A 72,089-nucleotide genomic window follows, 5' to 3' on the forward strand; every position below is an offset into this window, starting at 1 on the left:
AATATTCTATGGATACACAGATGAATTTCGTACAATTTTGGGGGGGGTACTAGGGATTGAACTCAGGACCTTGAGCCTTCGAGGCAGGCAGTGGCACCACTGAGCTAAATCCCAGCCCTAATGTTATACAATTTTAACGTCATAAAATAATACTCTTGTTTTCATTTTTTTTCTCCACTGTACAGAATGCAAGAACTTTTCATTTATAGCTCACAGATCATGCAGAAATAATGGAGGAGGTGCTGAATTCGGACCTGAGGATATTATTTGCATATCTTTACTCTAGACTAACTTGACAATTTAATTTCTAATGCAGTGCCCATTGAAAATGAAAGTGTAAAACTGTTCAAAAGTTCAGATTTTAAAGGCAGCAACAGCAGGACACTAAACTAAGTGTGGGGTCCTTCTGAGCCTAGAGGCCTAGACACGTGTCCATCAAGCTAGCCTGTAATGCATTTATATCTTGACTGAATTCGTAGCTTCCTAGATGTAAACTGATTAACATGGAAAGTGTTTTAGTTCTGTAAACTATTCGTTTTAACTCTGAATCTGTAGAACTTAGCAAAGTACCAGGCATGTAGTAAGAATTCAAGTTGCTGAATATAGAATGATAAATTATTGCACTTAAGCACTTTACATGTTCTGCTTCCCGAATCACATAGGAACAATAGTAGGCTACATTCCCTCACCTCCCATTGAAAGTCCCCTTGAAAACCTGCCTGAGGCTGAGAGATACCCATTAAGCACTATCTACATCTCAAACTGTCACTTATTTCTGCTCCCGTGAGTACTTCCTCCAGGTACAGTAATGTACTTAAGTCTCAAATGTACCCAGTTCTCTGCACTCTTGGACATTTTACCTACTGCCTCCTCTTCTTGAGAAGACTTTCATGCCCATCAAGATTGTCTTTAATTCCTTCTAAGTGTTTTCTTCCTGCTAGGGGCACTTACTCCCTGCAGGCTGGGCTGGATCCCTTTCCTGCAGGTTTTCCAACCTTTGGACCCTATCAGAGGACTAATGAGCAGGAATTGTGGTTTCTTCTCTACCTGTCTCCTCCAATACACCTGGGCCAGGAGCATTTATCTCAGTCCCTTAAGCACCCGGAGCTCTATCAGTGCCCTGTATGTGTTTAACAAATCAATGAGTGTGGGTTTCACAGCAGCCTGGCAATTACCCTCTGAGCTGCTCTTACTGCAGTTGGGCAGTTGGACACCGTGCAAGCGATCTGAAGCCCTCCTCCATTCGGGAAAATGAGAGCATGCACAGCCCTGGCACAGTGTAGTCAGCAGGGACTGACGCTGTGCAGATGAGGAAGGCAGCTGTGGCCACCCAGTGGTTACTGTTACAGTTCTCAGCCCAGACTCTGCAAGTCTGCAAACAATTGAACATCTGAACTCCTTCTCGTCAACCATCTTTCACTCAGCAAATATTTATTAGGTCCCAGGGCACTTTTCTGGTGTGAAGGACTCATTACTGGATAAAAACCACCCTCATTCTCAGTAAGTTCACTCTGTACTGGTAGAAATAGACCAGAAACAAATAGGCCACGAGAGATGTCAGATGCCAATACAGGGAGAAGAACGGCAAGGGCCCAGCATGGAGGCAGGGCCAGGGGAGCGACACAAATCCAGACAGAGCAAGATCAGCAGGCCCTTAAAGTGTTTGTAGGACTTTGGATTTGTTCTTCATTCATTCAATTCTATTACTTTACTTTTTTCATAAAAATAACAACAACCATGAGAATTTGGACAACACCCTGTATCTGGAATTTGTTCACTTTCATCCTCATCCTCACATTTTCACTGTTTTTAGTCATCGAAATTACCAATATGAGACAAGTAGTAGAAAACATGGAATTTTTCCTGACAGTCTTCTGGAGAAACTTTCAGCTGAGAGCTCATTGATAAATTCTTCAACAACTCCAAATACTGTCCACAACAGTGCCAGTTATCACAGAGACTTAACAAAGCACTCAGTCCATTGCCTTCAAACTGATTTGCCTGAAGTGTGTAATTTAGACATTAAGGTGATCTAATTAAGACCATCAGTAAAGGGAAAAAAAACCTTGCTAAAATAGACTAATACCCTTCTTGTGCATTCATGTATAAGCAATTCTGTATCCAAGTATTAATCCTGTCCAGGATCCACTTACATCTCAGTATGCTATTAGAACTAAAGGGAGAAATAGTTCTGTAATTGTAGAGTGCATCTCACGCTAGACGGACAGCACCTGGGGTCAAGATCCAAGGTTTGTGGCTTCCTTGCAGTCCACTTTAGGCAAGTATTCTTCATTTGAATCATCTGTAAACTGAGAATAGCAGTATCACCCAGCTCTTAAGATGATTGGAAAAATGAAATGTGGCCAGAACATAGGAGGCAATATACAGGCAGATACAAGTGATATGTTTTCGTATGTTGAACTCTAAAAGTACTATTCATAAAAATTTAAAAATCTGGTCATTTACTTTCAAATTGAAATCAGTTCCATTTAAAACACTTTCAGTTTCCAAAACCAAAACATATAATCATCAACCTCTCCAGGATACTGTCTCTCCATCTTCAAATGAATTAGTTTGCATTAATGAAACTGAAGTACACTTAAGTCAATGATTTTATTATACTTAGTGGCCCACCAAGACATTCCCTATTTGATTTAGTCCTGATGACTGGGAGTGGGGTGGCCCAGTACTGGGGCTCTGTCTGTGTATCCCCAGGTCCCACATACCTCTTGCAAAGGAGAACGATAAACGAAGGGCTAATGCTGCAGGCATAAGAGCCAGCACAGTTGGAAAATGCGGCAGTAACAGAGTCTGAGTTCTCTCGGTTTCCTCACTTGAACCCATAAAACCCCAAAGCAGGTCCTGCTACAAGCACAGAGTTTGAAATTGCCTCTGCCTAGATCAGCTGCAGGAGCACTCACCAAGCCCCTGCCCTGTGGCGTGCCCTTGCAGAGTGGATCAGAGAAAGGATGTCTGGGCTTGTTTTTTGTTCACTTGGGTTTGTCCTACCTTGTTCACTGAAATAAAACCACCATGAGGTTACAGGTTCTGTTTGGCACTTATAACAGGTAGAAATGGCAAGTGACTTCCCACAGGCCAAACCTAGTTCATCATTTGTTTTCTAAACAAAGTTGTATCAGAGCGCACCAGGTCTGTAACAGGTCTCTGTGGCTGTTTTCACGCTGTACCACAAGTGGAGCATTCGCAACAGGGACCACAAGGCCCAGAAGCCTAGAATATTCATGACATAGAAAGAGAGTTCAAAGGTGAGTCCTAGAACAATGCCTTGCAAGGAGTAGGTATTTAATAATCCTGTTGAATGGGTTGGTGAGTGAATGAAAGTTTGAAAGAAATGCTTTATTTAAACTTTATAACAATTTCAAATAAATTTTAAGTGCAACAGTTAAGAGTGAACTGACCCCCAGCTCATGCCCAGTCCACTATGCCATGTCTCCTCCCAAGATAACCCCTATGTGTTAGTGCTTTTTCTTCGGTGAGCCACTATTATATTCTTTTTTATCTCAAAGTCCATTGAGACATTTTACTTGTATATATTTTTTACATCCCTAGAAAAGGAATCCTAGAATTTTCCCCTCTGATGTATTTTCTTCTTGTTTCTTTGTGGTCCATGATGCCAGCTGAGGTTGTCAATACAGTGAAACCAAACAGATGGGATGGGAGCAGATTATTCTGCCATTTTTCCAGGACTGTCAGCTGCATACCACACCTGGGGCTGATGACTCCACACTTGTTTAACCTGCCTGTGAGGTTCACAACAATTTTTCCACCCCTGTGATCATCAATGATTTCAAATTCACCGATGTAACCATGCTTCCTCATCACAGTTAGAAACCAGAGGTCGACTTTGGAGACGACCTAATAAGGACCTGACATTCTCCTCTCTTTTTAGCAATGTTGAGGGTCATGGGAGCATCAGGCAGGACACTCAGGCACACCATCATGGTGGCATGGAAAGGTGGCAGAAAGAGGGCAGGAGGGGAGAGGGTTATGGGAAGTTATGGGAAACTGGCAGGCTACTGAGAGATTTCCGGTGTTACTGCATTCTTAGTTGACCGTAATGATAACCTTGTCGAAGAAGTATTGCCATTGTTAGTCCATTTTTTAGTTGAGGAAATAGACTCAGAAAGGTGAATTAATTCATCCAGAATCACTGAGCCACAGAAGAAAGAGTCTGGATCCGGCCCCCAGGGCTGTTTGCCTATAACGTGGAGTAAAGACCTGCTCATCTTCATTTATCATCCATGCTCCAGAAGAAGTGAATTTATCTTTATCTCCTCAACGCCTAACATAGTTTGTGACTCATGGTGAATAGCCCATAAATGAACGTAATTTATTTTTCCCTTCACGGAAGGTCCCTAAATTATGCCAAATCTTCTTCAAGACTGACTTAAGGTCAAGCAGAGAATGAAGCTTATCGACACAGCCAGAGCCTCACAGATTACAAAACACAGCCTCTTCTCCCTTAACACTAAGATAATGAATAAGACAAAACCCCCAACTAAGAATATTTTCTAACTTTAAAAAATACTCAAATCTTATACTGTTTCTCTACTAATGTCAAGTGATTTCCCTTGAGGTTGCACATGTGGATATGACATCCACTTCTCCCTTCCTAGAAACCATGGACAAATAGATCCACAATGTTCTTACATACCTTCCTCTGAGAAATGTGAAACATTCTTCAAAGAATAAGATGTTGGTAAGGGATAAAATGTTTGATGTAACTTTCCTTTTTTGAAACCTACTATTGAGTTTGCGGGAAACATGATTAATAGCATAAAAATTGCTTCTATCTTTGGCTAACTAGCATCCGGTAATGAATCAACTCATCGCAACTGAAGATAACATGGACTCTTCACATGCTCACATTTCTTAAAGATGACATAATTTCAGTGGAAATATTCCAAATGTTAGAATATTTACACATCAATAAAAACAGTTAGACACAACAGGCAAGTGGGTCAGCATTGTTCTGGCCAGAAAGACAAGCTGAGAACCGAGTGCTGAAACACATTGGGAAGGGGTCTGGGACACTTCCCACGGCAGGCATGGCTTCTTTGTAGAGCGACTCTTTCAAGGTCCTGTCTTCTTTCTGAAATGGAGCCACGAATGCTACGTACTCTCAGTTTGGGATGTTCGGGTTTAAGCTAACATGAGAAACAGCTGCTCTAAATATTGGTTATGCCTCTTTCTCTTTCTCTCTCTTGATTTTTCCTGAACTGAAAGCTTTTTAAACTCAAGGGTAAAAAATTATATGACTAGGATATATTACAATATTTAAGGACTCAAAGTATTGTCAAAGCAGAAACAAGTGGTCAAACATATGCCAGGTTCTATATATTCATTATCATATTTCAGCAATGAATTTTTAGAGGATATAGTCAACTTATAGTCTGGGAGCTGATTCCAAGTTTCCATATTGAATTAATTTACAAAATTTTTGCTGAGCCTACCTCCTCTTCAACATATTCTCTCTTCAATTATCACTAAGTTAAAGGAATCAACCCATTGTTTTACAATAATAAATCTTACTTTTTCACCAACACAGTAAATGTAAGTAAACAGAAATTTTGGAAACAGACTATTGAGAGGCTGTTATTTGCATAAAGTCTAGCCAAGAAGAAACTAGATTTCTTGCTATAGGATGAACTGTAGAACTTATGATTTATTAAGAAACTTCTCATACTGAAAGAGCAAAGCTTGAATCTCTAGAGTGCCAGCTATAACAATTCAAAAGGAACTGATTACTCTTAATACTGTAATGTTTGATGATTGAAGAAAATCTTGAAGCAAAGAGAAATGCACTACTATAATTATTCAAATAAAAAAGTATAAAAAAGTGCTTCTTCTAATGACATTTACCATAATATAACACCATGTCTTTTAGCCAAGATCCTTTATAAAAACAACAGTGAACATCCTTGCATACACTTATCTTTGATTTTATTAAAGCCCTTTTAATAGGAGAATTGACAAACAGGAATTGTCTCTAATTTATTCAGTTGTTTAGAGGATTGCTATTATTCCACATTAATCACTTCCTTGAAGCTTTCTTAGCCCATAGACTAATCACACAATGTGTTTATTCGTATTTATTTATCCAAAGGCAACAGAAACAAGACTGTCTTTCTGGGGCCTTATAAGCACCTCTCCTCTGGTCGTATCCAGCAAAATTCCACCAAGCACTGTAAGAGCAGGTTCATTCTTCAGCATCCCCGGTCAGTCCGTGGTGGGAGAGGGCTTCGGTGAAGCCCTTCTTCCCTAACCCAAACTGCAATGTGTCTATTTGTCCGTGAACTGAAATCAGGCACTTCTGTTTTCACTACCACGAACCCACCCTTGAGTAAGGTAGTTGTGATGATGGTGAGGTTGCTCACAGACCCTGTGCTAACACTGTTACCATTATTATCCGGCCCTGGGCACTCCACTGTTCTGAATATGCTCTCTCGGTCAATATTTCTAGCAGCTAGAAAGCTACAATCATTATTCTCATTTTACAGATAAGAAAATAGGGACCAAGTTTAAGTTTCAAGCTCACATAGCCAAAGAACGTATTGAATGCAGGTCTGCTGGATTCTATAAGCTAAGGTGTTTTCTTGAGTTTTCAACTGTATAGCATCCAATAATGCAAAACAATTATTTAATGTAAAACAATCATTTAGATGGAAACAGGAAAATTGCATATAAACTGTCCTCTTCATAACGTAGTTAAAATAGTTTTCCTATAATTTCAGTCCTCATCTTGAGCTTAGGAGAATTTCACAGCAAAAGCCTGGGTCTTCTGGAGGAAGCAGGAGGTAGGGCTGCCTGGGCTTTGGCACCAGTGTGCTGTGTAACCCTAGGGTGTCCATTTAACCTCTTTGGGTTTCAGCCCTGACCTGAACAATAATAAGATCAAATGATGTTATTTCGAAAGTCCCTTACTAACTTGAAATTCTAAGAGCTCTCTATTGGATGAGAAAGTCTTGTTGTTCTGGAAGATGGATCTCACCTTAACTGTAATGACCATGTTTTTTCAAATTAACAGTATCTTAAGAAATGAGTTTCATCTTTAAAAATCAAGTCACGACTGAGAAAAAAGACAACTGAACAGCCCAGCTACAGTGACGGGAAATGTTAGAGCGGAGTGTATGAGAAACTCAGTGCTTTCCCTGAGGTCTGTCCTTTCCTTGCCTTTTTATAGAGAAGGAAATTGGGCTCTAAGAAGTAAGATTTCTGGCTTTAGGTTATGTAGCTAATAAGTGCACATCAGGGGCTTGAACCAAGGATGGCCTGACCCATTAGCTCCTATCAGACCACTCCTATCAGACCGCGGGAGCTCTGCTTGTTTTGTTTTGTTTTGTTTTGGTACCTGGGATAGAACTTGTGTCCTTGCGCTTGCGCAGTAGGCAGTGAAACCACTGAGCTAAATCCCCGGCCCCTCTGCTTGTTAATATCCTGTGAGACCATCCCTGATCTTAAGACAGCCCACATCCAGGAGCTAACAGAGTTCCCATTTTTTTGGCACTTTGTTACAATGTTTCTCTAAAAAGTTAAATTCCCTCTCTGGAATCACAGGCTGTCAGAGGTGGAAGGAGCTTTGAGGGGCATATAGCCTAATATTCTGTGAAGTAATTTGGGATCCTCTTAATAGGATATATGTTTGAAATGTAGACTAAATAAGCCCCATGGCTTACATGAAAAAAGAGAAGCTCATAAAACTCATTTTTTAAAAAAATGAGTGCCATTAAAATAAGTTTAACGCAGTGATTGGGAGCTGAAGCCTCAGGAAGAGACAAAGCCATGGACACTTAGTCCTTGTGATCAGTCTAGGCATTGACTTCAAAATCAGCAAATCTTGGTCTCCACATCGACAAATCGGGAATACAGTATTTACCCTACAGTATTACCATGAGGATGAAATGTGACAACCCATGTGACATGCTTAACTGAGTGTCTGACACACACTTGAAAGTGCATTATTTTTATTTTCCCAGGAACTAAGCACGAGAACTGCAACTTCAGCTCTTACTTAGCTTTAGCCTTGAAGGTACCTTGCCTTTCTCCCACTTCCCCCCACTTCCATTGTGGAGAAATTATATTTCACTAAAGGCAAACAGTGTCCTTAGTTCAATAATGGACCTACCTCCTTCCAGCAATCTGTGGATGCAGATCTGAACAAGAGTTGTGTAAACAGCAAATCAACCCAAAACACAGCTGATGAAGGGCACCATCAGATCAGGCACAACCCATGCAAAAACTAAGCAAATATACTTGGCAGAAAGAGGAAATGTCAGAAAATGAGGAAGGAAGAATGAAAGACCATGAGGTCAGAAAAATGTTGGAGCATCAAATGTGAATTAAGTGGATAGTGATAGAGCAATGCCAGAATTTAGCAGCATAGATGATTTGTTTTGGATGAGCTTGTCTAAAACAATAATTCTTGTTTATGTGCAACTTTTACAGCATTTTCTTTGGAAAACACAAAGGCTCTTGGCCTAGTACCTCAAGTTCTCCCAAGGAACAATTATGATTAAATAGTTTTAGAACTACAGCGAAGTTGGCATGGATGACAACACTCAGCAGACAACAAAGACAGTGGGCAGCAAAGGAGATGGCACAGGGACAATGGAGCAAAACAGATGGCACCCACAGAGGGAGGGAAATCATTTCCGCAGTGCTAGCTCTTCTTTCTGCCCCAGATTCTCCCTTCCAATCCTTTCTCTGTTCCTGTTCTTTCAGTATCTCCAACTAGGAGCACACAGAGAGGGAATCACTTCCTGTCTTGCTGTCCACAGGATCTCAGTAAATGCTTGCTGATGGAATGATTAAAATGAGTAACCTTTGTACAGTAGAATTGTCCAAATCTACAGTGGTGCATTTAAATTCTATCATTGTTCATCATTGTTCTACAAGTTCACGTGGCTAAGCCTCATTTTTTTCACTGTCAACTACGAAGAAACATGTTCACAAATCTTTTGTACTTGTTCAGGTGGTGACTGTAGATCCAAGTTCCTTGATGCTAATGGTTTCAGTGCCCTATGCCTATAAATTAAACGGTTTAAAATTTGAGACAAATGCCTGATCTTATGTCCCTTTCCATAGTCCACTTAGTCCACTAAGATAACTATTTTTTAAATTATGATACTTGCATAAAATTACACATGAGCTGTTCTTTGGGCATAGGAATGAAGGATACCTTAAGTTCTGAAATTCTATAGGCACTGTAACATAACACATCAAAAAGTCAGTGAATCAAGAATTACAACATCAGAGTTCTGGTTACATCTCAGCTTTAGTTTGTCATTCAGTGGTGAAGAAATTATTTACCCTTTGCCTAAACTGAATGGGTTTAGAATAGGACAACTGTGAAAGCATCTCTAGAACCCTAAAACTGAAGTATTCTGGTGAGTGTTGAATATAGGAACAAAGTGATACCACACACAGATACAGTGCTGGGGAAAATATCTAACTGTGGTATCTAACATGAACCACTACAGAAAAATACATAACTTGTATTTCTGGAAAAAAATTTACCAAGGAAAAATGAACACAAATTTGGGTCTGAGGAAATAAGTGAAGAAGGAAAAGATTTTGATGACTTTCCAAGACCAGAGTTAAGCCAAGTTGTTCGTTGAGAGTTTAGCAATAGTTATTCAAGATAAAAACTGCACGCTTTGAACAAGTTGTTCTAATTTTAATATCAAGTGAAAGCTTAAAATGGAAATTAATGCACTAACTCCCACAAGATGAAGAAATCAAAGAAAATTTGTAATTTCGAGCAAAATAGTGCTAAGTAAATTATAGAAGTATTTAAATTATTTATGACTTTAAATTAACTGGTCAGCACAATACTATACTAGAACTATTTCTTTTAAAGCAATCTGAAGAAATAAAATATGCTTGATCTCCTTCAAAAGATTCATATAAACATATCTATAATATTCTGAGTAAAATACATCTTAAATAGTGTTTTTGAATTACCTTGAAAATTTAGTCAACCTTCGTATAGCACTGGGTCCATGAGGAAAGGCTTTAGTTTCTAAATAAAACCGTATTATAAATGAAGCATCTGATAGGGCCTGTTTTTAGATTGACCGCTGTAAAATCAGAGATCATTGTGTAAGCCCACAGAAGGGTTCTACTTAGGACATAAGCCCGCATCCTGTGCAAGTCGCTGTGCCGCCGAACCCACACTTACATGCTCTGGGCCCCCGGAAGCACACACCAGGCGCCCTGGCCTCGTGCTCCTGTCCACCACCCTGGCTCTGAGCCCTCTCGTGGGTGCCTGCCACTCAGCCCTTTCCATACTGCCTTCTACCCTCTCCCGTCCCGCTGCATCTCTGGAATTCATCACTGCTACTGCTGTCCCAGCGTCCAAATGTGGCTCCCTCACAGCACCGCTCTTCCTGAAATATGATTCCAGGGAGCATCCTGAGCTACCACCCTCCAAGACTCCACTTAGCCAAGTCTTCCTGTTCCAGTGTGTTATACAGAGGGACTACCGTCAATTGTCCCCAGCCTCTTGAAGAAAACAAGATAATCAATCGTCTTTATAACATTCTAACAGGGGTTCCAGTTTCAATACGGTTCAGCCCTCTGCGGTTCGTGTTGAACTGTAATCCCCGTTATCAGGTATTAGGCCTGGGGCCAGTTGGAACCTTTAAGAACTGGTTAGGGACCCACCTTCATGAATGGATTAATCCAGGGGTTTAATTAATGGGTTAATGGTGTCTCCACTGTAGCCCTGCCATAAAATATTTTTCATCTAGATCTCCAGCTCTCTCTGTCTCTAGCCACAGGATGCCCTGAGTTGGCTTCTCAAGATGGTCATCAGTAGATGTGGCCCCTCGAATTTAGACTGAAACCATGAGCCAAAATGAACTTCTGTTCTTTATTACTTACCCAGCTTGTAGTATGAAACTATTAGCAATGGGGAATGGACGAAGATAGGGTTTATTAAATGACCAAAGCTACTTATCATTGAAAAGGCCTTATCATTATCTGTTTATGTCAAATGTTAACTGAGCACATAAAACGAAGAGCATTTTCATTTAAAAGGATCATAGATTATTATCCATTCTATTATTAAATAATTATTAAGCAACTACTATATATCAAGCACAGTATTAAATGTTAGGTTCAAGCAATGAAGAAGATGTATTCATAATCATGTGTATCTTAAATCTAGTAAAGACAAACTGTTGACAAGCATTGTAGGCTCCATGGAAGTTCTGAGGTAAAGGTGTAAATACTATAGAAATGTATTTTTAAGAAGACCTAGCTTATCGAAGCATGCCAGAGAAATCTGGGGAAAGATGGGAGTTAGAGAAAGGACCACGTCAGCCTTCTTACCTACAGTCTCACTTTCCAAATAAAGTCATCTGGGACTGGAAATAGGCATCTACCAGCTTGCTGAAGAGTTTGCAGCATTTGGTTCAACTTGGCAAAAATGTCACCAATAAAAGTAATATAAATGCTATAGACCGACAACATAGGTATTACTTCTGATTCCTTCAGTGCAGCTCGGTTTTGGGTAAGAGAGAACAGCTAATGCAGACAACCCAGGGCCTTCACACTGGGCTACATTGAATCATCTTGTTAATTTTTACTTTGAGACAGGATCTCTCTAAGTCACTAAGTTACCTGAGCTAGGTTCAAATTTATGATTCTCCTGCCTCAGCCTCCCAGAATTATGGGATTAATGGGATGCACCACTACACCTAGATGAATTGAGTTCACCTTAAATGGTCTAGCTGACACTTTATGTCCGCCAGGGGACCTGAGTCTGGCCACAGAGAGTTTTTCAGCACTCCTAACATCTTGCCTCCATGCATTCTTATGGCTGTGCCTGGCCATATTTTCCTTTGTATACTGTTTTAAGCATGAGTTCAGCAAGGACTGCACATCAAAGTTTTGTGTGTCCGTTTTAATGCTGAACTGTAATCCAGAAATGATATCTACAGCAGGGGTAAATCCAGGGAGCCCTCGTACCCTCTTAGACATCCTGCATCGTGTCCTCCCTTTGAGTTTTGTAAGGACTTGTGCATAGTGATTCTCAAGGAAAAATGACTGGGAAACAAAGTCAGATTTAACTGTATTATCAGTCACATTGCAGCGAATGGGTGTGTTAGCTGGTTTTATCACTATAACAAACACCAGAGATGGGTATGAAACGGAGGCTGGTTCTGGCCAATGGCTCTGAGGCTTCCAGCCAGGACTGGCTGGCCACGTTGCTTTGAGCCACATCGTGGAGAGCCACATGGTAGAATAAAGACTGCACACCCCGTGCCAGGGAGCAGAAGAGAGGAAGGGTAAGGGGCAGTTGTCATGGTCCGCTTCGAGCCCACGCCCCAGCGGCCCAAGGACTTCTCAGCTGTCACACCTCCTGAAGGCTCTCCCCTTCCTGACAGTGCCTCCCTGGGGACCAAGCCTTCAGGACATCAGCCAACAGCAGGTGGCCTGATCTAACCAGATTAGCATGTTATACATGTACAACTTCCCATGATGAAGGCAATCCTTATGTATAGGAAATGTGTACTGGTGAACATGAAAATAAATACTATTAATGAACAACAAAAAAGGGTCACATAAACTGGAGAACAAGAAACACAGGCTACAGGGGCCCAGGATGTAGCTCAGTGGTTCTGGCGCCGGCCTCGTAAGCACAAGGTCCCAAGTTCGATCCCCGGTACCAAAGAAAAAGAAAAAAGCAATACAGGCTACAAATGTTAAGAGGTACACATTTCAGCCAAAAAATTATTAACATCTTAATAGGTACAGAAAATATTAAGACAAATTAGTAATAAATTTAGGGATTTTTTTTTGTTTTCTCTTTGTTGTTTTTAAATTGACAAACAACAATTGTATATATTTATTCTGTGTGACATGTTGTTTTGAAGTATGTCTACATCGTGGGATGGCTAAAAGACCTAGTTACTGTCTGCATTACTTCACATACTTATGAGTTTTTGTGGTGGGAACATTTCAAATCCAATGTCTGAGCAATCTGCAAGAATATAGTACATGTTTGTTACCTTTAGTCACCATTTAAAAATTGTTCTTTATTAGTGAATATTTGTTATATAGATTAATGGTTTTCATCTTGACAAATTAATAGATGCATGTAACATATTTTGATTGTTTTCACTGTACATTAACCTATATCCCTTCCTTTTCTCTAGCAGGTCTCTTTCTGCATTCATGTCCTCTCTGTCTTATTTTTTTTGGTTTCCTCATGAAAAAAATGCAGCATTTATCTTTCTGAGTCTGCCTTATTTTCCTTAACATGGAGATCTTCACATCCATCCATTTTCCTGCACATGACATGATTTACTCTTCTTTCTGGCTATGTAATACTCTGTTGTGTACGTATACCTCATTTTCTGTGTCCACTCACCTACTGAGGGACACCTACACCGACTCCATTACTTGGCCATTGTGAACTGGGAAGCAGTTCACATGGGTGTGTGGGTGTGTTTGTGGTATGCCACTTTTCATTTGGGAGCATACCAAGGAGTGGAATAGCTGGATCAACTCAATTTTTAGTTTTTGAGATGTCTTCCTACTGATTTCCACAGAGGCTACCTTAATTCAGATTCCTACCATGCTGGGGAGGCGTCCTTTTCCCCTACCCTTGCCAGCATGCTTCTGTGTTTGCTTGTTTTCTTTTGTTTGTATTCTTGATACAGCCATTCTGACTGGGCTGAGATGGAATCTCAGTGTAGTTTTGATTTGCATTTCTTGACAACTAAAGAGAGTGGCAAACTCTTTGATGTTCTTATTGGCCATTTGTATTTCTTTCCTGAAGTGTCAGTTCAATTCATTTGCCCTTCCATGGCTTGGTTTCTTGTGGGGGCCTAGGCATTAAGTTCTTTGAGTTCTGTATACATTCTGGGTATTCATTCTGTGTCAGAAGAGTAGCTACCGGCTATTTTGCTGTTATGCAGAGCCTTTGTAATTTGCCATAACCTCATTAGTTAATTCTGCTATTATTTCCTGTGCGGATAGAGTCCTAGTTGGGAAATCCTTTCCTGTGACCTTGATTTAACTATTTCTTCTATGACTTCTCCTAGCAGTTTCAGTCTCGGGTCCTACATCTAGGTCTTTGATCCATTTTGAAGGAATTTTTGTACAGGGTAAAAGGTAAGGATCCTACTTCCAAGTTTTTTCAGCATCATTTGTTAAATAAATCTCCTTCTCTCAAACATGTTTTTGGCCCCCTTGTCAAGATCAGATGGCTGTAGTTGTATGGGTTCGGTTTTGTGTCCTGTGTTCTATTCCACTGCTTTCTGTGTCTATTTCTGTGTCGGGACCATGTTGCTTTTGTTATGATAGCTCTGTAGAATATTTTGAAATTGGGCAATGCAGTCACCATGTTGCATAATAGATTTTTTAAAAGAATATAAAACTGTGCTTGTGGGATTTTTATTGTTTACTTGTTTCCTGAAAGTGAATCTACCTACTTTATTATGTTTAGTACAGAATTAAGTGTGGAAAAATTATCAAATGTAAGCCTACTGAAACCTGAAATATTTCCGGTAGTATTTTCAAAGCATATTTAATAAAATATAAACCTAAAAGGCAATCTGCTATTACAGGATTTTTGTGTTCATAAACTAGAATATAAAGCAGAAGTCTGTACTAGAGATCCACAATTCTTATTATTTTATAAAGAATAATGCAAAGTCCAATAAGGACAGTCAGAGCAGTGGCTTCCGAACTCCCTGGCATAGCAGGGTGACTGTGTTTGTACAGGTGCAGATTAGCATCGCCCGCCCTGCTGACTGAGCCAGATCTGGGAGCAGGATCTGCGTGCTTCTAATTTTAAACCTTTCTCAGATAAACCTGAAGCATGACTGGAGACTGCTCTGAAACAGGCTGGCAAGACACTTCTCACATTAATCTTTGTCTTCGTTCTTTAGTCATCATGATTAATTGACCATTCCTACCAGAGGCTATTATTAGGCTCATTGGACAGAAGAACACTCAGGTTTGAAAGAGTTCGGTAGTCACTCTGTCTTGTTTGCTGATATAGGTCACAACCCAGGACTGTCCGACTCCAAAGCACTCTTTTTCTGCTTATTAAGCTTCCTCCTCAGGTCTGCAAAACATTGTTTCATTGAGAAATCTCTGAATAAATTCAAAGAAGATTTGTTTAGCATCTACATATGCAGCTGCTTTATATAATCAGATAAAAAAAACACATTTCCTGCCTCTAAAAAGCTTAGAAGTCAGTTCAGAGAAGAATAAAATCATACACATGAAATGGAAAAGGAGGAGGTTGTGTTTTTCGGGGGCTCCAGAGAAACAGGGCCAATGGGACACTGTGTTAATCACAACAACAAAATGCTAAGATAACTTAGAAAGAGAAATGTTTGCTTTGGCTCACAGTGTTGGAGCTTCCAGTTGATGAACGCTGGCTCTGTTGCTTTAGGCTGTTGTGAGGTATTGCGTCATGGCAGGGGCACGTGAAGGAGCAAAGCAGGTCACCGTACATCCAGGGAGGCAAAAGAGGTGCACCCCAGTGGCCTCGGTCCCACCTCCTGAAGTGGGTCAGTCCTTTGACACATGGGCCTTTGGGTGAATTCAGGATCCAGAAAGTAACAGATGCATAGACAGACAGACAGACATCAATAGAAAGATTTTTTTATTGAAATGTGTGACTATGGAGGTGGAGAATTTTCATAATCCACTGCCTGAAAACTGGCGACCAAGGAAAGCTAGCTGTGCAGTTCCAGTCCCCACCTGAATGCCTGAGAAACAAGGGAGACAAAGGCACAAACTGCAGCTTGAGTCTGAAGCTCTAAGACCAGAAGCTCCCATAACCGAAGGCCAAAGAAGATGGATGTCCCAGCTGGAGAAAGGACAGAAGCTTCGCCTCCACCTTCCTGTTCTGTCCAGGCCCTCCCCATACTGAATGATGCCCATTCATGTTGGTGAGAGTGGATCTTCGTGGCTCAGTTTACCAGTCCAAATGCTCATCTCTTCCAGACACAGACTCTCAAACATGTCCCAAAAATATTTCACCAGCTGTTTGGCCTTCCTTTCACCAGGTCAAGTTTTCACAAAGCATTACTTGTCACAAACACGATGCGATAAGATGTAGCAAGTGGCCACAGAGCGTCCATGAAACGCCCAGCCAGGATGGTGGTACAGAGGCTAACGAAGAGCAGGGAGCTGGAAAGGATCAGCAGGGGCTTCATGGAGAAAGACGGAAGTGGCATCTGACTTGGGCCTCATTGGCCCTTTGTCCTCCGCCACTTACAAAGCACAGGCAGTGTGACTAGAGGTCCCCTCTCCTCCCGTCACCTCCTGGGGATGCGCTCCCACCCTCTGAAGGAGGGATCCAGACGTTCTCCAAGCGTGTCCTGGACTCTGGCGCAGAACTTTTCTGGTGGAAAAGCTGTGGGGCTGCAGAGACGATGTGAACTCAGAAGGACCCAGGCCTCCTGGCCGCACTGACTTTGTACCCTGTGGACAAGAACAACGAAGACTGGCCAGAGATGGTGCTCTGAAGCATGGCCTGGACTGCCCAGAAGGCCGTGTTATACTTCCTATTGTCAAGGCCAGATAGGATTCGGCAGACAGTGCTGCAACAGGGAGGAGGGGGCAGCGAGAAAGGAGAAGATTCCTGGCATAAAGAATTAACAAAGCAAATGTTAAGAAGGGCCAGCAAAGGGAACTGGCCAAGGAGTGAGTAATTCGAAGGTATGCTAGAAGCAGAATGAGTTCATATGTTTTGCTTCCTAGAGTTAGGCACTGACTTGTACCCTGCCCTGAAACTCACATGCTGAAGTTCCAACGCCCTGGACTCAGAACGTGACCTTTTTGGAAATCGGGTAATTGCTGGCCTAGTCGGATACAATGAGAGCCGTGTTAGAGTAAGGTGAGCCCCTACTCCCATATATCTCACATCCTTAGGCAAAAAGGAATTCGGCCCTGGAGACACATGGACACCATTTGAAGACAGGAGATCGGGGTGATGCTTCTCCAGGCCAAGAAATGGCAAAGTCAGCCAGCAAACCACCAGAAGCTCAGGGCCAGTCACTGCACAGATTCCCCCGGGTCTGCAGGCGGGACTCACCCTGCTACGGAGGCTCTCATCTCAGGGGTGTGAGACAAAGGCCCTCAACCTGTGGTACTTTGTTATGCAGACCAAGCAGACTCATCCACCAGGGCTCCCTGTTGCAGGAAGTCTTTCTCTTGCTACCTCCTGAAAAGCTCATTTGCACCTTCTCAGCCTTGGAGTCTCAAACACAGTGTTTCGTCTTCAGTCCTCTTAGCACAGACACAGTGCTTACTGTGTTACAGCCTTGCCTGCATTTGTCTTCCCTCCCTGGTGGACTTGATGATCCATTGGACAATGTTTGGGTCAGAATTAATCTGAAACCAGAGGCAGCACCTGGCATGTAGTAGACCTGCAGCGTATGTCTACTGGGTCAAATTGACCTAAAGGAGAAAGGTAGGGCAAAGCCTGTGAGAATGTGTCCTTGGTCTACGCTACCTGAACAGAGCTTCTAAATTTTGTCACTTGCTCTGTGATGGGAACTAGGTAGCCCCTAGTGATGTAGAGATGAATCAAACATAAGAATCCATGTGTAAATAAGGACTGAAAGGTATAACAGATAATGTGAACTAGGAAGAAAAGGGGCAAAGGGGAAGGGGAAGTGGGAGGGGTAGGGGAAAGGAAAGAAGGGAATGGGATTAATATGAGAAAATGAAAAAATAGGAACAAAATCTTTGTAAATAGGGAGGAATGGAGGGGTTGAAGGGAGGGCAGGGGAAGGGGTAAAAATAAGAAGCAAGAGAGATTACGTAAAGGTGCAAATTTCCAATGATGAATGTCATTATATTGTATACCTAAAACGTACTAATAGAATTAAATTTTTAAAAAAGGAATCCATGCGTTAAAGATGCTTATAGCCTAGGGAGAGACTTTTGAATACACTCCCACAGAATAATGTGGTAAATAGTAAGGCAGAGTTGAGCATAGGGTTAATTCTGTCAGAATTCCAAAGAAAAGGAGCCGCATGCATCCAAGTATTGGACTAGAGGGTGTGGGGCACTGCACAGTAAGAGTCGTGACAGCCGAGCGGAGACCAGAAGACCGGGCCTCCCTACTAGCTTCTGGAGGTGGCAGCTAACACACAGGCCTCATTTGCTGACCTTAGCTTTCCCTGCAGTAGGTGGCACATTTAGAAAACAGCCACTGCCTGTGGTCAGTGGTCACCCCTCCCAGGAATGTCTGAGAAGGCGGCGGGAGGTATTGTTACAATGACCGTGCTGCAGATTGGAATTCAAGTCCCAGAGAGCAGGACAGAGAGGAGGCAGGGGGAGCTCCTCGGATGTGCTCAGCCTCGTGCTTCAGGACTCTCAGACGTTGCCTTCCGCAGGCTGCTACACCAGTGACCCTGGAGGCTGCCCATCCAGTACACGCTGTCCTAAGAGCAGTGAGCCCTCCTTCTGCTGTTAGAGAGTGTGCTGTTTGCTAGAGCTGCCGTAACAATGCTCCACGGCTGAGTGGCTTCAAGACAGAGATCTGTTTTTCTCTGGTTCTAGTGACTAAAAGCCTGAGCTCAGTTTCGGCAAGATGGGTTTCTTCTGAGACATCTCTCGCTTCCCGTGTGCTCACATGGGCTTCATTGTTTGCTGTCTTCCTATAAGGATGCAGATCATCTTGGATGGAGGTCGTGATTCAATTTATAGCTACTTTTTAAGCCCTATCTCCGGGTCCCGAATTGTTCTGGGCATTGGGGCTTCAACATGGGAATCTGGAGAGGTCACTGTGCAGCCCCGAGTGCCCACAGGTTCTGTGAAATGGAGCGCTCCGTTTGAGGTAGATCCTAAGGCTTCGCCTTGCAGGAGAGCTGTGGTTTGGATCTGGAAATAAGGTCCGTATTTCGAGGGCTCTGTCCCACGGTGGTGCCGTGGGAAGTAGAAGGTGGGGAGGCCGGGCTGAGTGAACAGCCTGCAGGTCCTTGGGGCTGCGCCTGGCCGGGGGCTCGGGGTCCCTGAGCCGCCGCCCTCTGCCCGAGCTGGAGACGCGATTCCTGGGCGCTGATGCATGTTCTTCCGCGGTGCACCGCCACGCCGGCCTCCTCCAGAGCGCAGCGAAAGCTGCTTCCGCGTCTCCGAGTCTGAAGCTGTGAGCAAAGCAAACCTTTACTCGCTGTGAGTCAGTTGCCGTGTAACACGAGGAGTCCCGTAATGGGAGTGGGGAAAGTCCTCTCTGACCTCTTCTCAGGTCTTTACAGAAGAACATTGAACACGCTCTCTCATAGCTTCCACGCGGAAGTGTCTGCAAGGTGGGGTGGTGTCGCTCCAGGGCTGGAAGCACTAAATATGGATGCAGGAAAGAGATGAGGAGTTGAAAACTCGGGCAAAACTCGATTGCCCCCCAGACCGAGGCGATGGGTCTCAGGCCCTGACGCTGCCTGCTCCCTGTGGAGTCTGGCCACGTCCGTGGAGTTTCATCTTGGCTTCCTCTCCATGCTACAATGGCCCACTGTGGAGCAAAAGGGAATGGAGCTTTCATCGCCAATAGCTAAACAGGCCAGAGACTGATGCTGAAAGCATCTCTAACAGAAACTGAGAGACTCTTTCCCGCAAGCTGACCCCACCTCACTGAGGCACACCTGTGAAAGGAGACCAAGGTGGGATCCAAGCCCCACACGGTTTGTGGTCCCCCGAAGCCTGTACCAGTGACCGCCACAGCTGCTCCACTACAACATTCGCCATGCAAGCGGCCAAGCGCAAGGCTCACCGTCCTCAAGGCTAACAAGGAAAACTGTAGCACCTCGGGGCAATGCTGCTTGTACCCCAAAGCTCATGTTATTCTGGTCTCCAAACACCAGTCCTTCTACCTATGGCTCAATGATTTCTTGACAGTGTGCTTAGATGTGGGATTTTAGAGGAAGGAACTGAACCAAATTTCCTTCCTCAGACTTCTGCGTTATAGAAGTCCTATCTATTGCTATGGAAGGAGTAGAGGCAAGGAAGGTAAGAAAGACCGGAAGAGTCTGCTCCCAGAACTCGGGGACGGGGACAGGGAGTGCCGAGAGCCATGCCTGGGCCTGGCAGCTGCCGTCTCACGTCTTCCAAAGTAACTGCACTTCTAGAACTGCATCCAAGTAGATACTCAGCAACGCAAACAATCGTGTGCTAGTATCCTCTTTTTAACATTAGGACAGAAAACATCAAAATCATAAAGGAAAAGAACAGTATATCTTCCTCCACTAAAGTCTTTTATATTTGCTTCGAATGAAGTAGAAAGACATGTTTCAATGGTGCATTCTATTTATTAATTTATCTTTGAGACCGAGTGCCCCAGCGTGGCCTCAAACCCAAGACCCTCCTGCCTCATCCTCCCGGGTGCGGGATTACTGCCATACACCACCATGCCTGGCTTGTAAAAGGAATTTGTAAACGGCAGCAAAATCATATTATAATCCAACATAATCTTTATGTTCTTCTGGAAAAATATGGAACAGATTTTTTTAATCACAGGTATATTTTTCATATGTTATTAAATATTTTCCAAATGTCATAGGAGAAACATACACATTATTACGATCAAGAAATGGTTACTTTTTTCAAATTTCTGAGCTTATTCAATGCACTATGTCAACTATATATACAAATTTAGTAAAGTAAAATAATTTTGTATTCATTGTCTTTAATCATGAATTAAACAAAAACAAACCTAACCTATAGTGCAGTAACATATGGATAACAAATAAATATTCATATCTATATGGATATCCCCATTAGTTTTGTGATAGCAATGAGGAAATACTTCATCTCCAAAAATAAAGTCAAATACCTAAGATAGCTATTAATTCTAATAAAAGATCAAATAAATTATTGTCTTTGACAACACAAAATATTAAATTTTTATTATTCATGATTAGGGATGCCAATAAAATACAATATATCCAATCAAATTTGGATTTTAGATAAACAACTTCTTTTCAGCATTGGGGACTGAACCCAACTCCTTACACACGCTAGGCAGACGCTATCACTGAAGTACACCCTCTGTCCCCAACACGTTTGAATTATAAGCTTGTCCTTTGCAATTTTCGAGATGTGTGCAACTTTGGGAACCTATATATGCCAAGAAATTATTTTTTATTCATCTGAAATACAAATTTGACTTATCATTCTGTATTTTTATTGGTTCGGTCTGACAGCCTATTTACGGTGTCTCTCACAATAGTCACATTCTCTGCTCTAAATAACTGTTACGCCCTTGCAGCAGGGGCTAGAACAGTGGGATCGACCAGAAACCAGTTCACCAAGATCAAACTAGAGCTGTCTGACCCAGGGAAGGCTCCGCGCCAAGTGCTTCCTGCACTTCCCAGGCTGTAATGGCCTCGGTGGCCCCTCACTGTCCCCCGCCCTGTGAAGTCCCAGATAAAACAAGAGCGCCAGGGAGTCTGGCATCCTCACTTCCAAGCTCATCCTACGTGAGATATGTGGGAGCCCTGCGGTCTCAGCCCACTCTGAGAGCAGCCCCAGCTCACCGGTGCACCAGAGAGACAAGTGGAAAGGAGCTCAAGGTGCTGAGAATGCCGTTCTCCTGGAAAGGAAATAGGCAGAAAGAAGGTCTGATTAGAGATGCTCTTTGCAGTGAGCGGGAAGGAGAACAGGGGGCACATGGCCTCCAGAGCCCAGACCACAGTGCGGCAGGCCTGTGTTCACTCTACGTACGGGGATGATTCTCCGAGAAAAGAGGAATGCAGCGCCTTCATGTCTGTCTTGGGAGCTCATGTCTAATGTGACATGAAGAGAAGAATCAGCAGAGAGGGCATGGTAGCGCATGTGGGGAAATTCAGCTACCTGGGAAATGGAGGCAGGAAAAATCCTGAGTTTGAGGTCAGCCTTCGAAGCTTAATGAGACCCTGACTCAAAAAGGGGGGCAGTCTCTGGGGATGTGCTCCATGTTTACCGCCCTTGCCTGGGGGGGGTGAGATCCTGGGTTCATTCCCTGGGAAGTGAAGGAGTCCGCCATGGAAGCAAGAGTGGAATTAAGCGTAAGTGGAGCTGGGTGTGGCAACATCGCCTGTAGTCCCAGAAGTCTGGGATGGAGAGACAGAAGGATCACAAGTTTGACCTCCACCTGGGGTGCACAGTGACTCAACACGACCCTGTGCCACAATTAAAAAGTATCAAAAGGAGCCCTTGAGGGCCTTGAGTTCAGTCTCCAGTGCTCCAAAGGAAAAATAAGCAAGTGACATATTTTTATTTATGAGTATTTAGATTATAAATTACTTTATAAATGATTTCTTATAATAAATGTAAATTAAAAAGAATCAGTGAGGCCAGAGTTAAAAGTGTATGGAAGTAATACAACAGACAAATACAGAATGGCAAGTATGGGTAGGCTTCTGGATGTATTTTGAAGGCAGGCATTTGATACAGTGGGTGAAAGAAACGGCCTGAAGAGGTTGAGGTTGAAGTTTTGGGGTCAAGAACCTGAACAGAAGCTCCATTTACTGAGATGAGAAAGGCCAGAAAAGATGGGGATTGTAGGGCAGAGAAGGGATAAGATGTCAAAACTTTTATCTTCAACTTGCAAAGTCTGAGATGCCAGGCCAGTGTCCATGTGTAAATATTGTGTGGGGATTGGGATTCCTGAGTTGGAGTTGCAGGTGGATTCCTTCTATTCAAGGGAACGAATCCAACAGCCAAGAGAGCACTTGTCCTTTCAGAAACACAGATCGGGCAGGTGTCAGAGAAGGGAGATGTGAGGGGAGACCCAGTGATGCAGGGAGCCCAGAGGGAGGCCCAGGGCAGCAGAGTAGAAAGGCAGTAGCCCAAGGAAGGACCAAGTCTTTGCCAAACGCCCTGCTGGCAGACTAACACAGGACTTAGGGTTGGCCAGCGTTTTCCCAACGGAAACGTCCTCCTAAAGTCTGATGGTAACTTTGCTCTTTCATAAGACATCTTTTGAAATATGCCACGAGTCAGTCGCTGTACCAGAAACAGGGTGTAGGTCGGTGAGCTGCGCCCACCCTCACATGGCTGCAGTCTGGGGAGAAAGACGGGGAAACAGCAGCACAGTCACCACGCTGTGCCATCACAGAAAGGGCTTACGATTCCATCATACATCAAGTCTACCGCGTAGCTTCCCGCTGCCCTGCACTGGCCTGTGCACACAGAGGAAGTGTGAGCGCCATCCTCCAGCAGTCTGAAATCTGTACCGCTAACACATCACTGATGGGGGCAAGCCGAGAAGGAGCGATCACTCTCTGCATTCCAAAGTTTGCAGTAGGATTGGCTTCCAAAAACTATATATATGTGAGGTGTGATAAAAATCATGGTTAATATTTAAATTTAAAAATAAAAAGATTTACTGTAGCAAAAGAAATATTGCCATTAATTGCTCTCAAAATGTCTCTCACTTGGAGCACACTTATCCCATCATTCTTGCCACCTCTGAAGCAGTTGCCCAAGTCCTCTTTTGTGAGTGTTTTCCCACTGCTGCCTCAATGTCCTGAATTGATTCAAAATGTTAATGGTAATACATGTTTTAAAAATACCCCTTGTGGTATGTTCTCCTCTACCTTTCTAACCAGATCTGGCACTGTGCAATTTCTGGCTTTTCCCCAAAATCAGAATAACCATGAAAAATAAACATTTTGAGTCAATTCAGGTCATATAGGTAAATATGACAATGAAACTAGAGATGCTTATAGAGGAGGACTTCCAGAACTGCTTCAGGAGGTACAAGAACAATGAGATACGTACACACAAAGTGAGGGGGAGCATTTCGAGGACGTTTACTGGCAACGTGTCTTTTACTGTAAAATTTCTAATGTAAAGTTTCACATTTCTTGTGTGGGTGCATATGTGTGTCTTCGCATTTCATTGCGAAGCCAATGTGGTCCTGGTGCATTTTCAGCATGATTTTAATGACATCCTTTGCAGTACCATCTCCGTAGTTGCATCTCATTGTGTGAAGAGCTTGTGGGTAATCTTGTTTCCAGTCTTCTTCACCCAGTTTGGCTTCTTAGTTGAAATTATCTGACCAGGGCTCTGTCTCGAAATGTCCTGAGGTTATATGTCCCATGAGACCAGCCCATGACAAATTCCAGGAGGCCGAGACGTGAAAGAAATGGTGACTAACCACCAAGGACAAGCTCCACATCTTCTCCAGGTTTCTCTTTTCTCTTCTCTTCTTTTCTTTTGTTTTTACTGACCTTGACAAAGAAGGACGTGTTCATAAAGAACAACAAAAACGACTACCTTTGAAAATCTTCCAGAAATTGGCGGGCAGTATTTTTACCAACAGAACACCTCCACCAGCAGTTTTCGCATCACGTCTGCCCTGAGGGCTGCCTGGGCTGGGCACCATGCAGACTCAACGCCCGCCGGGGCCAGCAAAGCCTGAAGGGGCCTTGATTTACTTAGGACAACAATTTCTGTCGTGAGAAGACAGCATCTGAGCTCAGGTAGCCCACAAGCCCTCCCCTCGGAAACCACAGCTCAGTCCTCTGCTGGCTGCCCTCATCCAAGACTCCACTGCTGTGCATCCTGAAAGGCCCCTGGCCACCTTCAGCAGCACCAGGCTGGCAGGAAAAGAGTCAGAACACCAGGCTGAGGGCAGAGCGGCCACATACCAGGGATACAGACAGGAGCCTTGGCCGGGCGTGGCGCACAGCAGCCCCTCCCCTGTGGCGTGGGAGTGAAACCTGCCTGATTCCGAAACCCGTGGCACAAAACAACTGACACAGTGTGAGTGAAAATGTTGTCATGATCCCAACTAAGCCAGTTCCTGCCCTTAGGAGTTCCAGGTACAGAGGAAAGTCAGCCCGAGGGGATCCGTCTAAAACACAAGCAAAACTCATGATTTGAAAGCAATGCTTGTGTTTCAATGCGAGCATTTTAACAGTGTATATGGGCACCGAACAGATATGCGACTCTGACAGACACAGCATGTGGTATTTTCATTTTCCTTATCTTATACCACTCTTAGGAATAGCAGGGTTCTCTCTCCATAAATGCTCTTTTGAATCAATAGTGTGTTTAGCCTCGATTGTAAGGCAGTATTTAAATTAGCACATGATTATTCAATTGCTTCTTTCTGGAGAAGTTCCACAGAATAACTTTCTAAATATTGCTTTTGTCTGGGCCAAATCAACTCAAAATGGCAGAAGACATTACTCCGGAGTTGTATTATAAAATACCATCATAGCACATTGGTGAAAACTAGGGCAGATTTTATTAATAACAGCAGAACCTAATATCATTGGTTTTAGTTTACCATTTTCACGTTTTACAATGACATTATCCAGATATAAATTGTTATGATGAGAACTCATTCACTAGAGACCCAAAAAAGTTACAACTCTGCTTTTAAAAAGAGACTTTGCATATATCAGTGAAGGACACACTAATAAGGATTGGTCTGGAACATTTCTCTTTATGACGACTGACTTAGCAGCAATGGTCCCTGCAGCAGAGTTGGAAATTACATAATTACCAGAAACTGTAGATGTTTGACTTGACAAGAGCCCTAGGTTTATCTGATTTATTTTTGTAAGAATTGGGCCCCATGGATATTTAGAAATGTTTCACGAAAGAGCAGTAAAATATAAAGGAAACAAGCAAAACTCCACTTTCAAAGGCTGCCTCTAACTGCATCGTCACTGTTGTGATAACACAAATAAACCCAAGAGAAACCTTGGGTGATGGCATCGGGTGAAAACACTACCCTAAATTAAACATTATGGGCTATGATGTCTGGACACTGTCCTCCTCTTCATAACCGCTCCTGTCTGTCCTCTCTGTGCTATTGATCACTGGGCTCTGCAGAACATGCCACTGCACCTTGGGGACGTACGCAGAATAAGAAGGCACACAAAGCAGGACGGGCCACATTCACAGGCAGGCAGGGGCATCCTGAGCCCATCTGGGCTCGGGAGGGGACCATGCCCTGTTCAGGGACAGAGGGGGCAAGTGCTGAGCCAAGATGTATGTGTGTATAAGTAAAGAGGAGGCCTTCCCTTTTAAATTTTGAAATTTTGTGCTCCAAAGCAAATATCGAGGACCTGCAAAGTACTAGACCACTCTGGAAAATTCAGGGTCGTGTAGATTCTCAAGGACCTCTAGTTTTACTTGAAACAAACAAACCTTATAAACAAGTTCATTACTAAGGTAGTTAAGTTAAAAATACAATCTATTACACAAATATGCTGAGATACACAACCACAGGACTTTCACACCTCACATCCTTTGCTAAGAGCATATGATACTGAGTTCCACCTCTGCCTCCTGACTACAATGTCTGGTGGGTGAATAATGCAAACAGAAGAAGGTTAAAAGGCTGATGGCCAGAAGAGGGCCATATTAAATCTTTCTGGAAAGGGCAGGTCATCTTCACAGGGCCAGTGATAACTGAGCTGGAATTTGAGCAATGAGTGGAGGATACCAGATAGGGAAAACCAAACCTTGCCTGAGAGGTTAAAAAGTGGGGGAGAGAAGAAGAATTCAGGTGATGGGAAAAGTGCAAAAAGGCATAGACACACAAAGCTGCGGATTGCTCAGAAGTGGTGAGAAGCCTGGTGCACTCACACTGTAAGCAAAGGGAAGGAGAGGCTGTGAGCGGCAGTGCCAGCTAAGGCAGCTCTGTGCAGGCGGGTCAGGCCACAGATACTTTTAGAGGGGGAAATTGCAGTGTCACATTTTAAAATTTGGTCTTCTAGGTATGTGGAGGTAAGAAATTGGGGCAAAATATATTAGAGGCAGAGATAAAGAAGGCAGTTCATAGTTCGCTGAGCAAAACTATATTGTGCACAATACAAGTTAACAATTACAAAATTATCTTGTGTGTATCCTGAAGTGGAGGAATAAATAAATTGAGCAAAACCAGAAGAAAAGAGTTATAAATACAGAAGAGGAAATTAGAATGAACCTTGAGTACTTGGATTGCAATTAGCAGTACTGATATAAAACCATGATATTTAATATCATAAGCAGGTAAAGGGATTCCAAGATGTGAAAATGAGCGTACGTGTGCGTATGTGGATGTCCGCACTCCTCCATCCACCAGAAGGGTACTGAAGCAATGACGTACTCAAAGCATCAAGTATAGTTACCATTTATATATTGGTTTCCTATTCTATTATCCGCTAAAAGGAAATGGATCTCTGGAGAAACTGCTGAGTCTGGGGATGGAGGAAAGCAACATGAGGGTAGATAATTTCATTATTCTAGAAAGTAACAAAGTGCTGAAAGAAACATGAGATACATTTCCAAAGCACACAGGAACTCACTTGAAAGAAATCCACTGGTAAAATCTGGAATAGTATGGGCATTCAAAAAATAATGACAAAATAATAATTATAATAAAAAATTATATGCATCAAATAAAATAAGTATACAGAAATAAGTGTGGGTAGAGAAAAAAATACATTATTAAAGAACAATAATATCTAGTTACATGGATGGAATAAGAAAGCTAACAAATCATTAGTGGGAGCTGATGAAAGTGTGATGAGAAGAACTGAATATTTACACAGTCGATTGTAGATGTTGTATTATTTACAAAGCGACAAGCAAAACTTTATAATGAAGAACACAAATTTAACCAAGTCATCAAACTGCTAATATGAGTTAAGCTGACATCACGATGCTCTTAGTGAAACGCACTGAAAAATCACAATGTTATTTGGGGGCATCTGAATCACATGACCTGAATCTAATATTAAGGAACTGTTAAATAAACTCAAAATAAAGAAAGACTACAAAATACTTGACTTATAATTTTCAAAAGGTCAAAGTCAGGAAAACATAAAAAAGGCTGAAGAACTTCACTACAGATGTAAGACCAAGGAGACATGAAAACTTGTGATCTTGTATTTGAAACAAAACAAAAAATAATAACTATAAAGAAAATTATATTGAGACAGTTAAAATGTTAATAGAGACTATGAATGAGATTATAATAATATTCAATTTGATGTTTGTGAAAATTATACTATGACTATGTAAGGGAGCACCCTACTTTATTAAATACGCAACGAAATATTTAGGAGTATAGAAGTTTGGCATCTCTAACATTATCAAATTACCAGAAAAAAGAATCTACCTAACACCTATCTATCCACCTACCTATCTACCTATTTCTCGATCAGGAAATATCAAGATTAAATAGAATAAAATATAAACAATTAATGGGTAAAGAAAGTTAAGTCTCTTTTTCTTTAAGCTCACTGTCCATAAGTTTCAAATTGCATTAACGGAAACTGAATCATACATTTATGGAGTGCACATACTTCCTGCACCCACTGGCTCACAGTCTAGCAGGCAGAGAAGGACACCCACAGAGCTCCGTGAAGCACGTGTCAGCAGAGAACTCTGCTCTCTGCAGTGCTGCTTGGCTCTGCTGGGGAAGTTGGTCCGCCTAGTGCAGAAGTTCGGCTCAGTACTGATGAGGGCAGGAACTGAGCAGCACTGTGGAGGAGCAGACCAACTCACGAGATGTTGTGAAAATGTGGTGGCAAACTTAGTGACCAACTGGATGGCAGCGTAGAGGAGCCGGGAGAGGCGCTGTGTGACGCTCACAGATCTCTCTGGAGTGCGGAACAGAGGGTGTGGAAACACAGAAGCCCAGCTTGGAACGTGTCAAGTTGCCAGGGAGCAGCCACCAGGGCAGCCTGCTTCCTTGGAACACTCTCTGCTGTGCCACAGAGTGGGCCAACCAGTCACTGAGGGTTGATAACAATCAGTGGGCACCATCTCACTGGGGCCCGAGGTGGACGAGCTAGGACTGCAAGTGCAATGTGCAGCTTTAGAAAGCTCCTCCTCAAACCCTGATCTGCTCGCTGGCACAGAAGTCTTTCCAATTTCAGGCGCAATATTTTGCACTTATTCTTTTATTTCTGTAGGAAACATTTACTTGAAACAGTGTACTAGGCACCGAGGATAAAGAAACACATAATGCGTAGGCCCTGTCCTCCAGAACTTTCAAAGACCCGTGGGAAAAATAGGAGAACAAATGAATATAATTCAGTATGTTTGCTGCTTAGAATGGAGAACGCATGAGGAGCCATAGAAGGGAGCACAGCACAGCACCGGATGGAGAGCGTGAAGGAAATCAAGCCAAAAGATGCCAAGGGGTGACACAATGTGACAAGGAGGAGGATTCCGCAGGGAGGATAGCATGAGAGCTCATACCTGAGCCACTGGGCAGACGGCAGAACCACCCGGAGGAGCAGAAGTGCAGGAGTGGGCCAAGCTCTTCTGCTTTCCTGGGGAGGAGGAAGCAGGCCACCACGAGACTAACCAGAAGAGAAGGGGAGACTGTCAATCCCAAGCCAAATTTGAAGCAGCTGAAAGATGCTTCTGAGGCCAGTTTCACTGACAGCAAGACAGACTCTGGACGCCACTCTGAGGGGAGGGCGTGCAGCACGGAGCTCTGCGTTGCAGGAGTATCAGAGGGGAGGGGCTCCAGGAGCAAGCTGCTGCTCCCCAAATAGCAAGCACATATTTTCCCACCACCAGTGGGGCTGTTGCCAAGAAATCACACAGACCCCCCAAAAATAGGGAAAATGAAAATAAAAAGACAAGTCTCAGTCTCTTGTCCTGGAGCACTAAGTTCAGGCTAGGGCCCTGCCTCGGTGGTCGTGGTGGTCGTGGGGTTCGGGGAAAGCCTACCCACAGCTCTGACATGTGTTTATGCAGCTGAGTCCGGAAGAAGGGGACCTGGGAGAGGGGAAGCTAGTGAGAGCCCGTTTGTGCATGGCATTGCTCCTGGCCCTTCACAGCCCTGTCCTTTCTCCTGTGACGTCATGTTATTATTCTTTATAAACAAGGCAACAGGTGTGGAGTTATGCAACCTGCAGAGACGCTTAGGAAGTAGGAGCATTATACAAAGAGTGTGGGGTGTGATGCTGCCTGTCGCCGGGAGGCTGCAAGGCACCTTGGAGATCCTGGTGTCTGGAGATGAAAGAAGTCACTGTGCAGAAATAAGGGTAACGACTCGAACACAGTGTGACCAACTGAGCCTGTGTACAATGTCTCAAGCTGCTCTTTGTGGGGTTTTTTTGTCTCTTTCTTTACTTAAAAGCCACCTACCAGGGAATGTCCCGTGGTCCCCACAGTGCCTCTGACATGTGAGTCCTCGGAGAAAACTGATAAAATCTTGAAGGCCTGTGGCCAAGTGGTATCTTTCTCCATTGCTCCAGCAACAGAAGCATCAGGCACCGTACACAAGTGGTCACCTCACGAGTAGCCCCAAGGGCGACACCCAAACACACTGCGCTCCGTCGCGGCTGAGGATGTGCCACCCAGGGCTCTGAGCCGGTCCTCCCTAGTGCTCGTCCAGCTGGCTGGCAGGGAGAGGAAACGGAGCTGTCCCTCCTTCAGATGAGGTGTAAGAAGTTGATTAATGACTTGCGGCAGAGCAGGCCAAGGAGGGGCTTCACATGTTTGTCTCAGGAGACCCGCAGCGGGCTGTGGAAAGAAAGGTGGGCATTGTCAGGAGGGGTGGTGGGCAGCTTTTGCTAATTAGGGCTTGGTTAATGCTGGTGAGTGCTGAGCGTTCCTGCTAATGGCTGTTGCTAATGGGAAAAATGGGATCATTTGTTAATTTTACCTATGAGAGTGTTGAAGGCAGGATGGAAGGAAAAAAGTGAAAATGAACCATTTTGGCTCAGCTGAACAAAAAGTGGAAAAAAACTTCTCATAATTTTCTTAAAAAGAGTGAGACACTGATTTTCCAAAGATGCCAAGCTCCCTCGCCTTTATGAGAGTGGCCACCAATTGGTACTTAACCAGCCCGATTTCTAAACACTTTGGCCATCTTCCAGTTGACCTTTTCTTCCTGAGCAGCACGTAGTTTTCTAAATGCCGGTTGTCATGGAGATACATGTGGTCCAGGACTTATGGCTGGTGGGTGCAACCCAGTCACAGAGTATTTTCCTACCATATGTGAGGCCCTGGGTCAATCCCCACACTGGGGAAAGGAAAAGGACTTCCTGTGAGCTCTCTACGTGCTTTTACTTGCATGACTACATTGACATTTTGCAGCACAGCTGTGAGATGGGTAGATGCACTTAATGAGAGGGTTGAACCTCAGACCTGTAAACTACACAGCACTTTTATTTTTCAAGGCCTTATGTTTTACAGAATAGCTCTATATTCGAGGTCCCTTTGCCGGAGTATATTTTACATTCTAGATTACAAATATTTCTCATTATTTTATTCTTTCCTAATCCATCCAACATGTTCCATCACAGTTTCCACAGAGTTCTCTAGTCCTCTGACTCCATGGTGACTCCAGAATTGTGTGGGTGACCAATAAGCCCTGAATCGAGAGCCATGAACCTCAAAGACAAGTTGTTCTTCCCTGGTGAATTCTGAATGGCATGCTCCTCTCTGATAGCCTGCCCAGAACTTGTGCTTCGCAGCATTGGCTTAAACAGGACGTTGATGTAGCCGCAATTTGAGACGAGCCTGGTGTAGACACATGGCCCCTGGTCAGTATTGAGAACAAAGCATCCGCGCTTCTAATGTTTAGAAGAGTATTATGCATATAGACTACACTTGGGGTTGATGTGCGTGTGGTTCTTAGCCAGGCTCTGAGGCTTAGAGAGACAGAGTCTCAGTAGAGAGAAACTGCGAAGACTCCCCTGGTCCAGTCCTGTGTACTATGAGCCAGTTAGCTACACAGGATTCCAGCTTGGCCTGCTGGTAAGATGGGTCACTGGAGACAGGGCCACTGGGAAGAGGTAAGTCATTAGGCACACAAGTTCCTGTCCACATGAGCGTCCCCAAGACGAAGTCAGAATCTCGGTTCTATCAAGTACTACTTTGTAACTTTAGAAAAATTGTGCCACTCCGCACTGTTTGGCAGTAAAAAAGTAGAAAAAGGCTATGCAATATGTCTAGCAGACGCTCAAACCTTCCTCAGCCCTGACGATTTCAAGGCTTCCCCAGGGCAGCTGCACTCAGAGTTAAAGGTAGTCCCTGTCACCCTTCCCAGCCCTTCACTCTGGAACTCGCACTTCCCCAGCATCACCCTGATTAAAGCCAACCACGAGGCAGGTCCAGATTCAAAGGGTGGGGAAAAGACACACACACTCATACGCTCACAATGGGACAGATGCAAAGTGTGGTGACTCAGCCCATCACAGACCCTACCATGAACCACTTCAGCCAGGTGCCTTAGCTGTGCCACACACATCCTTCTCCCCAGAAATCCCCTGTGAGACGTCATAACACCCATGTTCCACACTCAGAAGCCAAGGCTCACGTCAAACAAGTGGTTGGGAGTGGGGCTGATTTTGGAACTCAAAATCATGAGACTCCAGATCAAATACTGTTCTCTCAAGTAGTTTTTGGAGTCCACCTAAGAGATCCCTCCAGGCTTTTACAGCAAGGAACTAAGAACGATACATCACCTTTCGTTTTTTCAGTACTTGGAACTGAACCGGGGCCTTGCACTGAGCCACATTCCCAGGGTTTCTTGTATCTCATTTTAGACCTGGAAAATATCTTGATCTATGAACCCTACTTCAGGCGTCTAGGTGTTCCGAGGTCTATACTGAGCCCACCTGGACAATCGCAGACCTCAGAAGAGTGCAGAAGAAAGGACCCTCTTCTCTCAAATATCCGAATGCAGGAACCCAGGGGCCTGGGCCACGGGCTCAGACACCATGCCACACCTCACCTCCCTGCCCCACACCTTAGCCTAGGCCCACCGAAACCAGTAACGACGATCGCAGAGTGGCAGCCTGACTTTTCCTTACTTAGTTCCCTACTTTGAAACTCAACTAAGTAAGGTCAGCTAAATGAGCGTGCAGCAAACATGTTAAGGTGGTCCCTTCCATGACTTGTGCCCCCATATAATTTTCTCCCACTAAAACCCAACAGGACACTACTCTGAGGTTGGCATCATGCTAACAGCAACAGGGATTGGTTAGATGCAATTAAGCTACTCATCAGTTGACTTTAATTTAGTCAAAAGGAGATGATCCAGGTGGGCATAACCTAATCATCCAAGCCCCTCAAAAGCAGACACTCTCCGGCTTGTACCAGAAGACAACGCTGGAGAAAATCATAGTCTGAGAGGATTCCCCACCAGAAAGGTCTGCAGCTGAGGTGGAGGGAAGAGCCCCATGCAGAGCTGGCCTGAGCGTGGCCTCCTAGAGGAAAGGTGTCCCTGGCTTACAGTCAGCAACTTGGAACCCAGGCCCACAGCCAGAAGAGCCTGAATTCTTCCCACAACCTGGAAGAGCCTGGAAGCAGATCCTTTCCTGTGGCCTTCAGGAAAGGCCCTGCCTGGCTAACACTTCATTTCTGCCTGAGGAGAACACAGAGTAGCCTGCCCGGCCTTCTGACTGAACAGAAGTGTGAGATGATAAATGGATGTTGTTTGGAGCCATGAAGGTAGGCTAATACTCTAGTTCTACAGGAATGCAAAACTAATACAGCCAGCCAGCCAAGCCAAGTGGTGAGGACAATTAAAAAGCCTGTCTTCCCCCTTCCACAGCCCACCCTGGGAGGCTCAGGAAAGGCGCACCTCTGCTGCCTAACCTTAGATTTGATGGTTCCCAAACTACCCATTCTGCGAAGGACCTATTCCATTACCCATCATGTGAAGTTTTGGAAAACAGTCTTGATTTGAAATAGGAGATTAGCCCATGTGTTCCCACTTCAATCTGAAACCGTGGTTACTACTGCAAGGGGTATGTAGTGGGAAGTTATTGGTTATAGATCATTCCTTTTTCAAATCGTATTTATAACTTTCAAAAACAAAAGGATAGTTAACATTACCTGTCATTGCTAGGCACTGAATAATACTTTTGGTATTCCTTACATACTGTCTGAGCAGTAGTTCTAGTTCTGAGAGCAATGAAGCAAATGGTCTAAATCTGCTGACCACAAAGGTAGGATGTGAGCCTCGGTCACCCTATGCCAAAGTTCAGAGCTCTTTTGGATTTGGAACAAAGGTCTGTAAAATGGGGAGTGAGGACAGCAGACTCGTGACCAGCTAGGTCTGATTGGAGGAGGAGCAGAAAGGGGTGAGATTTCAAAGGTACTGGGCTCCTTTGAGGGATGATGAGAGTATCACTCAGTTGACGGTGGTTGTGTTACATACACATCTGCAAATATAATAGAAACCATCAAATTTTATATTTTAAATATATATTAATTATATCTCAAAGGACCAGGTTTTTTCAAGGTCAGTGAGGAGGTTTTTGCAGGGGTTGAAATATCTGAAGATTTGGAAGCAAGGAAACAGGGGAGATTAGACTAATCATAGGTAGCCTTGCATATCAGATAAGCCATCTGCAATTGTTCCTTAAGAAACACTGATGCCCCACAAAGGTTCTCAACAGGGAGTGAAAAGTCCCGTAGTGTTCTAGAACCTCTTCTCCTGGCTGGATAAGGGTGGATACAGGAGGTGCGCTAGTTCAGACAAGGACATCCACAAGGAGACTCTTGCTTAGCTCACTGGAAAGGATGAAGACTGAAGGGTGACGGAATAACCAAGTGTCCAGTGCGTGAGAAACACTGTGGAGAGAAGCGACAAAGCAAAGGAGGAGCAAAGGAATGACGAGGTTCCTAGCAGGGTGTCCAGCTTCTCAAGGAGGAGCTGCCTGGTCCAGTGTGGACTCTTGGGAAACAGACCCAAGACAGCGAGGATAGAGGAGAAAGTGAGATGCTTCAGGACTGCTGCCGAGGACCCGAAGTTGAGCCCTCCAGCCAGATGCATACTCTACGGACGCCCAAGTCCTACACTCAGAGACTCGGGTTCAAAATGCCTGGCAGTGGACTGGGCACTGAGATGCTCAGAAGCTCCCGGGTAACTGAAGGCCTGCCCAGGCCTTCGAGCCCACAGTGTGGGCAGTTCTTCTACTGACACCATCAGCTGGGGGCACAACTACGGCTGGCCAGGTCTGACAGCCTGGCCAGACAAGGCCTGACTGAGCAGGGGGGCCTGAGGCTTCACCGCACAGATACTTAAGGGAGGCGAAGGAAGACTTGAAAATTCTCGAGCGGGATCCAGGCAGAACTCCCCGTTCCTGTAGTTCAGTGATTATCAGTGTGGTTCCCAGTCCAGCAGCATCAGCTTCCTCCAGGAATTTGTTAGACATTCGGATTTTTGGGCCCCATCCTAACCTACTGAATCAGAAAGTCCAGGGCTGAGAACTAATTGTGCGGCTTTTTCGGATTGAGCTTTTTAAATATTGGTGAAATAACTAGAGCCACAGGCAACTATAAGAAATACAGAGTGATCGTATGACTTTTCATAAACAGTACCATAGCATCCGTAAAGCCATAATTCGATGTCATGGCCAGGACCTGATGGGTACCTGCAGCCTGCAGACAGAATCTGCCCACCACCACGAGCATCCATGGGTGGTCCTCCTGCAGCTGTGGTTCCCGACCCCACTCACTCGTCATCCCAGCAGCAAGGCCTGCTGTCCATTTCTGCAACCTTGTCACTGCAGCAATATTATGTAGCCAGGAGGATGCCTGTAATCCCAGCACTCAGGAGGCTGAGGCAGGAGGATCACTGTGAGCTTGAGGCCAACCTGGGCTACACAGTGAGTTCAAGGATAGCCAGAACTACATAGCAAGACCTTGTCTCAAAACAACAAAAACAGAAAAAAAACCCAAAAGAATGTCAGTAAATGGAACCATAGAGCATATAACCTCAAGGGACCGGCTTTTTTAAATTCACCATAATCCTCTGGAGAGTCTTCCGGGTCACTGCGTCCATGCATGCTTTGTCCTGCACATTGCGGAGTTGTGCTCCAGGTAATGGTTGTGTAGCCATTAGCCAGCCGAAATCTTATTGTAACAAGTTCTCCAGATAATCCAGATATGCTTCCAAGTCGATAACCACTGAGCTCTAGACACAGGGCTATAAAGGTCAGGAAGCACTTTCTCACTGTGTCACCATTCCTAGACCTCAGAGTCTTTCTCAAAGGCACAGAAAGGGACTTTTGTCCTGTCTACCCCTACTGTGAACGTGGATGCACCTTAGACCGCACTGTTAGATATCAGATGCTTGAGCCTAAACATGGTACGGTTTCTCTTACAGGAGAAGCCCTGAGCATAAATAAAGAGCAGAAGGAGAGACAGATAATAGGAAGTAGGGTGAGAGATCTTTTGCACATGGGAAGGGGACCGAGACATGGAGGGTGGGGGAGGGAGTGGAGGGGAAGGAGTGAAAAAGTAATGAATATGCATTATGTACATGCACCAACTCTTTATGAGGAATGCAATCATTACGTACTGCAAACATAAACTAAACTGAATTAATAAGAAAATGGAAAAAGGAAAAGGAAACATACAGTACCCTGTATCCTGCTTATCACTGCTAAGTGGATTTCTAAAGGGATGAATGTATCCATTCAACAAACATTTATGGAAGTACCCTCGTTACTATTCTAGGAAGTAGAAAAACAACAAGGGAAAAGATACACAGATGCCTGCTCCTAAGTAGCTTTCTCTCTAGTGCTGCCACTGAATACAATAAAGAAATACAATCTTATGAAATAAAGTAGGCCAAAACAAATGCTATGAATAACAACAAAGCTGGGTCAGGGTTACAGACCAAGAAACACTGGACATGGGAGTCCAGTTGGCAGCTACTCCAGCAGCTCGGGTGAGAGGCGCAGACGATGATCAGGACAGCTGTGGTGGTGTTCGTGGTGATGTGGGGCAGAATTTGTATCCTGAAGGTAGAGTATGACATGATTCTCAGATGTGGGCCTAACAGCATAGGTGAATGAGTTATCATTTACTTAGATGATAACCCTGAGTGGAGAGCCAGCTAAGGGAGCTGAAGTGAAGGGTGCTGAGCTGGCCAGGCCAAACTGGACATAAGCCAGCTCAGGTGCGAATGCACTGGCCACTGTGGAAGTAAAGACCCTATGCTAAGGAAGTTGTGCTCTGGCTAAACAAGGACGTAGGAAACATTATCTACAATAATGAAAACTTGGAAATACCCTAAAGATTCACTATGAGGAAAATCCTTACATAGATTATTTTATCCTTATTGTTATGGAGTCACTGAAATTTATGATTAATCCAAGCAAGTAATAACATGGAAACCATGCTTAATAGTATGCAAGAAAAGCTCAGGACACAGAGTTACATATTCTATATAATTCTAATAATATTTTACAAATAAGGAAACAGTTAAATTGTACACAAATAAATTAAAAATTGGAAGATTGTAACTCTAACACTGGGTATGTTAGGATAAGGAGTCCACAAAAGTTTTCTTTCTTCTAACTAAAATTTTACTAAATTTCATTATTTTGAACCCATCCATCACATATTTATAAACTTTAAAACAATAATAAATGTTGACATTCTAACATGTTAATGGCTTTTCTATTTTTTTGGGGGGAGGGGGTTCTGGGGATCGAAATTGGGTCCTTGAGCTTGCTCAGCAGGCGGCAAAACCACTGAGCCAAATTCCCAGCTTTTCTATTTTTGACTCAGTAGATTGAATAGAATCAGGGAAAAAATTATAAAGGCAATTTTCATGGCTTGTATCTAGATTGTCCCCCAAATGCCTCATGTGCTAATAGGTGGGGCTTTGGGAGGTGGCTGGATCATGAGTGTGTGATGCTGGATCAAGGTGTGTGGTAACTAAATGGGTTTAGCATAGTTCTGGGTGTAAGTAATGGGAAGCTCCACCCTGAATGTAGGTGGCACCACCCAAAAGGCTTGTAGCCTGGATGGAATATAAAGGGAAAGATGGAAGGCTTGCTCCTGCCTCCTGCCTGCTCTGCCAAGGACTGTTCCTTGTCTGCCATGCTATCCTGCCTTGGAGGCAGCTGACTGCCTGAAATCTCTACAAACTATGAGCCAAAATAAACTTTTCCTCCTCTAACTTGTGGGTGTTGGGTATCTTGTCCCAGCAATGAGAAAAGTAACTAAGATGGCAATAAACCATTTTTTATAATATTTATTTCCATGGCTCAGGATGGAACAAATGGCCATGGTGAAGAAAAAGATCTTCTGGCGTATTCTCAGAGTACTGATACCTAGTTATATTATTCAGTCATGTCTTACATTTTGAAAAGCTCCAAGCTAACATGGAATCTACTAGCATCTCCAGAAATTTTGAATATTATCACTATTCCCTAAAAAATTAAGAAACAGAAGAGTAGCCAAGTGAAACCCATGTCAAGAACGCAGTCTGCAATGTCCCCTTAGCACTGTCTAGGGAATGGGTGTATCCGCTCAGAAATCATGCCTAGAATAAAAAATGATTTTTTGAAAATAGAGAATGCCTTCTTAGATCTCTCCATGTTAGTGGTTTTCTCACATGTTTTTCAAATCCTCTTATGGAGCTGTTTTCTAATGTTATCCACAACTAGAACTGACAATGAAAGTTACACTGTGGAAGCCAGGTATGAGTGGTCTGGGAAGACCACAAATAACATCACAATAACATAGCACACTGGCTTTATTCTCGAGGGTGTCCTCATGGGGAGAGGAACCCAAGCCAAAAGAAAGGTACACGTCCTAATAGAGGCAGAGTTTTTATGTTCAATTATAATGGAAAAAGGCATATTATATTTAATTTCACCTTCAGCACTCAGACAAAAACGATGAAGTTAGATATTTAGATCTTAACTCTGAAAGAATTCAAAATACTCATTAGGCTCCTATCCTTTCCTATCCTTTCCTATCCTTCCTGTGGGAAGAGACTGATAGTCGAGGAATTAAACATATGAATGCTGAATTACCTAGAGGAGTAATAGAATGGATCGAAAGAGAAAGCAGCTTTTGAGTGTTGTTTAGCAACACCAGGCAAAAATCACGACTCCAGGCCTCATCTCTGCAAAATCTTCCTTTGTTTTGTCGTGTACTCACCTCAGAGCTCTCCGGTTTTTATTTCTAACTGTGTCTCCAATGCTGCCTTCTCAGCCAGCCCCTTTGCTGTCTATGCCACTAAGACAAGAGGGGTGGGAAGAATCATCAAACCAATATTTGCTTGTTCACAGAGTTCATGAATAAGTATTTTAAAACTTCTGCTCTTGTAAGTAGATTGCAGTGGAGATTAAATTATTTAAAGATTTTCTATTTGAGCACTGTGGTCAAACTGTAGCAAAAATTATGAATAAAAGTAATGATTAATGTTAACTAATCACTTCAGAATGCCAGTCATTTTCTTGTTTTATAGTATTTCAACATCATAATTTTTGATGTTTATACCATTATTAGTCCATTTTAAAATGAGGCAATTGAGATTTAGAAAATGTAAAAAATTTCCCAAGATCTCAGGCATGTCAAAGGACTCACACTTGGGCAATCTAACCCGGACTCTGAATGTTTGCTGGGTAAGAAGTAAGTTCTTCTTTGGAGAGCTTTCGATACTCAAACTTGGTTATCAACAACTCCCATGAATAAGGATGCCAGAAATCTGCCTCAGTCCCTGAAGGTTTCAACAGTTCAGGTGGGTATGGCACATGTCTCTCACCTGCAGTTTGGGTTAAGAGAAAATCGGAACAATAAAACGCAGCACGTTGTTGGACTCAGAAAGCGAGAGTTGGAAGCAAGGCTGAGAAGGAGCCAAGCACCAGGAAGGCCGATGCAACCAACACTGGCTTGTGTTCAGACCCAGGAGAGAACTTCCACAGGGTCTTCCTCAACAGGCTTCAGCAATGAGAAAGCAAGTTTCCACATAAAGGGAAATTCAGGTCTAAACTCCACACCGAGAGCAAAAACAGCTGTCACAAGTAGTTTTCAGATGTGCAGAAGGCTGAACGGTGATACATGGCTGAGTCCACTGTGAGACTGCCTTTCACGCTGGCAGTACCTGAAAATGCATAGCCCCAAGTGGAGCTGGAATGATGAGTGGCAGTAATATTCCCAAAGACTTAGAAAGAAGGAAGTGGCAAAATACACAGTTACATATTAAACATCTGAACACTGTTTAGAGATTAATTCCTAAAAACACAGATAATTGTTATGAGAATGTGCTCAAATAGGAAGACACTATTGCTCTATGAAAAAGGCAAAAGCATAGGGACCCTGCACAGAGTCCATTTGTCACTATGGAATCGCAGGTGATGTCACAATCTGACGTTCTAAAGGGAGAGCTAGGCTGAGCAGGGAAGAACAGGAAATGGGGGCGGGGATGAAAACCTGCATCACAACAAAAGGATTTCCCTGATTGCAGAAATGAGTCAAACATCTCTGAAGCTGAAAAAGAAGGTCAGTGATTCGAATGCCCTAGAGTCTTACCGAGGAGCTGAGGAAACACAAATACCAGTCTATCCTTCACCTCTGGGAATTCTCACAATTTCTACCTGGTAATAATTCAGGTAATGGTTACACGTAGAGGAAAATAGAAGGAGAAGACAAGAAACTAAGGTAGTGGGAAAATGGATTAAAGCATTTAGGTTCTGTCAGTCCAATAAGCCAGCATTTGTGGAGCATTTTCACGTTAGTGGGAAGAGGTAAAAACCCAAAGGCTGTCTATGGTGTGGACAGCCTGGTCGGCAGAGCAGACGGAAACAGAGTACAATTCAGTGCGCAGCAAAATTTGTACAAAGGACACGGGAAACACGAGGAACGCGTAACTCCCGTGCAGCACCCCTCACACTGAGCCAAGCTTCGAGATGGTGCAGGATGCAGTGGTCTCCAGGCAGTGAAGGGGGCTTGGGCCCACCCATCACCTGGCATGAGGAGGAGTGGAGCGTCCCCAGACAGGCGCAGGGAGTAGCGCCCTGGAACCCCCACTCCAGTGGCAGTGAGCCTGTGGCACCCGTGACACAGTGTTTTCTTTTAAGACAAAAGATCTAATGCATGCGTTGTTCTTTTCTGAACTAAAACCTCAGTATTCAGGTTTAATTGCAGTGTTGGAACTTTGCAATAAGTAAGTGGGTTTGGGGTTGCAGTTTGGGCGCTTGTGTCTAAAAGGCTCGCCACCACTGTCCTCGTCTGTCCAACCAAGGAGATGAACAGCATGGTTAGATTTACATTTTATAACAGGTGGGAAGATCTAGATGCAGGGAGGATTTGAGGCCCTACCTGTTCAATAGGCCATCTCCTAAAAATGAGTACCTAAGGCCCAGATGAAGGCAATAAGCAGGACAGAGGAGAATTAGATTTAGAATATCTTCTGGAGTTAGAAGCGATGGATTATTATGGTGATTGGAGCAGCGGGTGAGCAGCTCTGGAAATATTCTCAAATTAGTATAAGAGCCAAGTCACACTCTGCAGTCACATTCTCATTTGACTACTGTAAGATGCAGAGCAGAAGTAGATGAAAGAATATGGCTTGGGAGGCCTTGGTCTGCCCTACACGTTGAGCTCCTTAAACAGATAACATTTAAGCAGGTGTGGTGGCATACTCCTGTAATCCCAGCACTTAGGAGACAGAGGCAAGAGGGCCCTGAGTGTGAGGCCAGCCTAGGCTACACAGCGAGTTCTCTGCTATGCAGCAAAGAACCTACCTCAAAAAGTCAAGATAGCTAAATAAATAAGTAAACAAGGATAGCACTAATCCCAATTAGGCTGATGCTACCGAGTCAGCAGGGAGAGTACAAGTAGTGTCAAAAATGTGTATAGGTTTCCATAAAGGGAGTCATCTTGTCTCCCTCCAAGTCTGTCAGTAACAAAACCTCTCTTTGCTCTAGATACTGAGAGTAATTTGATCATAAGACCAGAAGATACATCCGTCAATAATCTGCACAGGATTAAGGTCTTTGTTTTAAAAACATCACACTAATATTGGTGAGGGACAGATACACAGAACACTGCTGCTATAATTATTAAGAAAACAAACAGAAAGTTTTAATTCTATATGACAAAAGTTCCTAAGTAACGATCTTCTGAGGAATGGAGAAAATAAAAGCTTTTTGTGTAAACAACTTCATATTTAAAGCCAAGTGATACTGAGCGCTGGAACGTTCTCCCATAGTATTTCCCATGTTATCATTTCTAAATGATAAATGCTTCCCACCTTGGGCTCAAACCAACAGATTTATATGAAATTTACTTCATGTAATTCTTGTTTATACATGTCTTGTGTTCACTTATGCTTGTTAGAACAGGGAGAAAATGTGTAATGTTTCTATATTTCTGATACAGGCAAGAAGACAAATTCTAGACTTTATCCTTTTGCCCTAAACTCAAGGCTTCCTAATGCCCTTGAGATTAAAACTGAATAAACATTCTTTGTTTCCATGTTAAGAATGAGCCCGGGACCAGGTACTCAAAAGAGTCTAGACTCCGAAACGAGACGGGACTCTGAGAAATCGGGGGTCCGCCTGAGCACTCAGGTGAGCGGACTCCTCAGCTGGGGCGAGCAATTACAGAGCAGACAGCCCCGGGGACGCCCTGGACGGGGCTCTGGGAGAGAGGACCCTGGGTGCAGACTGCACTGCGGACACCTGTGCCCTCACAAGGAGTAGGGAAAACTTGGAGGCCCGCAGTCCACAGCCCAGTTCCTGCAGAGCAGGCAGCACAGAAACTAGCACAGGCCAGGGGAGCCGGCCCTCGCGCTGACCGCTTTCTGCATCATCTTTCAGGTGAGGCGCCCAGGCAGTCCGAGTCCCTCGCTGCGATGTTGCCCCGTGCGTGGTCACCCGTCGTGTAGACGCTGCCTTTGTGCAGCTGGGGGACTGGTCCCTGCCGCACAGCACGCATTTATGTTCACATGTGCCTGTGGCGGGCGCAGGGCCAGCAGATCACCAGGATCAGGGTGAGCAGGGACTGCTGGCCGACTGGGAGGGGGGCCAAAGGCCCGGGGGGAGGAGGTGGGGGCGGACGCTCTCCCACTGTCCCTCGGTCTCCGGAGGGCGGAAGGCTCCCTGTGCTCAGATGCGGCCGAACAGCCCTGCTGCAGCCATGGTCTGTGCCGGAGGCCTTGCCTTTACAGCGCAGCCTTTATCACCTACGAAGGAACGGGCTCTCCCTTCCCCGGATGTGGGCCAGGGCAGGCGGCCACTCTGCCGCCTCCCACAGAAGAGTCTCGGGTGCAAAGGCAGGAGCTGTCACCCTTGCTTTTTGGTTTCGGGGCTCCTCCTGGGGGTTCCCCTTTGTCACGTCACAAGGAGGTCAGGGTCCAGCCAGAGCCAGAGCAGGGCACGGGGGCTGAGGGCTGAGAGGCCGGAGGCCTTTGCACTGGTCGTTGCTGTTCCCTGGCCCGCCCACTGAAGGGAAGGCTGAGGCAGGAAGGCGCGCGCTGGGGAGCTCCACCTGGAGGTCCTCTCTGACAGGGGTCGCAGGAATTATCAGCACCAAAGACAAACGCTCGAGGTGCCCTCCTGGGAAATCAGTGGCCCGGAGCATCACGAAGCCCTCCCACCAGGCCTCCGTCCCTGTCCCTCGAGGAGCCCAGAAGCAGGAACAGCAGTCTCAAGGTAGGCGGCGCGGCCGAAGAGGGCGGCCACGCTGCGGAGGCTTCCGGGCGTCCGACTCGTCTTAACGTCCTGGGCCTCCCGGCGGATAAGCCTGGCCTCCTGGCCTCGGCCTGGAGCGCACTGAGGCCGGGCTGGGGGCCCGGGAGCCTCCGCAGCCCAAGCCGGAGCTCGCCGCCACCATCGCAGCCTCCTCCCGGGCGCTGACGACAGGCGCACCTCCGAGGAGGAGGCCCGGAGAGGTGCGCGGAGAACCCGCTCACCAGCCAGAACCCGCTGCTGCCCGGCCGCCTTCCGCCTCGTCCGGGCGCTGCTCCTCGTCCGGCCCGGCCGCCCGCTGCTCCTGCAGACTGCTGGCCTTGCCATCACTGCCCCCGAGGTGCCCGGGCCGGCGAGGGCGTGGCGCACACCCTGGGTTTGGGGTGCTGGCCTCCCCAAGTGGAACTGTGGCCCTTAGACCTGGACAGAAGCCTCTGCTCCCTCACTAAGTGCGGCTTCCACCCCGAGTACTAAAAATAAAAAGCCTTAAAAACGGATGGAATTCACTTGGTAGCAGATTAAGAAAATCAAGCTGGCACTTAGGGACATGAGTGTGGTCTGAAATATGTAGCACTTGTAACTGACCCCCTACCTAATGTACAGTCATTACCCAATAACATCATAACCACGCAAAAATAAATGGCACCTCTGCAAGCCCTGGGTCGAAAGTACTCGTGGGACATGGCGGGAGCATGGCAGGAAACCGCAAACCAATCCCAAAGACCAATGTTTATAAAATAGACAGAGTGCTCCCTTCCGCGGCTCCTATGCCAAGCCTGGGACCGTAGAGATCGTGACCGGTGTGGCCTGTGCGGGACACTGAAACTTCGGCAATAAAAATGATCATTAGATGATCAATAAGGGCAGCCTTTACAAATCAAAACAAACAGAGCAGGAAAGGGTCGGCTTGATTCCTCTCTCTCCCCGTCTCCCAGCGGTAATATTGTAGACTGAAGGGGGTGACCGCCTTCAGCAAGGCTCTGTGCAGTGCCCCGAGGGCTCCGAAAGAGGCAGAACACAGCAGTGAGCGGCAGGCGCTGCCGGGAAGGACCGCAGTCTGTCGGGACTCCCGGAGCTGGAGTCTGCCCCGGAGGGCTTGTCCTCCAGCCTGCCTATGCCCACCTTGCTGCCTCTTTACACCCATCCTGTTTGTAACCTGCAGGCCCTGCAGCACGTCAATGCCAGACTTCGTGAGCTGTATCCTGATGAACAGGACTTATTTGATATTGTACTGATGACTAATAACCATGCCCAAGTGGGAGTGAGGCTTATAAACAGCGTCAATCACTATGGTAAGTAAAATAAATACCATGTGGAAGACCAGCTCACAGCTCTGGAAGAGAGGAGCCATATTATTTTGCTAACTGTGGGCTGAGCAGTGCAGTGTCTTTGATACTGACACCCTTCTGCGTCAGGAATGTTTATTTGCCTATGTCAGAACAAGAAAGGCCATGTTCATTTTTAACTTCAGCACACAGTTGGGCTCAAAGCTCTGGCTTTAACTTGTCAAGTGTGAGTTTCAAAGTCTTAATCCTAGGTCCTGCAATATATTTCTCTGTTTTATGTTTTTCACTTCTGAACTTGACTTCAAGGAGCTGTCAACCCAAGGGCTTTCTCTGTGTGATCAAACTTCATGCTCACCACAGATCCATGTTAAGGGTTTAAAGGTTTTCACCACTCCTTTCCACTCTTAAAATCCGATTCTCCCACACATCGAACCCTTACTCAGGCCAGGAACACTGTTTTACTCCTCTGCATGGAAAATTGGATTGGCTGTATCGCCAGAGCATTTCCACCACTGTGTTACTTTTTCTTAGTCTTTATTTTTCCTACTATGAAATGCCTAACTTGTTATTTGGGGCACAATTATCCTCTTTTCTAAGTGACAGGCCCAGTCTTTTGGATACCTGAAATCAAACTCAGGTTTAAATTGTGTACATTTCAATTCTGGGTTTCAATTGAGCATATTTGTAAATAATCAAGCTGCATTACAAGCTATGTTTTGATTTTGTACTATTCTAAGGCTGGTATTTTACAGAAATATACTTTTAAAGACTTTATCTTGTTAAAAATACAGCATGATAGTGTTGTAAAGTCAAAGCAGAAAATGTGTACAAAAGACTGAGCATAGGTGAGTGTCACATGACACTTGCTCTGTAGTATCATTTTAAAGATACAGAATCTTATGTATGTCTATCCCTACCATGCTCAGCCCATTGAGGCTGGAAGCCTCCGGACTCAGTTGTTTAACTCTGAATTCTGCTGATTAACCCACTGAGCACAGCCTTCTTTATAGAATAATAACCTTTCACCCAGAAGAGTTAGTTATTTCCCTTTTCTGGATGCTGAAGGCAACTTGTAACTCTCCCCGCTGTGGCCTTTGTTATGTTATAATTAACTTTTTACATGCCTGACTTCGTGCACCATGATCTCCTTCAGAAGGGGGACACTGTTTTAATTATTTCTGAGGTCCTAGTGTCATCAAGTTTTTTCATGATCATTAAAATAATATTATTTCAGGATTGATAGTCTACTTTTATGTCACATACGCCCAACACTGCCTTAAATGAAAAGTGAGAATATTTTGTTAATAGCAAAGCACACACCCCACCCTGTCCGTGGCTCCTCCCCACTCCCTTGCCCATACCAGCTAGAACAGCTGACCTGGCTCAGGCATCCATCATATCGTACGCAGCTATGAGTTTATCACCTATATCTGGAAGTCTTTGATTAGATACGGAATATTTTATCATATGCCTGATGTTACACCTTATCTATTCTCACCATGTGGAACATGTTTGTTATAACCTTTCTACATAAATATCAGTTTTGTATTATTTCTTTAGGATAAATAGCTGAGAAAAAAGGAATCCTAGGTCAAAAGGTATAAACCTCTGAAAGTTCTTGATACATATTGTCAAATTACTTCCTAGACAGTTTGTACCAGTTTATACTTTCATCTCTAATATGTATGGGTGCCTATTTTAAAACTTCTTACCAACAGCCAGTGAGGTTTTTTTATTGCTGTTGATTTGAAAGGTATTTAGTAGCACTTGAATACTGATTCTGCTAATGACATTAAAATTTTCACATCAGGAAAGTGACCATTTTAGACATTTTATTGCTTTTTAAAAAGAGTTCAAATCCTACCCTTACTTGTTATTATTGTATAGTTACTGAAATAATACAAAATGGTAATTTAAATAGAACCACACTTTAATGCCCTGTTTCAACAAGAGAGAAGGCGGTAGCCTTCAAGGAGAGGGGCACATTGTTCTAGGCCAGACAAGAAGCCAACCGGACACATGGGCTCAGGTCAGCCCTGCAGGTGTGAAGAGGTGTGTCAGACAGGTCTTTCTCCCTCAGTGCCACACAGTGACTGTGAGAGTGACTGGCACGGTCTGTGGGCATGCACTTCATTAACCACAGTGCACTAGACATCCACCCCATTACATGAGATGCCTAAGAAGTTCTTCAGGGTCCATACTGTGAAAGTGATTCTAATACTTCAACTATTTCTAAGGTGACTTTCACATAGATTTACATACGAACTCACCTTAATGCCCAAATAAACTCTGTATGCTTAAGATAATTTTCTTTTGGACTCTCAGTATTTTGTCTTTAGTCTCAGCCATAACAAAGTCTTTCATGCCTGATAATAGGATTACTAATCGACTGGTTCTGTTTGACTGGTGGAAAAAGCCCCATTGGCTATTTGAAGGCGTATCTTACTAACTTGTATCTTTCTGCGGATTCTGAAAAAGTACAGGAGGCAATGCAAGAAGGTATTCGTCTGATCTTATCCTTCTGGTTAATAACGGGCTGTGCTCTAATGGTCACGTACCTTGGGTTTCCTATAGGGTTATGCTGGTTATGTTCTTGTTGTGCCCAGGTGTTTTCTGGTGTGGTAGCCCTTAGGTTTGTCCCTTAGAGCGCCAACCTTCCTACAGGTGGGTATCCTTAGTGATCTTCCTACAGGCCATCTAGCACTTCCCACCCCTTGGAAGACAGAGACACTGATAGACATCTGAGATGTGTGCTTGTGCCCAGGACCTCCGTTATCAATTAAGAGCTAGAGAGAAGCATTAGGGCTGGGAGCGCGCTAGTTCATTTGTTTTAAATGGAAGAAACCAGAACTCATGGCTCTGAGAGGAGATTTAATCAGTTCCCCTGCTTGCTCAGGAATTTGCTTCTGCAACAATGTTTGATGGGGCCAGAGACATAGCTTACTGCGACACCCAGCTCCGAGTGCCCTTTGATGGGGGTGCTGTCCTCTTCTCAGACGGGTCTGAGCACATCGCCAAGAAGCCCGCGCTGGACAAGTTCTTTCAACATGAAATAATGTTCGAGAATAAGCCTCTCGCTCAGGTAGGTTCAACAAGCTCTTAATTTGGATCTGCCTGTTTTCCCACACAGAAGCATAGATACTTGCTCATGATGCGGGCTTTTAAAATTATTGTAGGAAGGCTTCTCTTTACTGTCGTATCCTTGAAGTTTTTGTTCTATCATTTATGAATTCCTTACTTAGAAACATCTATTGCCAACAGCTTTTAAAAAATATTTTTAGCTGTTTTTCCCATAATAATGAGTATATTTCCTCCAAATTATGAGTAGCAGAGGTAACATAGCTTACCAATAAGCTATTTTATGATTATGGGTTCTCCAAATAGTGAAGTCTTTTCCAGTAGGTTTAGTAATCATTTGTTGAATTTCTCTGTATTTGACCCCAAAGTCAAGAAAGGCATGATATAATTGAGAAAATCTGCAAGACTCAGAGCTTGAATCTGAATCAAATAATGAGTAAGTGCAACTATGACCACCTAATCAAGCTGAAAATAAATATTAAGGGTTTTGGAATCCATCCATGTACTGAAGTGTTAAAACCAAGGTCTAAAATGAACCAAATCTACAGCTTCTGAACTAAAGGAAATTTAAACATCAACACGTTCTCCAAACTGAATCTGAACTGGTGGATTATTTAGTTTTATGTTATGAATCTTCCTAGTGGTTTTCTCGGATTCTATGCTCAGTGACTACCTTTTGATTTCAGCTCTCTGATGGACTCAAAAAAAGTTATGTTTTTTTCAGATTGTCTGAGTTTTCTTTTTACTAGGTTGGTAGTAATCTTTTTTAAAGCTTTCTATATCTTAGGCAGATTGCAAATGTTTTAAATCATATCCCATCAAAAAGTATTTTAATGACTTCTAGTATTTCCTTATTTTATTGATAAATTACATATGGTTTCTAATGTAGAAATATGTAAACTAATATATAACTACGAATAGAAGTAAAAGAGGATGGGATGGTTTCCCAGTCTGACTGTGGTGACATAAACCCAGTACTCTATTTCTTCCTTTGGAAAGTACTCACATGCAGCAAGAACTGTGCCCCTTTGTATTTCAGACAAGCACCCTGTGACCAGGGTGGCTGAAGCCAACAATCATTACACCAGTCTTGCCATTATTACCACAAAAAACCCCCAAACTTACAATTTTGCCCCTATATGTATGCTTCTCACCTTCAGGAAGTAAATTTACTTGCTTTTTCTAATGTATACACCATCAGAGAAAGCAGAAACAAATATTTACACAAGAACTATGTTTCTGGTAAGCTGTGTGTGTTCATGATAGCAGACAAAAAAGTCTTGGAAATGTGGAAACAAGCCAGTCTTCCAGCACCGCCCTCAGCCATCCCTGTAAGATCAACTGTCCCAAGGAAGACCAGTCTAGGCCAGTAAAACTTATAAAAACAGCAGATTCAAGCATATGCAAAGTTGCTAGGAGAAAAAGACAGATAAAAGAAAAGAATAATATCTAACAACAAATGAATGTCTCATAAGAAAAAGTCCCACAATATAAGTAAAGATTGTGACTGAATATTTCCATGACATTTAAAACTTAATATAGCAGAACCAGAAAGCAGAAATGCAATTATCAAAGAATATATGACAAACTGTGAAATGGCAAAATGTTGGAAATGAATAGAATTTAAAATAATGGTTTAGATAGAAAAAGAGACAAGTAGATTGTAGGTAAAGAAAAACGAACATATACATAAATGGAGTCCTTGAAGAAAAACACTAAAATTACATTGGGTGGGGTGTAGTTAAATATAAAGAAGCAAATTTGTATAAACATATGTCAGAATACTCTTGAATTATCAGAAAACTATAATGCCTGCACTAAAGGATTAAATTATTAGAGATAATGGCCCACATTGTCTGATAGGGAAAAAGAGCCAGAATGATAATCACTGAGATTATGGCAGAGTGAAATTACTTGACTTCAAAGATGAATAAGTTTTTGGACTGCCTTCCAGGAAAGACCAATTGCCGTAAGTGGTGGGCAGGCAGTGGGTTATCAAGCTGCCCTCAAACTTCTCAAGAGCTGCACTTGATGGCAAAAGATGATTTATAAGACCTTATGGAGAGAAAGCATAAAAGTGAAAAGGAACAGCTATACAGTTATGAACACAGTACACTGGCCAACCTAAGGATGACTGGGTGTTCTAAGGCACAAGTGGACATAGGATATATGTGACCAGATTTAGTACTAAAATAGCTGGACTAGAGTAACAGGAAACAAAATTCGAATACTATGTCCTAACAAAGCAAAAGTTACAGAGCTAATGGGATAATGTGAAGAAAGGATGTCTGCCGGTATGCTGCTATCTTCAGTTACAGTGGCCAGCCAAAGGGTGAAATGCAAGGGCAAAAATACATATTTGATCAATTAAAATATGGGCTATTTAATAATGAGATATAAACACATGGACATTAGATGACAAAAATAGAAAAAAAGTAGAGCAGAAAGATGTTGAGTAAACCCTTATTTATTTATTTCTCATTGTAAAGGATAATAGACTCGGGATTTTCAAATACAATAAAAGGTATGGTCATAAAGATGACCAATAGAAGGAAATAATGCAAAGCTTCTTAATAAAAATAATACAGAACCAATATCAAGTGTATTTGTAATATGAACAAAAGTAAATGGGCTAAAAGTTAACTATTACTTAAAAAATAAGATTTTCAGATTGGATCACATAGTCAGATCCAGTTTGCTGCTGTACAACAAAGGATAACTAAGTATTTAGAAAGGTTGAAAATGAAAGAAAGCATGAAGATATATAAAGCAACTGTAAATATAAAATAAGGTGGACAGAATTAGATAAAGGAGTACATTTTTTAAGCTGAAATGCACAAATTTAGAGAATTTTAAAAGTAGTACTTTTGACAACCAACTGGAGTTTGGTTAGAGTGACCATCTTTCTGTGGATGGTTTACATCCATTGTCCTTAATTATTTATAGAACATTCTTTCACACTTAAAATATCTTGGCTTAGATGATAAATTACTTGATCATCCATCTTAGGTTTATGCCAGGAATGCAAGGATGGTTGTATATCAAGAAATACAGTCACATAAACCCAGGCAGATTTAGCATTGTGTTGTCAGCCAGGTCACACTGCGTGCCATGCAGAATTACATATTAATAACCTCGTAAAAGCCTCTGGTTTTTCAGTGGTCGCTTCCCTTCACTCATTGATTCACAACTGTGACATATGTTCCTTTCACAGGGTCCCCTAAAAGGCTTTCTGGAAGATTTAGGCCCACTGCAAAAGAAATTTTATTCCAAAGATGAAAGGTTACTTTGTCCCATCAGGACCTACCTGGTTACAGCCAGAAGTACAGCCAGTTCAGGCGCCCGTGTGGTGAAGACCCTTCGTCGCTGGGGACTAGAGATAAATGAAGCTCTTTTCCTTGCTGGAGCCCCCAAAGGTCCCATCCTGGTGAAAATCCGACCCCACATCTTCTTTGATGACCAGATGTTCCACATTGAAGGGGCACAGAAATTTGGCACCATCACAGCTCATGTACCTTATGGCGTCAGTCAAAAATACAACACTTAGGGTGGATGGCGAGAAGGAACATGGCAATGTCCTATGATAGACCACACTTCCTTCGGATATCTAGAATAATTAGGTATCGCAGAAGATTGGACCTCAGAACTTAGCTTTTTTAGAAAGGTTTTTTTCTTCACTTCTTTGAAAACATTTTGACCTCTCAAGTTTACTGTCAATCTACTTCTCTTCAAGCAGTCAATGCTGTTGAATGCCATTGTACCTATTTCTGTGTAAGATAAAATGATGCTTCTCTGAGATGTTGAGAACTTGAAGATTCGAGCACTTACAGGGCTATTTCAGAAGCTTGCTTGGCTTCACAAAGCATGGCTCCTTTTTGGATGGAGAGGGAATGAACTGTTCGCCATCACCTTCTGGAAGAGCAGTCTTCACAGGTGAACGAGAATGGCTAAGCACACTCTTGGAAACCAGGGTTTTATTTTGTTTGCCCTAATGACCAGCCCTTTGACCAAGTCAAAATGAGAGCAACACTTCACCTGGATTTGGACACTGCTCATGTGGTAATAAATCAGCTGATTTTTCCTACGGGGCACATTCTAAAATGACCTTACAGAGCTTCCCAAGAAGGGTTCTTCAAAGCTTTTTCGGTGGGTTCATTGGCTGTGGCCCACAGACCTCCACCCTTGAAGTCTCTGGCTCTGAGCCTATAGGTTGACCCAATACTTGGATGGTAAAAACGTAAAAGAAAAAAAAACAAACAGCCAAACACCTTGTGATGTGAAGTGTAGTATTTTGGCTTTTCATTGTCATTTTGTTGAAACTTATGTTTCCTTTTTAACAAATCTTGATTGGTTATTGACCATAATAGACCCTATGCTAGGCACAGTAAGCTAGTAATTTTCATTTTACCTCATTTTCTTATCAAATTAAATGTTTTCAACATAGAATTATTATTACTGTCCTTTTTTAATTGAGGAAATTAAGATTCAAAAATATTCAGTAGCTTGTCCAAGAATGTGGAGCTAATAAGTTGTAGGTCCAAGATTCAAATTCACATTGTACTTCAAAACCAGTGTGTATCTCTTTCCCCTCTGTTACACTGCCTTCCAAACAGCTGTGGTCTTTGGACCAGTCCAGAGCAGATTAGTCATTCCATTAAGTTCAAATGTAAGCTACAACGCAGAAATGCAGCAGATCTAAAAATGTCTTTCACCCTCTTGTCTTTATAGCGTCTATTGTTCTCTGAGCCCTACCTCCATTTTTCCCCAACCTGCACATACATATCCACTCTGGCTCTGGATGAGAGACCTAAATGGACACACATCTTTTGTTCTCTTCATTAATTTGATGTAAACCAGTCCAAAATATATTAAGTCACTACACTTCTCCTACTGTATTCTTACTGTGTCGAGATCCTTTGAGGTCAGCTTCTTCTATAGGGACCAAGGCCATCATAGCTTCTAAAGTGGTCATCCAATTGTAGACCCCAGAGCAGCAAAGCCACCTGGGAAGTGGTCAGAGGTGCAAATTCTCCAACCTGCCCCACACCTACTCAATCAGGAACTCTCGGACTGGACGCCGAATATGTTTTCCTTGTGTCCCCCGGACCTTCCAGGTGATTCTGATACAAACTAAAGTTTGAGATCCAACGGCGCATTCTATTTCCAACAGATTCATGCAGCTAAATTCTTAAATCTCATCTATGGGGTGGACGGGGATTCTTCCTCAGAATTCAGTTGGGTAGGGACCTTTCTCCAGGAGGTGACAGTGCACCGACCTGAGGTGGGGGGCATCTGTACTTCAGCCTACGAAGAGATGTGTAAACTCAAGGGTTGCTGAGGAATTCCCACCGGAAAGGCCTCCTCCACGTGGGGTGCAGCGGGCTCCGCCTCCTTACCCAGCTGCAGAGCAGGTCTCTGGAGGGCGCTGGGCCCCACCAGGGACCCTGGGAGAGAGACTACAAGCCCCAGCGTGCCGTGCGCGCACCACCCGTCGCCCCAGAGTGCCCCGCGCTCGCCGCCCGGCTCCGGAAACGCGCGGTGTGCGGGCTGACGGCCCGGAAGGTGATGGCTTTGGCCACCGCGGCAGCGCTCCTGGCCGCCCTGGGCGGGGCGCTCTGGCTGGCCACCCGGCGGTTCATGGGGCGCGGGGCGCAGCGGCCGCACGGAGGCGGGGTCCCCGGCCTCATGCGCGGGAAGACCGTGCTGATCACCGGCGCCAACAGCGGCCTGGGCCGCGCCACGGCCGGCGAGCTGCTGCGCCTGGGCGCGCGGGTGATCCTGGGCTGCCGCGACCGCGCACGCGCCGAGGAGGCGGCCGGCCAGCTGCGGGGCGCGCTCGGCGGGGCGGAGGCCGGGGTCGGGCCTGGGCAGCTGCTCGTCCGGGAGCTGGACCTCGCCTCGCTGCGCTCGGTGCGCGCCTTCTGCCGGGAGCTGCTGCAGGTGGGCCGGCCTCGCCCGCCTCGGGCCGCCCGTTGCCCCCGCCCCTCCTTCCCTCCTTCCCTTCCGGAGCGGGGCGTCCTCGCTGCCGCGGGGGACTTAACAACACCCTCGCCGGTCTGGCCGGGTCTCCAGCAGGGTGGAGCTTGGAATCCTAGTGATCGGCTCCAAGCGGAGACGGGAGTGAAAATAATACGATGCCTGGCGTTACTGAACGCTTCCTGTGTGCCAAGCGTTGCAGATTGGTTTTTGGGTTTTGAGTGAAATTAAATGCCTTGGTTGTTGTCATTGGGTCTTCACAGTAATCCTGTGAGGCAGACATTGTTATGTCCATTTTATAACTGAGGAATCCGAGGTGTAACAAGGCATCTGTGGAGCCCTTGCTTTAACCCCATCAGAGGGTGAAGATTCCTTGCGCAGGTGGTAAACAGTATTCCACGCAGGTGGGGCCGAGGTCAAAGGACTTCTTGGTGGAGGCGACTTGGGAGATTGGAAGCTAGTTGCACAGGGAGCGTGCCTGTATGAAAAGGAGTCTCGAGTAGAGATTCCCAAATTGCCTCAGTTTTTCATGATGTCCTTAGGCCAAAAGTAATGCCTAAAGTTTACTTATTAAGTAATTAGATCCAAATAACCTAGTTAGTATTTATGACCTAACAGCTTAGTGGTTGCTTGAAAACTAATACACATAATTCCAAAAGAAAAAAAATCAAAAACGATACCTTTACTGCATTCTTAACCATAATCACCTATGTTAATGTGTTCCTGCTGGTCACTGCACCAACTATCCAGCCTTGCATGAAATTAGGTATGGCCGCCTTTGTTTTCTGTTCTACGTGGATTTTAGCCTTGGCTTTCTTCTTATAATATCTGATAAAAAGTCAGTTCCACAAAGAAATTGCCTCATTAATGGAGTATAGAATGTGAACCACCTGGAGCTAGTAATTTCTGAGGTACTAATCATTGGTTCCCTTGAAATTTTAAAATATTCCACAGTACTCTCGGAGGGTGTTTATGCTGTTATGCTCTCAAACATCTTGTTGCAGTTTGAGGGAGTTGGCTTTTTTTGTTGTTACTGCCTGTATTTCATTATCATACAATAGTAATCTGAGAATTTTTGGAAGCACTGGAAGTGGATCTTCCTGTTTTTCATTAAAATATGGATGGGGCTGGGTATGCTTTTTATACTAGACACCTTTGCTAATTTGAGAACTTAAGACAGAACCAGTTAAAAAGTAGGGACACAAATAAGTAAGTTGTCCTTGCTTCTGTTTACCTTCCTGCCTGACTCTGAAGTTCAGTGACTAGAAGAAAGAAATGGAAGTGTAGGCATCCCACAGATTGGCATTCTTGGTATTTATGTCCTTTATCTCCTAGAATTTAAAAAATAGTAAATGATAAAGTCTTAAAATAACACAAGCCAAGCAAAGAATGATGGCTCAGGAATGATTAATTCAGGAAACCTTTCCAAAGGATTAGTGGAAAAGAACACTCCTTTCTTTCCTCCCATGGGTGAACTCTTGTCTTCTTTTTGAAGTTGACTATTGGAAAACCTAAAAGCTCTTGCACAGGCCAGAATGAGAAATAGGTAATCTGACAACTAGGCTTTGATAAAAGTTGTGAAATTTAACACATTTTTCTTTTAGCTTGTACTTGGGAAAGGGCCAGTGAAGCTTGAAATTTGACCTGGAATTAATTTAATCATGGGTCGTCACTGTATCTTTACACCTGGAACATATGCCTTTCTTTTTCTCAGCCCATTAAGAGGCATAGAGGAGCCAGAAAAGGGCTAGAGAGGACCAGCTTACAGAATTTAAGGGATGAGACTTCCCTATGAGAACTGTCTAAATCTTAGGACTTTAGTTTGGGGACATGCAGGAATATATGATCAAAGTACCAAGTTCTAACTATGCAGATAGCCTAAATGAGGGCCCACTGAAGCTTGAAAGATAGTTTCCACATAGGAATGAATAATAGGTGTTAAAGGTCTCAATCATATAGCCATTCCCCAGTCCTGTTGTGAGCCTCATGTATGAGTCCCTAGTTTCTAATATTTTTATATTCCCTTATTTTTTTTCTTAGTTTTTCTTTGTTTTATTCATGAGGATCTTTCCAGGGTTGTTTGTACCCCTGACTCTGACTGTTGCTTGTCCCAATGTTAAGGAAATGCCTTTTAAGTTACTCTTCTGTTCCCACAGGGCCTTGACACGTAGAGAAGTACAATGGGAAGTAATCTTATCCTCTCCTCTGGAGTTTGTGCTAGTATGTCTAGGAATAACTGCTGACCTTCTTCTGTGTACAGTCTAAAGCTCTTCTGGACTTCAGCTATGTTTTAAAAGTCCGGGTTAGAAAGGCAAAGTAGCTTTCTAATTAAGACAAGGGGCACTGGTGTCAGAAAATTGTGCCTTACTGTCAGATTCTTTGCTGCGTCACCTAGGAGCTCTGGGAGACTGGACAAAATACCTGGCTTCTGTGCTTCAGTTTGCTTATGGAGTTACCGGGAGTAGATAAGGTTGAATGTGCAAAGCAAAGGGCCACACTCATACAAACATAAGTCTTTTTCCATTTTCCTCTCAATTGTTAGAACTTCATGAAAGCTATTTTATGGACTTTTAGTATTATGCAATAATTTCTAAAATTATAGGTGCTTTTATTGTGTTTTGATAGGATCTCAGGATTAATGTGATAGCTTCCAAATTGCTGTTTTCCAGGTTCAGCTAAAGTCAGAGGGAGAAATCTGGAATCATTTGAATCCCTCATCCCCCGGTTTACTGTTTTTCTGTTTTTAGAAAGATCTCTGAACTGCTGAGATAATCAGCTTCTCCATGAAACACCTGGTACACATATCTGTAATCATTAAGGTCCAAAAGCAGAAGACCGGGAATGGAGTCTTAGGTACAGTTTCTGCATCTCTCACTGGCAGATTTCTGTGGGTATTTTCATATTTATTTTAATAAGTGAGAAAAAGGAGCATTGAGTGAAGTTACAAATACCAGTTTAAGGAATATCCTGCAAAGGAGTCCCTGCCCCACTACCTAAAGATAAAATTGGCAGTGTTTCAAGTAGTTCTTAAATCCATAGGCTAAAAACTGAAATACTTTTATTTAGTTTCAAGTTCCCTTTTTATTGAAATGTATTTACATGAAAAGCGAGCATTTGAAGGCCTGCGTTCATAATGCTGCCCTCTCTTTTTGGTATTTAAAGGAGGAGCCAAGGCTAGATGTCTTGATCAATAATGCAGGGGTCTTCCAGTGTCCGTATATGAAGACTGAAGATGGGTTTGAGATGCAGTTCGGAGTGAACCATCTGGGACACTTCCTTCTTACCAATCTTCTGCTTGGACTCCTCAAAAGTTCAGCTCCCAGCAGGATTGTGGTCGTTTCTTCCAAGCTTTATAAGTATGGAGATATCAACTTTGAAGACTTAAACAGTGAACAAAGCTATAATAAAAGTTTCTGTTACAGCCGGAGCAAACTAGCAAACATTCTTTTTACCAGAGAACTAGCCCACCGCCTAGAAGGCACCAACGTTACAGTCAACGTGTTACATCCAGGTATTGTCCGGACTAATCTCGGCAGGCACATACACATTCCACTGCTGGCCAAGCCACTTTTCAATCTGGTGTCATGGGCTTTCTTCAAAACTCCACTCGAAGGTGCCCAGACTTCCATCTATTTAGCCTCTTCACCTGATGTAGAAGGTGTGTCAGGAAAGTACTTCGGAGACTGCAAGGAGGAAGAGTTATTACCCAAAGCTATGGATGAGTCTGTAGCAAGAAAACTCTGGGATATTAGTGAAGTGATGGTTGGCATATTAAAGTAGGAGCCAAGTAGTAAGAGCTGTTTATAAAAATGTGTCAGTTACATCTGTGGTCAGGAATGGTGTGACTTGAAGCTACTTGAAAAATTTTTTTTCTGTAATAGCACTGCTAGGAGCTATATGTGGATATGTTGATGTTACTGTAAAGTTATATTTGGACAGTTTCAATAAAGATGTTTAAAACGTATATGTGTGTGTGTGTGTAATGAACAAGTTATCTTTTAAATATTCCGCAAGTATAGATTACAAATTTCACAACAAAATAAGAATCTCAAGGGGGTTATCAGATATCTTTGAGTTTCATGGCTAAAGTGTTAAGTACTTTTTACTACAGTGCTGATTTTTATGTGGAAGTATATTCCTGGTATGTGCACCCAACTCTCGGAATAAATTTGCTGGTACGGGTTCTTTATTGTGTGTTTCTTCAGAAAGCACCCCTTTATCATATCATTACCTTCTCCACACTCTTCTTGCCACTCCTTACACACTGCTCTGAGAAATAACATCTGAAACCCAAATCTGTGTCACATCCTTGCCTCAAAACCTGTAATGGTTTTCAGTTGCCCATTAACGGTGGGTTTTCTGTCCCGCCCCGCTTTGGGCTATAGACTTCCTTCTTCAAAAGGAATCTTTTACTCAAATGCTAAACAGGTTACAGAAAGGCTGTAGGGCTGGAATCCCAAAGAGCTATTTCAAAAGAGTCTTTTCAGAATATAGTAGTTTATAAGCCACCATTTAAAGCTCCTAAACTGACAGCAGGCGTGCCTTGCCCTTTCTATAATAATGGAAAACATTCTGTCCACACAATCCAGTATGGTAGACTCTAGACCCGTGGGCACCGAAATGTATTTGAGAACTAGGGTTCTTCTTTGTGTTGTTTAAGTAGACACATCTAGTTACCAGATCGTGGATAGTGCCTCTAGTCCTGCCATCAGGCGCTCTCGAAGAGCGACCTGCTCTTTCCTCTAGGCTGCATGTTCCTTCAGTCACAATATGTTCTTTTTCTCAGCAGTAGACTCACTCCAGAGCAGCCAGGGTGAACCTATGGCACCTGTTAGACTGTATTTTTCTTTGGAGATAAACAATGTTACTGTAGGGTTTTTTTCTAAACTAAAACCTCAGAATTCAGGTTTAATTACAGTGTTGGAACTTTGCAATGAAGAAGTGGATTTTGGGTTGCAGTTTGGCACTCGGTCTCTAAAAGGTTTGCTATTACTGCCCCAGAGGTTCCTCTCACTTGTGATCCTTTCTCCAGTCTCTAGGCAGAAACAATTCTCTTCTCCTTTGCATCCACTGGTCTTGGTAACTGCATAAAGTGCAGTAATTACTCATTCACAGACCCAGTTAAGACAATTGGAATAATACTTCTCCAAGGAAAAAAGATGTGTCACTATTAGTTTTTCTCCTTTAACAATCAAAGTATAGTCCCTAACTGGGAGTAAAAATTTAATAAATGGTGTGAATGAAAATAGTTGAGCCCAGATAGGAACATTGTAGGCATCTACAATGGTCTACATATTATAGTATCACAAGTATCTACTTTAAAATTTCAGTTGTTTATCTTGCCATTTCTTAATATTGGAAAAGAATTTATGGCCTTAATGGGTAGAGAGCTCCATTAAATATATTGACCATTGTGGCCATGGGCTGATCTTTGATTGGTTATTTTTAAAATAATTTATAATACCTGGTTACAAGTATCAGTTCTTTTCAAGAATGGCAAAATTTTGTCAACTCACAGAAGGTGTGTTTTCTGTTAAAGCACTGTGCTCTGAATATGAGAAGCTTTCTGTCATCACAGGTGTGTCTGCAGGTATAGTGGGTATAGCTGCATCATGTTCTTTGAAACACTGTATTTTAAAAAGTAATCCTACAGAAAGACCTGCTGAACTTAGAAATATGGGCAGGAAATACACCAGCATGCAACTTGGAAAAATGGAAGCTAATAAATCTGTCCTACACCTTACTTCATTAAAAAAGCCCCTTTTTTTCATTTAATACCATCTTTTCTGGCTGTATTTTGATATCTGATGCTTTTCAGGGGATTTGGGCCTTTTGAGCTTTTCAGAGTTTTTGTTTATGGCACTGCAATAAAATAAAATAGAATTTATTAATTTATCATGATAGAAAACCAGAAACTTATCTGGAAACACCAGCTATAAAGATAAAATAAGCTGCCATTTGGAAGATGTTCCCACCACTGTCTGATGGAATCAAAAACCCGTAAGCGCAGTCTGCCTGTTGGATTTTGAAGACTGTTAACAGCGTTTACCTCTTTTTTTCTCTTCCTTATGTTGACTCACTTCTAACCATTTTTGCTGGGGAAAGAAATAGGAAAAGACAATTCTGATACTTTAATACTCTTACCCCTCTCCCTCAAGAATCAAAGCATAGTCTCTAATGGAGTAAAAAATTAAATAATAAATGAATGGTGTGAATAGAAATAGTTGAGCAGAATATTGGTAGAGGGAACTTGCACCGTGCCATGTAATGGAATAGTGAATTGAAACTCCATTTTCTGTGCTGACTCATCTTCATTTTCGTTTTTGTTTTTTAAACTGACTTCAGTTTCAAACATCTTGTTTCAAGAAGGGATGAGATTGCTGGGCCTTTGCTTCAACTTCATACAGAGCAACTATTTTGTACGGTGGGATTCTAGGTAGCATTTGATTAGGAAAAGGATTTCACTTCTTAAACACCATCATGTTAGTTTTAACCAACAGCTCCCCAAATTACTTTTCCTGGTGACCTTGACAAGACACTGAAGCTCTGTGAGCTATTGTTTTCTTGGCTTTATGGTTGATGTATACAGGCCGACATGAAAGGGTTGTTCACTGAAGGCAAGGGACAGAGTTGCACAGCATTTAGCCAAAGTGCCTGGCACATACGGCACATACCCTGTGTCCTTCCCCAGTAATCACTACTATCAATGGGAATGGTAACTGATGATAGTGATGGTCAGGTGAATAGGTGGAAACAAGACTTCAAGCCACAGATTAGCTTATATGTATTTTTAAAGCCAGACTGTAAATATCTAAGGTCTTATGAGCCAGATACAGTACATGTTATATAGTAGTACATCACATGCTTCGAAACTGCTCTTCTTCCGAAGGCTGCAGCTGTTCCTGGGTTGTTTCTAACCTATGACTGTTTGTTTGCAGAGCCATAACATTAGAGAGTGTATTTTTGAATCTACCTCCAGCTATAGGTTCTGGTGTGAGAAACAGCAGTTATTCACTTCCAGCTCTCTCCCCTGACAAACCTGCTGGGCCTGGCCAGAGATCTGAGAGCATCTAGATTGGAGTATGTAATCGATTCCAAATGTCCTAGGGAATACTGGAGAGAGAACGTCACTAATCACCCTTCAGGACCTTGGCCCTCAGAGACAGCTTCAGAAGTTTCACATACCTGTGGACAGTGGGGAGTTAAATTAGTCACAGTTTAACATGGAGGAAGATATTTAATTCCTAAAGGGAAGTGAAAAGCCAAGCTGCTTTACACAGAAGTTTTGTTAGCCCGATGTTTAAGCAAAGTACAGTAGAATTGCTTGTAAGCAACTACCATCTAAAGGACTTGCTGTGATAACTGATTCTCCATTCTCTAAAATAAATAAATAAAAATATTTAAAAACTGACCAATCCCCATAATGTGGAAATGGTCTATCAGTGATGGCGAGCATGGTGCAGTGGCTGTCAGTGCCTGAAGGCGGCGCTAAGAGGTTCGCCATCCGTGGGACCCTAGGCTAACAGCGCCTCTGCATCACACTCCCCAGCCTTGGCTTCCTTCCACTCCGTTGTACGCTTGGGAAGAGTGAGTTGTGTACCATTCATTTAACAAGTATTTGTAGAGTGTCCGTTATATGCTAAAGCATTATCTTTGTGTCTGGGATGCATCAAGCAGAGGAGAAACCCACCCCAACTTGCCTGTGCACGTATTATTAGCTGCAGTTGTTATTAAGCATACTACAAGTCAATAATTATAATCTAAACCAATAAAATATGGAAACAATTTCTACAAGACGCTGAGTGCTTTGCAGCAACTAAAGACAGATCACTAGAAATTTACCGTTAAAGCTTCAAACTGTCATACAGTGAAAATAAACATTGTAAAAAATAAAAGTTGTCTGTATTTGGTGCTTGCAAATGACTTTAAACTTTGACCATTGTAGAGACACAAAAGCTGGAAATCATACACTGTACTATTTAAGTGAGTATAATATTAGAAGGCGGGGATCCAAGAGGGTCTGTGCTCAAAAATCAACGAAGATGGTAGTTACACTCTCAGCCTTAGATCAGAAAATAGACAGATGAGTGGACATGCTGTTCTTTAAGTTGAAATAACAATTTTGTGGTACACAGGAGTTATCCTTCTGAGTTTCTCTTTTAATCCACTTTTTCGTGTAACCAGCCAGTTTCAAATGAGGGGTTATATTGTTTTAAATAGAGCTAAAGCTGACATGTCAGAAATTTCACTTTGTGGGAATTGGCAATAAATGCTTTCTATGTAGTCAGTCATATTCTTCCAAAGACTTCTCATCTAAATTTGGGAATTGTTTTTTTGAAATGTACAAATGTGCTGAATTGTTTGATATATGTGCTCCTGAAGTGTTTTTGCAGCTGGCCCTTAAGATTTAATTTCATTATCAGCTTTGCTCTCTCCCTCATTTTCAAAGCCACCACTAATTATGTTAAGTAGGTAGGGTCCTGAGTGTTTTAGGAGCTGTTTTTCAGTGTCATTTTGTCCTGAGGATTTGCCATGTTGTATACGATGTCATACAGCCCAGTCAGTCCAGAGTTGTGGGTATTTAAGGCAAGAAAATCCACAAAAAAGATGTCCCTACCTTTGCTTATAAATTCATACTTTAGAAAAGCACTTGTACCTGCACCCCTTAGTATATCTCACTGATTCACAGATCTAGGCAGTTATGTGGCTATTAGCAAAATGCAACTGATTCTAAGCCCCTCTAATAGCTCCCATATTTGCTACCATAAGAGTGGTAAGATGAATACGTCGAATTTGAAGTTATACACAGATTGAAAGATTTTTACCTGTGCAGACCTCCATACATTTTGGCATTTTAGGTATATCTTCAAATTGTACACACGGTTGGAGGACATGCAGAGCCAGGGGAAATACATAATAGTTATGAGTGTGAAAAAGCCAAGCAAGTTTCTGCCACCAGCCCATGGAAGCACAGGAAATGGCTTCATGTAGTAAGCGTCCCCAGTCTAAGCAATCTGTTGACAGAAACGGGCTCTACCCAGGGGTTTTGTGTTAATGTAATCAAACACTTCAGACGGCAGCCCAGCGAGCTCGAGTCCACCCACCTCAGAGTTTATCTTTGGCTCATCTGGAAGAGTTTATTTTAAACACTGAACATTGTTTGCTGCTGTTGAAATGAAAGTGAGAGAGTTACAAGCTTTCTTCCATTGCCATCTGGCAGATACTGATGGATCGGGTTTTTAATCCATGTGACCCCATGTGTGCGAGCTATTGTCTTTGTGTTGATCATGCAGCTGGCTTGGCTGAACTTTAAAAAGCTCACACGAAGCTCTCCAGAGCCATCCTATAGATAAATGGAATCGGTGATGTGGCAGGAGTCGCCGAAACGTTCTCAGAGACGCTGTGGACATATATATTTTTATTCTTCTTGGAATGAGCTTTTTTTCTGAATGATTCCCTTAGTGAACTGGAAAGAAGACGACTGTATTTGGACATTTTCAAATAGATAATTGAAAGCTACAAAAAAGTGACAAGAGTATAATCAGAAAAGTATGTAGGATGAGCAGATTTGGGTGTCTACATCTCATTAAAATCAGTGGTGGATGTAGGAAATCCAAACTACGCTCTTCTTTTGAGTGAAGTTTTGTCTTGCTGTTTCTTTACCCTACATATAACACAAGTGTATTCAGTACCACATATCCTACACCAAGGCAGCAGGTGCAGCACTTTGAGTAGTGCACGTGAAATAACATGCAGCAGCCAGATCAAGGGCACAATGTGTGTCATACCCACAAATGCATACATCCATGTGCATTAAGAGACTGCATGCAAATAGGTTATGTGCAAGATACAGTACCTTGGCACTAAGTTGGGAAACATTTGGATACGGTTGAGTGGTATTTAATTGTCTTTCCTATTTGAAAGCACCCTTTTGATTGTACACAGGTATGACATTTAAAACCAAAAACAACACAGAACTGTAGTGCCTACTTGTGTGAAAATTGGTTTCTACCAATCAAATGCCCCAAAGTTAGGTTTGACAGAAGAATTAAGAGACAGGCCTTCTTCCTGCAGTTCTTGGCTACTTTTTACTGGTCAGAAAGGCCCTGGAAAGAGTCATATCTTTTGCTCAGATATGTTTTCCATGTTTTGTTTTGATGACAAGAGACAACTGAGGCAAATGCCCGGACAATTCTGGGTCCACTTGCCCACTTCGTGCACGTTGCGAGGCCCGTGGCAGCAATGGGGATGTGGTGGGGGACTCTGGGTCCTAGGCTCCTGGTCTCTGCAACATAGTTGTGGCACTTTCTCCAGCAGCCTCTAGGCTCCCCACCTTTCTGGTTGTGGCAGAAGCAGTAAGTTCCATTGTCAAGCCAGCTCTTTAGTATACTTGGAGTCATTTCTGTTCCACAACTTATCCCATTCTTCCAGCCCTTCTCACTGTTGTGCAGGTGCCCACTTCACTGCATCATAACCTTCTCTCTTTAAAATGTCTGCAACAGATTCTGTTTCCCAGAAAGAAAGTAGACTATCAGAACTGACCCCAGAGGAAAAGACATACATTTGGAACGAAAGCCACCCTCCCAGGGACCAAGAAGGCAGAGACACTGGTTATTAGAGCTTGAAGGGGCGGGGATGGAGCTGCTGAGAGAGGAGCCAGAATGGCATTTCTCTGGTGAAATTAGAGCTGTAAAATGAGCCTTAGCTTCGCAACCTCAGTGACTTGAATTTATCAAAATGTTTGCCCGCAAGAAGAAGCCAACAGAGGAACTGGAAAGCTCTTTCTTTTTAGTAATAAATTGTATCTCATTAAAGAAATCCATTTGAGAAGCCAAATTATAACCAGAATCTTGATTCTTTATCCAAACAGGGGAAGTTATTTCTGAAATTGAATAGTATTTGGTGACATTATGAGTAATACTTGCGTTCGGTGAGACTTTGAGCAGAACATTAGCGCTGGAAGCGGCCCTTAAAGTGGGCCTTACAATTATGTGTTCTGCTTTGCTGGCTTTACTGCCTTCTGCATGACATATGTTCCCTTTTTCATATATGTGTTTATCATTCAAATGTTGCTAGTCTGGTTCAGGACACATTTTGCCTCTACTGTACCTCACAGAGATACAGAAGTCACCCCATGAGCCAGCCACACTCAGTAAACAGGTAGGGCTGGGGAGCACGTTACTCATAATCAGAAATACTGACAGTTTAGAGAATGCCTATTGGAGGATCTTTCCTCATGTGAGGTTTCTGGTGAGCTGATCAATTCATCACAGATGTTTTCCATTCAGGAAACATGTAATGAAGGTTTCCTTGAGCAGGCAATGTGAGTGAGATTGCAGGATATCTTGTGATAGTTAATTCTTTGTAAGTGGTGGGTAACATGTATGGATTAAAAAGACATTCATTATAGAATCCCTGGCTACCTCACAAATAGTTACCTCCCTGCTCCAAATCAGATCAGAGAAGTAGAGGTGAGAGAGATTCAGAAGGGTAGGTCTGAGTTCTCAAGTGCCAGGCTATGAGTCTGCTGAAGGCAGGAGAATATTTCTGCCTTTTCTGTACCCTAACATCAGGCACAGAGCTATCATACAGCAGTGACACAAAACTTTGGCTAACTGGTGACCTGAACACTCTGGTGCCTACCACACCATTAAGGATCAGGATAGATGGCCTGATGGGGCCTGTCCTGATAGAGGAACCTTCCTGTGCCCTAGGGAATATGCTCCTTCTTCACAAGAACAGAGCCCTTCCAGAGGTGAAGGCACTGCTTGTTCCTGCACATTCTTACTCAACAGTAGCAATGGGAAGTATGGCAGAGGCTTTGAATAAGTCAGTCATCCGTTTGACAAATAATCACTTGTAATTAGGAATTGGTATGAGGGACACTGGAATGTCTACAAAGAAGTCACACCAGCTGAAAAAACTAAATGATATCCTGTCACAGATTCCTTCCTGGATGCTTCTGCACAATTCAGTTGGATTATTGGCTGCTACCTTCCAGTTCTGTCTGGAAATCAGTGATTTCCAAAGCCACCTGCATCCAGTTGACTAAATGTGACCTGATGAAGCCAACACGGCTGTTTCGGCAATAGCCAAGGTGTATTTACTGTGCCTTAATTGATAGTCAAGTAAGTTCATACACATGAAAAAAACTGAGGTAGGCTCATTTTCTTTTTAAAATAAGGCCACAATCTCTCAAATCTTGAGCACACGGGTAACAATTAATAAGAAAATAAAATGTGGTTAAGCTCACTAAAGAAATTTATCCTAGCACAGTATGTGAGATGATATATATATTATATATAATATATATATAAATATATCCTCTAACCATTGTAACAACATTGAAAGATATCCCTAATTCTGAATTATAGACAAGGGGACAATCTTAAATGACTTTCCTGAAGTCTGAGAGGGCCAGAATTTGAACCAAAATCTTTAAAGATCTGGAGTCTGGCTCCAACCAGGAAATACTGAGAAAAAGTTAAAATTTCTTCTAAAATCAAAACAATAGTAGATAATAAATTATAAACATAATAAATATTTGCAATCTTTATTTTACATGTAGTCATTTCCTGAGTAGACATTATTTTACATGGGATTATTTCTGCTGGGTAGGTTAAAATGTGTTAATTTTTTTCATTGACTATGCTATATTTAGTCTCTCTGTCAACACAAGTTAATTGGAAAGTTTTCTGCACAATACCCGAAGTGTAAATTTATCACAGTAGTTAGATATCTAACTCAAAGCCTAGTCTAGAGTGCTGGTTTCCCACCAGAGGGATGCACATTATCTTTCATTGGTTTGGAGAACTTGCACAAACAATGAAGACGTCCGAGTTAAATCATAATTCAGTGATCAAAAGAGCCACGTTACTCTGTAACAAACACATCTTGAAATGTAAGTTGCACCTTCTAACATTTTTGACACATCCTATGAATGAAAACCCACAAAGACTCCAAATATTTAGAAAAATTTTTCTACTACGCAATTGATAACATACTTGGAATATCAATTTCTAAAGTGAGAGGTGATAGAGAAAATATTTTTGTGTTTACTTTTTGCACACACAACACACATACAAAATACATCTGAACGATCTTTGGCCTCCGGACATGACAGGCTAGGTCATGTAGACCAATCCTCAATTTAAGAAAAACAAAAATTCTGGATGAAATTTAAAATACAATTTTTCTTAAAAATATCAGTCTGTCTCAAGCTGGTGAGAAATTTTTAGCTCAAAATCAGGCCCAAATGAAGATGAGAACCCTAAAAATTCAGAGAGAATACAAAGTTATGTTTACCCAGAGGGCATTTGTCTCCCTACAAGAGACAACACTGAAGGTTGAACTTTTCTTTTGATTGGCTAGCACCTGGAGAAAAATAGAAGTGAAAATCTGCACAAAATCTCAGAATTGGGGTTTGATAGCTACCACGCAGATTCACACTAAGCTGGATTCTGAAGAACGACATGCTCTAGGCAAGCGTGTGTGTAAATGAGCGTACCCCAGCTCTCCGAGAGACAGGAGTTCCACAAATGCTGAGCATAAGAGGGAATAGATAAAGAAAAAATATCTCTGGAAGACTAGAAACTGAACATGGCCCTCCAACCACAGGCACTCATTGAATGTTACCAGGACAATTCAAGGAAGCTCAAATCATTGATTTGGTAAAAAATTGATAGGGAAGGGCTGTCTCCTAAATGACAGTGGGAAAAGACCCGAATCCTCCTCAGAGAAAGGCATCTTCATAAAAGCGCTGGGCAACTTCTCTAACTTTTTTCAAGAACAATCACTAGTACTAAGGACTCAGGCACAGGCACCAGGAATGAGAACAATAGCATTGATCTCTGTATTTCAGATATGGGAATTATCAGGCATAAATGATAAAAATAACTGTGCTAAAGAAATAACCATGAACTTGAAAATTTTAGGGGAGAGTGAAAACCATGTAAGAGACAGATTTGAGTGATAATGATATAGAACCTTGAGATGAAAACAATCCAGTTTCAAGGATCCTAATTCTAACAGGAACACTAAAATGTTATACAATAAGAACTTATGTCCACACACAGATGGACATGCATTCCACAGATATTCATAGCATTTTTATTCATAACTGTCCGAACTTAGAAGTAATCAGGATATCCTTTTGTAAGTGAATGGGTAAATAAACCTACATACATTTGATCAATGAAATATTATTCAGTGCTAACAAGAAATGTTCTACCAAGGCTTATAAACGATGGAGGAGTCTTAAATGTATATTGCTAAGGGAAAGAAGCTAATCTGAATGGGTCCAATTATATAACATTGTAGAAAATGCAAAACCAGAGAGACAATAAAAAGACCAGTGGTTGCCAGATCTTGCAGGGAAGAGATGAGGATAAATGAATTGACAGAACGCAGAAGGTTTTTAGGGCAGTGAAACTATTCTGCAATAATATAATGGTGGATATATGTTTCTATACATTTACCAAAACCCATAGAATACACAAAAGTGAACTATATTAATAAAAACATAAAGCATCCATACCTAGATACATAATAAAGAAACTGTGGAAACAAGATGAAGAGAAAATCATAAAAGCTGCAGAGGAAAACATACAGATCCCCTTTAAAAGAAAGACAGCTGATGGACGAGCACCTCCTAGCAGCAGGAGAGTTGAGTCTGAAGACAGGACTGTACTCTACAAGAGGTAACTGCCCCACCCTGCAGAGTTCTAGCCCCAGTCGAATTACACACCCAGAAAGGGCATGGAATTAAAATGCTACCCAATGAGATAATCCTTTATGCTGGGATATATGCAAGGCTAAACATACATCATGAATTTCAGAGGACATGGAATGTATCCCCTAATTACAACCCAGCTGAGGTGAACATCATAACTATATGGTAATTGTTAACTCCCATTTGTTTGAAATTAAGAAATAAATTTTAAATTATGAAGGAGTGAAATAAGAAACCAAAATGAAAGTGAACATATTTTGAAAACATGATAATGAAACCGTAGTCTTGAATTACTACATTAGAAATGGAGAATGACAGTAAGCAATCATCAATGTATTAATCTCCAGAAGTTAAGCAATACAGCAAGTACTAACTTGAGGAAGATTTTTTAAAAACGTAAAAGCAAATAGATGGTTCCTCTACCTACAACACTTCTTCCCCCGCCCCCCCCACTAAGTTTATTGGTACATTTTAGATATAAAATACATTTACATACATCATTGGGATCTTGTACCATTACATGAGTATCTTGGTTCTTATTTTTTCCCCTTCCCCTGCCCACCCTTCCCTATTTGCAAAGATTTTGTTTCCATTTTTTCTTTTTCTCATATTTTTTCTTTTCCCTTCTTTCCTTTCCCCTAGCCCTCCCACTTCCCCAGCTCCTTTAGACCTTTACATCCTATTACACAATATCGATTATACATTTTTTAAATTACAGTATCAAGATCTAGGAGACATCATCACAGATTTTACAGAATTTAAAAGGATATAGAAAGCATATTTCAAAATCTGTTTTGAAATAAATTTGACAACTTCTAAGAAGTGCCTTAGAAGACAAATTAATGAAACTGACTCTGGAGGAAATATAAAATCTGAATAGCACCTATTAAAGAAAGTATATTCCTAGCTTGAAAACCTACCTATATGACAACAACAGGTTCATATACATTTTAACTGATAAATTATATCAGACATTTAAAGCAGAAAAAAGAAGGAACACTTCTCCCCTCATTTTAGGAAATCAACATTGTGCTACTCCCAAAACTGGATAAAGATAATAGAAGAAAAAAGTATGAATGTAGATAGAAATTTGTTTAACAAAACAAACTATTGGAAGTCAGATCTGGCAGGATGTAGAAAGTGGTTTTGTTATAGGGACGGCAGTGTTGGTTCAGCACTGGAAGATCCACCCCCAAAAGTCATCATTTTAACAGAGAAAAGGAAAAAGCCATATGATCCTGTCACTAGTTGGAGAAAAAGTATTGGACTAAATTCTACAGCTGTTCATGGTAAAAGCTATCAGGAGACTAGAAGTAGAACAGAACCTTCTCAACAAATTAAAGACATGTACTCCATACTTCCAGCAAAAATGCCTTATATGAATGGAGAAGATACAATGCTTTCTCCTTAAGGTGGGGAACAAGGGCAGATATGCTTATTTTTTACCTGTCCATTAAACTTTGAAACCTAGGCCCAACCAAAATAGTCTGGCAATAAAATGACACAACTAGAATAGGATTGGCACGGCAGAAGCAAAATCTTTATATGTAGATGAAATGATCTTCTACAAAGAAAATACTAAGAAATCTCTAGGAGCCCCTAGAACTGTATTTGAATTTAGCAGGATTAGAAAACACTAGGTATATATAAAAATTCAGGTCTATGTATACTTGCTGTAAATGAAGAATTGGATACTGAGATTTAAAAGTTATGTAGGAGTACAAAGGACCTAGAAAAGTTTAAAAAAAAAAAAGCAGTGCTGGAAGACGTTTAGTACCTAATTTTAAGACTTCTTCTAAAGCTACAGGAATCAAGGCAGTGTTGGTGTAAGGAAAGACATATAGATCACTGGAATAAAAGAGAATCTAGAAATAGAACCACACATATATGGTCCACTCAGTTTTGAAAGATTATTTAACATTAACATTTTATAGAATATAAACTCAATTCAAGAGCCGAGGAAAAGATAGTGTTTTCAGCAAATGGCACTAGAACACCTGGTATCCGTATATAAAAAAATTAACCTCAACCCTTTACTTCCATACATAAAAATAACTTGAAAGGATCTATGAACCTAAATATGAAAGACTAAAACTATAAAACTTTAAGAAGGAATTATAAGAGAAAATGTTTATGAATTTAGGGTAGGCAAGAACTTCCTAGGATACAAAAAACATGATATATAAAAGAAAAAAATTGATAAATGAGATTCCATCAAAATTTAGAACTTTAAATGACATCATTAAAATGAAAAGTAGTCCTTAAACAGACCATATTTACAATGCATATAACCTATGACCAGAATATATAAAGAACTCTTACAGCTCATTAATAGACAACCCAATTAAAAAGTTAGACACAAGATGATAAATAGCCAGTACAGCACAAGGAAAGGTGTGCAACACTAGAATCAGAAAAATACTAATCAGTACAATAACAAGATTGAATTATACCCTCATTAGGGAGATGAAGTTAAAAGTTTTAAAAGCCTTGTCATGACTTTTTCTTTTTGTTGGATTCTCCCCCTTTGTGTTTAATTTGTCATGCCCAGTGGATTCATTCTGCTGGGGTTCTTGGGGTTGTGATCCTCATTGTCTTTTCCTAGGATATTGTCTAAAATTTTTTGGAGTGCTGGCTTGGTATTCATTAAATTCCTAAAGTGCTCTTTATCATGAAAGTATCTTATTTCTCCATCAATTTTGAAAGATAGTTTTGCACATCGATCTGGTTTGGAGGCTGTTTTCCTTTAGGGCTGGAAATACATCACCCCAAGCTCTTCTTGCCTCGAGGGTTTGCACTGAGAAGTCTGCTGTGATTCTGATGGGCTTTCCTTTGTATGTGATTTTTTTTTCTTTTCTCTCACTGCTTGTAGAACTTTGTTCTTCTGTTGGGTTTCTGGAATCCTATTATGTGTCTATGTGTAGAGTTTTTTTGATCAAGGCTAGTTGGAGTCCTATATGCCTCAGTTATCTGTATGTCAAGTTCTTTTCCCCTGCTTGGGAAGTTTTCTGCCATCACTTCTGTGAACACATTTTTTTATTTCATTTGCACTCTCTCCTGTTTCTTCATTGACTCCAATCAGTCTTGTGTTATTCTTCTTTGCATCATCTAGCAGCTGCTGGATTGATTTCTCATGGTCCCTTACAATTTTAAAACAATTTTTCTTTTCCTCCTCACTAATTGCAATCTTATCTTCTATATCTGAATTTCTGTCCTCACATTGGTTCATTCTGCTGCACAGACTTTCGATGGAGTTTTTAATCTCCCAGAAATCTGTTTGCATCTGTTTTATGGATTCCATTTGTTTCCTATGTTGGAATTCCGTCATGTTCCTCAGATCCTCTATTTTTTTAATCTGTGTCCTCTCTAGACTTATTAATCATGTCTTGCACTATGGGCACAATCTTTGCTGTTATCTGAGAAATTATTTCTGATTTCATTTTTTCCAGATCCTCTTTTGTTGCCAGTTCAGAGAGTCCAAGTGGTTTAGTATGAGATTGTTCCATCTAGTTTCCCTTTGGGGTTGCTGTAGGTGATCTGGAAGTCTGTTTTTGAGGCTTGTTTACATGTCTTCTCATTTCCACAGGGGGTAGGGTGCTTCTGGCACCTGCACGGCTCACCTTC

The 72,089-nt window shown here is 42.6% G+C and overlaps 2 protein-coding genes, 1 long non-coding RNA gene and 1 pseudogene across 3 annotated transcripts; 2 read left to right on the forward strand and 2 right to left on the reverse strand.

The window, feature by feature from the left end:
• Positions 1-3,505: 3,505 nt before the first annotated feature.
• On the reverse strand, positions 3,506-4,481 carry LOC110347988 (small ribosomal subunit protein uS8 pseudogene; annotated as a pseudogene).
• Positions 4,482-25,190: 20,709 nt separating this feature from the next.
• LOC110347889 (uncharacterized) lies at positions 25,191-40,062 on the reverse strand. Its single transcript, XR_002392765.2, has 3 exons — positions 39,467-40,062; positions 38,860-38,937; positions 25,191-30,462 (listed from the first exon to the last, which is right to left on the reverse strand). It is a non-coding gene; the product is annotated as an uncharacterized LOC110347889 (long non-coding RNA).
• Nt5c1b (5'-nucleotidase, cytosolic IB) lies at positions 40,040-51,305 on the forward strand. Its single transcript, XM_004839033.4, is given in 10 exon segments — positions 40,040-40,203; positions 42,188-42,216; positions 42,218-42,275; positions 42,525-42,615; positions 42,618-42,697; positions 43,215-43,358; positions 44,557-44,686; positions 47,057-47,185; positions 47,560-47,762; positions 50,973-51,305. Coding segments are annotated over 10 exon segments (1,230 nt in total). The 5' UTR covers positions 40,040-40,170.
• A 1,985-nt stretch (positions 51,306-53,290) lies between these two features.
• Positions 53,291-57,698, forward strand: Rdh14 (retinol dehydrogenase 14). Its single transcript, XM_004839034.3, has 2 exons — positions 53,291-53,698; positions 56,897-57,698. Exons 1-2 carry the CDS (start codon positions 53,324-53,326, stop codon positions 57,512-57,514), a joined length of 993 nt encoding a protein of 330 aa, XP_004839091.1. The 5' UTR covers positions 53,291-53,323; the 3' UTR covers positions 57,515-57,698.
• The last annotated feature ends 14,391 nt before the right edge of the window (positions 57,699-72,089 follow it).

Source organism: Heterocephalus glaber, unplaced genomic scaffold, assembly GCF_053883595.1.
Source record: "Heterocephalus glaber isolate CG9 unplaced genomic scaffold, H.glaber_assembly_v1.0 deba00001457, whole genome shotgun sequence".
Classification (NCBI taxonomy): Eukaryota; Metazoa; Chordata; class Mammalia; order Rodentia; family Bathyergidae; genus Heterocephalus; species Heterocephalus glaber.

Coding starts and splice junctions, on each gene's coding strand:
- Rdh14 (XM_004839034.3), top strand. CDS start 53,324: ATGGCTTTGGCCACCGCGGCAGCGCTCCTGGCCGCCCTGGGCGGGGCG. Junction 53,699..56,896: donor TCTGCCGGGAGCTGCTGCAG/GTGGGCCGGCCT, acceptor TGGTATTTAAAG/GAGGAGCCAAGGCTAGATGT.